Here is a 72089-nt window from a genome sequence, read left to right on the forward strand (position 1 = left end):
TCTTTCCCATTGAAATATGAAACTAAACTAGTATTTGCAATTGTTCTTTCTGAAGAAAATAAAACTGCTCTGAAGTCCATCACACTATAACCTAAACTTCTCACTACTTCCATAAACAAAAACTTAAGAGGCAAAAAGATTGCATTTTACATTTGGATGGTAAAAAAATAAACATCACTCAATGGGTGAAGGCTTAAGGAAGTCAGAAGCAAGCTTAAGAATCAATATTTTTTATTTACTCCTTAGTAGTATAAAAGTTGTATATAAACTATTTTGTTAAAAATACATTTGATAAGCAAATTTAAGAAAAGCAGACTAATATGGCAATATCCATACCCTACAAAATAGCAATGTAGTGTTACAGGCAATGGAACAGAACAGTTTCTAAATCCTCTCTTACGTAGGTAACAATGCAAAATTCAATTCTTGCACGTATCAGGTCTTATAATACCTTACATAATTACTTTATACAGTAAACAATATTTTACAAATCCAACATCTTTCCATCCCTTTTATTCTATGTATTATCAATGGAATCAAAATAGGAACAACTTTTAAAATAAGTAAAAAATACATATTACTGTTTAAACTTTCTTCCATCCTTCTGCCATTTATTTGAAGTACTAATCCATCACATATCAAAATACAGTATCAAGAAAAACTGCCCTATTTCTAGAAAAAATTCTGGGGATAGTCTTTAAATGTATTTTCTTTCTGAAAATTATTTTAAAACTGCTGTTTTCTCCAATGTGCCCTTTTTCCAATAACATTTTATACTCATAGCTATTAATCTCTTGGAAACTGAAAGTTTATTACTACCACCAATACTAATTAAATCTTCTAGAAATATTCTTCACACAAATAATCATGTGACGCTTAATGTATGCCTGTAAGATGAGGTTGGTGTTTATGTTGTACTTAAATATTGAAGAGATTTCACAAGCTGATTTTAAATTTATGGGAGCAGGGAGCAGTGCTTAACACTGAAGTTAGAGTCCTGGCCAAACAGCTATTTTGGGTACCCAAGGAAAGACAATTATCTCTAAAAATATCCATTTTTAAAAGAACAATGAAACAGTTCTTATTTTCAAAGTTTTGGGTGGGTAGTGGTGGGGTTTTTTCAGCAGATACAGTATCGCTGAGAAGTATATGTTGATAGGCGCCGTCAGTATCTTGTGAATACACATAGTAGGAAGACCATCAGCAGCACATACTTGCAACAAGGGCAAATAAACTTGATGTTTCCTGACAAGACATGGGAGAAACTAATACACAGGCAGGAAGAGTAATTTTGTACACACTGATTGTTAACACTGCCTGCATAAATCGATGAAGAAACACAATTCTCAGATATGAAGGAGAAACACAATTTAGAGCACTTGTATTAAAAAGATTGAAGGTTATCAATTTAAAATAAATCTATTTCAAAAACATACACTGATTTTCATTGAGTTCATAAAGCACATTAAGTTACAGTTCTCAGAATATAATGCAATCTCTACTAAAATGCCTTACAATAGAGCTTATATTCTTAGGCACTCTGAAATTATATGATTTTCTATTACACAGAAAAGTTTGCTGAAGTGTAACAGAGATTTTCTTCCCCAAAACAAGTAACAGGACAAAGCTGAAATCAGAAGGAGATACAGAGAGTTAACATCATAATATGAAAGGAGTAACACTGGCTTAAGATTTGGGTGTCAATGAATACAACTACCCTTAGTCCAATAAAGCCACTCTGAAGCACTTTAAAAAAATTTATGGAATATATACTAATGCCCAATATTCCATATCCTTATCTAAGGGTTGAAATATGTTGCCTTAGCTTAATAAGGAACCTGTGGGTAAGAAAAAAAAAAAGCAAAACTATTAGGCACTCTTCAAATATGAGTGAGCAGTTACAAGAAAACAAGGGAACATAAGGCCTTGAGGAAAGTAACCTCACCAAGAGCTCATCCAAAAGATGCTCTTCAGCCTGTGTTAAGTAGTAAGGGAGAGGTACAGGTCCTGGGAAAAATAATTTAATTTAACATCTGTGAAAAACTGAACCAGTCTCTACTGTGAGGTACCCTGCACAGAGTTCGAGGGCTTATGTAATAAAGGCACACACGCAGATTTGGCTGATTATTTCCTCCTATGTTTTACTTGGCTACAAGCAGTAAGATTGAAAGAATATTTTCATCTTCCAAAGGCTGGCTTTTATCTTCAGCAAACACTTGTCAATTCTGCAGCGGGCAGAACAGGAGAGGAAAAATCCAGATGGACCACGGGGCTGAATGCAGTTTATCCACGAGATAATTGTATTATTCTTAATATTGAGCTTGTAAGTGCTTGTCTAAGTACAAAAAGAGTTTAAGACTTGATAAAGCTTTTACCTTTCCTGTCCAAAAATGTGTACATATGCTTTCTTTCCAAGATGAAGCCATTTGTTATGATGTCCACACAGCTCAACAGTATTTAAGTGTCTAAATCTTACGATTTCACTGGTCAAAAACGATTAAGGGTTTAACCTTGCAGGAATGACATCACAGAACTTGTAAAATGCTACACTGCCATAAATACATTTCCTTAAATAGTATGCATCTCTTGGGAATTTTCAGGTTTCTCCAAAGTGCTTGCAGACAATCATCGTCTAAAGGTTCCACCTGTAAGAGAAGAAAACAATTCTAAAAATAAAACTAATTTTGCTATGTAGGTTTAAGATGGACACACCAAATAAAAAGTTATCGGGTGCTCTGAAATGGAAAAAAGAAAAGCCACAATTACGTGAAGTACTTGCCGTGCACTCCAAGTTTAGCATGTGTAATCAAAAAGAGGAACTAAAAAGTGAGGTAGTACTCTTGAAATGCATGGACAAACACATGGACAAACTGACAAATCACATCACAGTGCGAAGCACCACAAATGGAAAATGTTACACAGCTTCAGTGTACCAGCACCAGTTTCTGTTTACCCAGTAGCTTAAAATGGATGTGCGAGAGCTCAACTCAAAGTTTTGATTTCAGTTATCAGCTGCATTATCTACTACTCCTTATGTGCCATCAAGCATATTTGAAATAAAATTAACTGATGAAATGGAGTCTGCTGGGAACATGGACCTTGAACACATAGAGAAGACATGCTACAACTTCTAATGATGCAGCCAGCAAGACACTAGATAAGCTGAAACACTGCAGAGGTCGCTTCAGAACGTATCAGTTTAGGGGAAAAAAAGCCCTGGACTTGAGAGTAGCAGCGAATATAGGCAATCAGCAATGCTACTTCATTCAGGTAATGTCCAACTCAGGAATTCCACCTCATACAGCAACTCCCAGTAACAGTGATTAAAGTCAGCCACAAAGCAGGAATCTACTGCCCCTGAATGACAGAATAATCTTTTCTGGAAGCAGTTAAAAATCCATTTATTTCTGCCTTCTTCCTCTGCATCTGAAGATCTGAGTCAAATTCCCAAAACTATAAGCTTTAATCAGGAAGGTATTGACTAGAGGCACAGAAGCCTTAAATAGTGCTTATCTATTCAGCTTCAGTAAATTGGGCTACAGTAATTTATTAGAAGTCTGAAATAAGTAGCTGACGCAAAGGTCTAACCTGTTTACATGTGAACAGCTTCTCATGACAGTACACAAAAACTGATCCAGAACCATGCTAGGGAACAGTATCATACCCTTTTTCAAGCAAGACCTGTTTATTTTTTGTAGCGCAAATCAGACAGACCTGGCTAATTTCCCAGATGATTTACAAAATAGCTCTGTTGGATTAGAGAGACCATTAAAATATTCTGCTGAGCAATTTCTCTGCTATTAAGAACATTTGTTTTCAGAGAGGCAAAACTTTTAAGCCCAAGGGAGGTTCTACAATAAAAAGCTGCCATAGATGGACAAATTTTTTATAGCTTTACTATCATATCTCTCTAGAGAACAGCCTATTTTTAAATGAAAGTAGTAATGGTTTAAATTTATAGAACTTTTAGGTAATTACAGGGAACAGCTTTTCTGTATAAGAGCAGAAATAACAGAGAGAAAACTGGACTACAAAATATTTTGAGTGACTTCAAAATTATGGGGTTTTTTTTAAGTAAATTGCACTGTAATTTATTTTCATGTATGCTCTATTCTTTCTATTTCTCACGCTTAAAGAGAAGATAACTAGCTTGCCTTTAAGTAGAAAAAAAATCCTATTATGAACATTCTGATGAGATTTCTGTATCTCCCACTAGAGATACAGAAAAGATATAAAAATAGTCACAGAACTAACAAAACAATTAGCTTGGCATGGAAATACCAATCTAGTGAAGGAAGATGTTATCTCCTATTGCATTTAGCTAATATTGATTTTTTTTAAGAGAAGAAATAGAAACCACACCAACATAAAAAAACCTTGAGCACAAGGACATTATTCTGAATCAGAAAATAAGAGTACTGTTTGCCTTTCACTGACATCTGTAGATCCTTCACAGATTTCAGTGCAACACTGAAGCAGCCACTAGGCACCTATAATTTGCCAAAATGGGCTACACATCAAAAAGCGAAACACGGGCATAGACAAGTATGTGTGCAGTCTGGTCTTAAAAATGTCCAGCAGTAAAGATGCTTCTTCCAATTTATTAGTTTTTGAAACCTGAGCTCAACCTCCTTGCAATTTAGCCTATCACTGTCTTCTTATTTACTGAGGGGGGGAAAAAAAAAAAACCAAAGTCAATTTACTTCATTATCCTCCACAACTTTTTTATTATTTGGAAGCGTACCACATCTCCAAGTTTCTCTTCCTCTACAGCAAGGGTTCAAAAAACCTGAGTATGATTTAGTGATGAGGCATAGAGGCCAGACAAATACACTCTGCTTAGTTCAACAGTCAAACCAGTGCTGCCAGTAAGGGTTGCAAGGAATATCCCACTGCATACCAGCTCTCTAACCTCAAGATACTCAAGGGCATTTGAGTCTTGTTGCTTTTCTAAACAGACCCGATTTCCTCTTGTGCTTTTCTCTCTTCCATTTGAGGTTACCAATAGTTTGATACAACATAATTTTATTCTCTCTCTCAGCATACAGGGAGTTTGGCACTGTGCAATTTGCTCACTTTCATCAAGTCCAGTACATTTACTGTGTTACCACAGAACCCTTCTTCCTCAAGGGCCAGGTCTGAATTTTGAATCACATTCGTGTAAAATCACTTTTTCCCTTCACATTATCCATCAGTATGTCATCAAACAGAGGCAAATCATATTAACCTCCAGGGTTGTTTTTCCCCCAACATTCTAAACTGTTAAAAAAAAAAAACAAAAAACCACAGCGAGGATTGCGTTTCAAAACCATGCCGAGTATGATTTTCACATGCTTAACAGAGTAATTCAAGCAATTCACTGACGTTTAATGACTCACAAGGAAACCTCAACCTCCTGGCCTAGTTAGATCCCTGTGAGATCAGCAGGTTCATGTGACTCCATTGCTATTAGTCAAATCTCCACAGATCTATCAGAAAAGTATCTAGTAAGCAATCATCTTATACAAGCATGCAGTACAAAGCAGCAAGCATAAGGAAGGAGCTGGAGTTACTGAATAACTGTAGTTATTCCAGTGATACAACTGTCAGCAGCACTTGTTTGTTTTGGACAATAAACACATTGCCACTAGATCTGAGCCACTGTTTATTGCCAAAAAATTAATATGCAGACATTTTATCTGCTGGACTAGTGATGCCACACCCACAAAAGTTATTTCAACACCTACTCTAATTACAAAGTCTGAATAAACAATTAGATAAGAATTTGGTTGATAAAAAAGCCTTTCCTAATTTATCATTACCTGAATGACCACATGTAATTTTTGCAGACTTGTGTAGAGAATTTTGAAATTTTGAAATTGAAAAATGAGTTTTCACACAGAACTGATGCATTTTCAACTGTACTGATTACTCTTCACATATTTCACAACTTAACACTCTCAGTATGAATTCCAAACAGTCAAATGACTGATACCTGCATTTATTCTGAGCTTCTCCTCTCCTGCATTTCCTGTTTCACAGGTGTGGCAGGGGCTTCGCTCACATCCTGTTTCGCAGGCGTGGCGGGCATCTCACCATTGGCGCTCTCCACGCCAGTAACGGACATCAAGCTTTTCCGCTCTTTGGCATTTGATTTGTGGTCCACTTTTGTGACTCGAAACCTGAGGGGAGCAAAAGAAAGTTCACTATTTCCTCACAGATGAGTTAGATCATTCTCAGGAGCAACAGCATAGGCAGAAACAAATTTCCACGTCCCAAGAACAAGATGTCAGAGCATCTTGTGGACCCTGCTTCACTTCAGAGCATCTTCCTTCCTATCACCTACAGGTATTTCTAATACTCACTACTGCTGAATCACACTTTCTTAGGGAATTGTGTTTTGAAGCAGAATCCACAGATTGCACACCACTTCTTAGGATGGTAATTTTCAAAGACAACTACAATATAAGGTAAGAATTAAAAATAACAAGGAGAATGAAGTGGTTTCCATAGCCTTAGACTCACTTGAGAAATACCAAATTCAGAAACAGAGACATTTATTAGCGTGCAATTCTTGTTACTTTTTAGCCTGTATCAAACGAGCAAGAGGCTTAAATTTACACCCATGGTAAATCTCCAAACTTTACATAGTTCTTAAAAAAAAAGAAAAAAAAAAAAATCACATTTACTTCTTCCAGAAATAAGTACAGTGCAATAGTAACAGGGTTATTAAAAAAAAAAAAAAATTACTGACCTTATAAACAGAGCAGAATCAGTGAGTATCTGATCCAACACTGGCCACTGTAGCATTCTAAGAGAAGCGTACAACAAAATGACCCGAAGCCTTACCTTCCCACAGAAAGGACTGTAACTTCTCCAATACGACTCCTTCTGTTCTCTTTAGCTTTTTGAGCAGGCTTTATAAGGTGCCATCGTTTGTGACTACAGCGAGTACAAACATCCTTTTCTACCACTCCTCCAACAGTATGGAAGTGATGGGCTTTGCAGCTGTGTCTGAACGGAACAACACCTGGTGACAAGGGAGTCCCTGGACTCACTGGACTCTCAGGAGAGGTAGGAGATAATGGGCTGGAGGAAAAAGAAACAAAGAAAATTTAATGCTTACCATAAAATACTATTTCTTAAAAAGGAAAAAGTATGAAATCCAACCTTCAGTTATGTCTAGTGAATAACCAGTTTTTACAGGAAACGTGTATTTGTGAGGATGCCCAGGTTACGGTTCCCTCCAATAGTACATTTTTGCAGTTACAATCACTTTCACAAATTAATTCAACTGCAGTCACGTGGTTAAGGTAACTAACACGAAAGACAAGGAAATTAAGAGGGGGGGAAAAAAAACAGACTAAAGTAGAAGAGAACTGGTTACATGAACTTATATGGATGAAGACCTTTAATAAGCTGATTACACTCACAAAAGAACTACCTTGGAAAACTGTGGTATTTCAGAATTGTTACATGATCTCAAGGAACTCCCAGAAGAAGAGCACAGTCCCACAATATTGAAAAGAAGCAAAACTAAAATGTGTACCACAACAAAAAAAGGAAACCACATCATGCAGTTTCAGGGGAAAAAAAATAAAATTTTAAGTACCTAGAAAGAAAGAAAAAGCAGTACAACCTCCAAAAGGCATTCGAGATTTTCTAATCAAATCAATCTGATTTTCCTCTAAAACAGAAAAGCAGATAGCATAGATAGAAACAAGATTTTTTTTAACTTTAGCATCAATTTAAATATCATCTTATAACACAGAAGGCCAGAGCTCATGAAAGGTGAAATAAATGTAGAGTAACGCAGCTCACATTGTAAAAAAAAATTAAAAACACATACAGAAAGTACTGTATCTGCAATTGCTGTGAAACTGCAAAGACATATTAAATGTGGATTATTTGGTCCTGATGATATCAAGTGCTTTAAATAATTCACTGGGTAACAGAATAGAATAATAGCTAAAGCACCCAAGACTGGGTCACCCATAGCAACTGTAGAGGTCAAGATAAGAAATTAGAATGATGAGAGGAGAACAAGCATATGGAAGACACTCACACATACACAATCTTACTAAAAATACTGGATGTACTGCAGTAAGGACAAGACAAATTCTCAGTGTTTTAGCAGAAAGCCTTTACACAAACCCAGATTAAAAAGCAACAAGAAAGATAAGCATTCTTAAGAAAAAGAGGATCACGAGCTGAACATGAATCATTAACAGTTTTCTTGCTTAACAAGGACAAAACAGTGAAATAACAGAAGTATAATCTGTGAACCTAAATCTACATTACTCAGCATTAATCATGCCACATCTGATCCTACCATGCAGGTTCAGAAATGTTATTTCAAGAAAGATACAAACAAACTGCAGAGACTCCAAAGGGGAAAAGAAAGAACAAATTAAAGAAGTAAAACATGCCAGAGAAGACAGGGTGTGGTAGTGTGAGAATTGTTTTATTAAGTTATGAAGTTATTTTTGTAAGATTTTTAAGTTATTTTATAATGGTTTAGTTCACTGTATACCCCTGTGTTCTGCATTGGTTTTCCCTTCTGCATCTGTTGTTTTGTCTATTGTAAAACCCGACGTTTTCTGTCATTCATCCCTTCCCTGCACCTGTCGCTGTCAATCCCCGCCCCCCCCTCCTCGTGGTCGCCTGCCTGCCACTCAGAGACCCTTCCCTGGCTTCTAGAATCCTCCGGGAAGGGTGCCAAGTGATAGGCTGGGGCCCGGGAGACCCCCTCCCCTCATTTTGTGATTGGTCCCCAGTCCCATGGTTCACACCCCCGGTTAACCCCCCCGATCCCTGTGACTGGCTGACCGGTTGTCACCACCCCTGTTTCCACCCCACTTTAAAAGCTCGTGCACGCCTGCCCCCAGGGTCTCTTCTGGGCTGTGGGTCAGAGAGTGCTGAGCCCCGTGCTGCCTCTCCCCCTGAATAAAATCCTGTTTAACTGAGCCCAGAGGAGTCCGCCTTTTGATTAGCTGCCGTGGGTTGCATACGCCATCTGCTGGCCGTCGCTGAGAGGGGAACCAAGACCCACAGGGAGGAGGTGGCTCACCCGACTTGCCACCCCGACCTCACCCGTTGCCGCGGTGCAAGAGACTGAGCTAGCCCGTGGCCGCGCTCATCAGCGCAAGGAACAGCACCGCGACAGCGGTTGGCGCCCAACGTGGGGCCCCCACCCTCAGGACACGAGGCGGACCCCGCGGCACGGACTGAGGCTGCAAGAGCCTGAAGAAAAGTCCTTGGACGCCCCGCTACCCTTGGTCGAGCGGCTTCGTAAGATCACGCTCCCAAGGGACGAAGAGGACAGCCTGAAGCGCCCAGCAGGTCCTCTTCAGGCAGCTAATCTCGAGACCCCAGGCTTTATCGCATCCCAGGAGGGGGTAAGCCTTCTTCGTGAGGGGGCTTACTTTCGGAGGGTGCTCCCGGTGTGGAGACCCTAATTTCGGGAGGGATCCTCCAGGAGTGGGGGGGATCCCAGGCTGCGCAGCTCGGGGGGGTGGTGGTTAGCCTCATCCCCCTGCGGATTACTCTCCTCGGGGTGCTCTTTTGTTCTTTTTCGTTTTGTAAACTTTAAGTTTCGGGCAGTTGTCTTTTGGGTGGAAGTGTCCACAGGGGTTTTAGACACTGCGATTTTATTTTTCGGTGCGGACCCCCCGGGTTTGGGTTTCAGGTTTTGCCCGGTTTTAGGGGAGTGACCTCCGCGTTCGTTTTCTGTTAAGTTTGCTTTTGTCTGGGTGTCATCGAGTGGGCAGCAGGCAAGGGGGATTTGTTAGGTGTCCCCGAGCCCCTGATTTTGGTTTCGGTTTCGGAGAGATGGGCGCAAAACTCTCCGCTGCCCAAAAAGGTGTGTATTATAGTTTTAAGTTGGTTGTGGAGCTCGCCCAGTTAAAGGTTTCGAGGGGCGAGCTCAAGGGGTTTGTGAGGTGGCTTTTCCTGCACTTTCCTCATGTGTCCCCAGAGCAGGTGTACAGCCCCAAGTTTTGGACGGTTGTAAAAAACAAAATCCATGATCTGGTGCTCCAAGGGGACAAGCAAGCCACAAAATTCTTTAATCTGGCTGTGCAGCTCTCAGCAGCTGCTTCAACTACCACCAAGGGAGTGCAGAAAAAGCCCAGTTTTAGGCAAACCTCCCCCTGTTCTCCCTGTCCCCGTTCCCCTTCCCCTTGTCCCCAGAAGGGAATTCTGAAGGGAGCAGCAGGACCCCAACCTGCTGGCTCAGGCTCCCCCAGGAATTCTCGACCCCCCCCGCCCGGGCAGTCCTAGCCAGACTGCTCGGGGTTTCTTGGGCAGCCCTGGCCGGGATGCTCAAGAATTCCACCCTTCCCCATCTTACCCAGTTAATAAACCTCGTGTCAGATTTAGTCTAGCTGAGACTCCCCAACCACAAAATGGCTCCCCTACCCCTTATCCCCAAGATGGAGGAGACCGCATGGCACGGTCTTCCCCATCCCCCTACCCTCCTTCCTTCAATCCTTTTCTTCCCGCCCCAAACTCTTCCAACCCCTTCCTTTCCTATACTCCTCCCCTTCATAAAAGGGCTCCGCCCATGCCTCCTCCCTCACCGAAAACTCCACCCTCGGCTCCTCCCAGCTACTCCTCCCACGGGAACGCCCACATGACATCATCGGGTTCCCAAACCACGCCCCCTGCCGGAAGACCTGCCTCCTGGGCTGCTAGTTCCCACGCTCCCCCTGCTGGTTCCCACGCTCCCCCTGCTGGTTCCCACGCTCCCCCTTCCGGTTCCCACGGTCTGGGCCTGGAGGGGGCGGGGCCAGGGCCTGAGCCTGCAGGGATGCATGAGCCTTCCCCTGTTCCTTCGGTATCCCCAGTCGTTTATAAGGGCTCCCGAGGAGGGCAGCGGGTCCGAGCGATCCATCACCCGTTCCCCCAGGCCACCATCCGGGATCTGTGCAAGGCCCATCGAGATTATGGGCGGGACAGCCCCTATTTCAGGGGTTTGCTCCGTTCAGATCTCGATGCTGCTGTCGTTATTCCTGCGGACCTGAAGCAGCTGTTCTCCTGCCTGCTTGACTCAACAGAGTTCAAACTGTGGGTAGCGGCATGGAGGCAGCAACTCAGGGAGGCCTTGCCCAGTCTCCTCCGAGACCCGGAGACTGCGGTGGATGACAACGGGAACCCCCTCACTTTAGAACACCTTATGGGTGAGGGGAGATGGGCCGACCCATCGGACCAAACCTCAGATATCCCCATCAAAGCCCTCCAGATTGCCAGGGAGCATGCGGTCTCCGCATTTTTTGGAATGGTGCCAGACGGCCCGGTCGTACCCTATTACAAGATCATGCAGGGGGCCAAGGAAAGTTTCACTAAGTTTGTCGAGCGGCTCACCCGAGCAATCGAGGTGCAAGTAACGGAAGTGGCGGTAAGGGATGGGATCTTGAGGGAGATGGTGTTTGCAAATGCAAATAATATGTGTCGGAGTGCAATTTTGAGTCTCCCTCTGGACCCCCCTCCGACCCTTCCAGATATGCTCAGGGTGTGTCAGCTAAAGGTCCCCTACATGCAGGGAAACGACCGGGAAGGGAAATCAATAACACCAAGAGTTTCAGCAGTGTCTGGCACCCAAGGACCGACACGCGGACCGTATGTGCCCCAGAAGAACCGGTGTCTAATCTGCCGGGAGCCCGGGCACTGGGCGAACACCTGCCCACTGCGGGATGCCGTGGAAGCTTTGAAAAAGAAAAGGGGGGAAGGCGGGGGGAGTGGGAACAGGGGAGGGTCGGGAGATAGCTCCCGACAGTTAAACTAAGGGGGGAGCGCAGGTCCGCCCGGCGCGAAGATAGAAATAGGGCGGACCAAGCAGCGGGGGAGGGGGAAGAAACATCTAGCGCCAATGATACGCTGCCTTTCACTGAGACAGGCAATAATACCGGACGTGACACACCGAATTTGACATACAGTACTGACCATGACCTTTCAAAGCCAATTTTAGTAACATCATCAAGGCATGAACCTTATCGGCTGCGGCTCACCGAAGGGCTCTATCTGAGGACGGCGGATTGGACCTTCCTTTCCATAAACACCAAAGAACAAGGAGCCTGGCCAGTCCAAGGAAAGGAGCTTGTCATCATCGGGGACTGTAAGTACACCCCGCAAGAGGTCGAGATTCTTCCAGGGGTTCTCGTCAACAACCCCGGAGATCTCGTCCTCTGGCTGCGCTGCACCCATCCACCCACATTTATTCCTAAGGGACAGGTGATCGCACAAATCATCCCTACCCGGAAACTGAACAACACCCCAGTGGCTTGCCCTGTGCAAGCCATCACTGAAGAAAGGCCCCGGGTAGACTGTGAGTTCAGGGTGGGCGGGGAAACAATTAACATCACTGGTCTTTTAGACACCGGGGCAGATGTGACTGTTGTGCCAGCCCAGGATTGGCCGTCACATTGGGCTCTGCAGGACGTAGCTGGACACGTTCAAGGTGTCGGAGGGTTGCAATTGGCGAGACAATCCAGGAGCATAGTGCAAATTAAGGGGCCAAAAGGACAATTAGCTAACATCCGTCCTTTTGTTTTAGATTATAAGGAGCCTCTGCTTGGCAGAGATCTCATGTCACAATGGGGGGTCAAAATTGACATACCCGACCCCTCAGTGGAAATTTCCGCAGCGTCCATTGACGAGCGTCCCACCAAGAAACTTAATTGGCTGACGAACAAACCAGTTTGGGTGGAGCAATGGCCGCTTTCAAAACCTAAATTAAAAGTGCTCGAGGAGCTCGTGAAGGAGCAATTGGCCAAGGGCCACATTGTAGAAACCGACAGCCCTTGGAATTCCCCAGTTTTTGTGATTCAAAAGCCGGGGAAGGACAAGTGGCGGCTCCTTCAAGACCTCCGCCAAATTAATAATGTTATCGAAGACATGGGGTCTCTCCAACCTGGGATGCCTTCCCCGACTATGCTCCCCCAAAATTGGCAATTGGCTGTAATAGATATAAAAGATTGCTTCTTTCAAATTCCTCTGCACCCTGATGATGCCCCACGTTTTGCTTTCTCGGTTCCCACCATCAACCGGGAAGCCCCGAGGAGACGCTATCACTGGCGAGTTCTCCCGCAAGGGATGAAGAACTCACCTGTTATCTGCCAGTGGTATGTGGCCTCCTTGCTGTCCCCTGTCCGCGCAGCCGCGGGACAGGCCATCATCTACCACTACATGGATGATGTTCTGGTGTGCGCCCCGAATGATGACATGCTTTCCCATGTGCTTGGTCTGACAGTCGATGCACTGGTTGCTGCAGGGTTTGAGCTACAGGAAGAAAAGGTTCAGCGGATGCCGCCCTGGAAGTACCTCGGGCTTGAAATCGGAAAGCGGACCATTGTTCCCCAAAAATTGGCAATTCGAACAAAAGTAAGTTCCCTTGCAGATGTCCACCAGCTGTGTGGGAGTTTGAATTGGGTAAGGCCCTGGCTAGGTCTCACCACCAACGACCTAGCCCCCCTCTTTAATTTATTGAAAGGGGGAGAGGAGCTGAGTTCTCCTAGGGTCCTTACCCCTGAGGCAGAAAAGGCTTTGGAAAAGGTGCAGGACGCTATGTCCAAAAGGCAAGCTCACAGAATTGACCCAGAGCTTCCTTTCAAATTCATAATAATGGGAAAGTTGCCACACCTCCATGGGATGATCTTCCAATGGAAGAGCATCCCAAAGAAGGACCGTGAAGGGAATGATCCACTCTTGATCATAGAGTGGGTCTTCCTGAGTCATCATCGGTCCAAGAGGATGACCCGGCCACAGGAGTTGGTTGCTGAGCTGATCCGGAAGGCAAGGTTCCGGATCAGAGAGTTGGCCGGTTCTGACTTCGAATGTATTCACATCCCAATTGGCTTGAGATCGGGCCAAATTTCAAAAGCTATGTTGGAGCACTTGCTTCAGGAGAATGAAGCACTCCAATTCGCTCTGGACTCCTTCACTGGGCAAATTTCTATTCATCGGCCTGCCCACAAAATTTTTAATTCAGAAACTAAATTTATACTATCACTCAAAGAGGTTCGCAGTAGGAGGCCCCTCAAGGCTCTAACCGTTTTTACAGACGCGTCTGGAAGGTCCCACAAGTCAGTTCTGACTTGGAAGGACCCTCAAACTCAGCAGTGGGAGGCTGATATTGCCGAGGTGGAAGGATCACCTCAAGTCGCTGAGTTGGCCGCTGTTGTTAGGGCATTTGAGCGGTTTCCCGAACCCTTTAATCTGGTCACAGACTCCGCCTATGTGGCGGGGGTGGTATCCAGAGCAGAACAGGCGATTTTACAGGAGGTGTCCAACATAGCACTTTATGACTTGCTCTCGAAATTAGTTAGATTGGTTTCCCACCGAGAGCAACCCTATTTTGTGATGCATACGAGATCACACACCGATTTGCCAGGGTTCATCGCAGAGGGGAACAGGAAGGCTGATGCCCTTGCTGCCCCCGCTGAGATGGCCACCCTGCCAAACATCTTTATGCAGGCGAAACTCAGCCACCAGCTCTTCCACCAAAACGCGCCTGGCCTTGTTCGCCGTTTCCACCTTACGCGGGAACAGGCCAGAGCGATCGTGGCCGCGTGTCCATCATGCTCCCAGCAGGCTGTTCCAACTTTACATGCAGGGGTTAATCCCCGAGGGCTGAGGAGCTGTGAGGTGTGGCAAACGGATGTCACACACTTCCCACAATTTGGACGACAAAAGTATGTTCATGTATCCGTGGATACCTTTTCTGGAGCCGTGTTCGCCTCTGCCCACACAGGGGAGAAGGCCGGGGATGCCATAAAACACCTCATCCACGCCTTCTCTTTCATGGGCATTCCGAGGGAACTGAAAACCGATAACGGCCCAGCGTATAAATCCAGGGAGCTTCGTAGCTTCCTGCAGCAATGGGGGGTGGAGCACAAGACCGGCATCCCCCGGCATCCCCCGGCATCCCCCCACAGGCCAAGCCATGGTTGAGAGGACCCATGGGACCATCAAGCGTGTACTACATCAGCAGCAGAGGGTCCTCAAGACAGAGTCACCATCAGTCAGGCTGGCCAGAGCTTTGTTTACCATTAATTTCCTGAATTGTTCTTACGAAGGTCTCAATCCGCCCATCGTCCGGCACTTCGGTGCCAGCTCGCTGTTTGGGGTCAAAGAACGACCGCAGGTCATGGTCAGAGATCCTGGGTCTGGAGGGACAGAAGGGCCACACGATCTGGTCACGTGGGGACGTGGGTACGCCTGCGTGTCCACCCCCACGGGACCAAAATGGATTCCAGCTAAGTGGGTGAGGCCCTATGTTCCCAAAAGCCCAGGGTCTGGCAAAATCAACAGTCCGCAAGTCACCGTGGCAGCGTGGAGGCGAAAAAGGAAAACATCGAACGAGGAGAGCTGAACATCAGCTCCGGGCGGAGTCATCCCTTTCCCTGCAGTTGTCAAATTTAAGTAACGTATTTGTTTAGTGTCTTTCAGTTTTTCATAACAGCAACCCGAGCCGGATTCCCCGCTCCGAGGAGGTTCCACCTAGCCCTCGGAGCCTTGGCAACGCTCAGCCTGAGTCTCCCAGTCGTTGGATGGCTGGTCCACCAACCGAACAACTACACCACCATCCGACAAGTGACCAACATCAAAAGGGAGACCAAGGACTGGCTGGGCGGACTGTCTTCTAATTGGGGAATCTCCGGTTGGGCTTCATCTATGATAAAACTGGGTTGCTGTGTTTGTTTGTTTCCTTACTTGTTATCCTTGCGTTCGGTGTACAAAAAAGATGTTGTATAATTTGGTTTCTGCCACCTCACACTCCCCCACAGTTAACTATGTCACCATGCCATCAGAAGAGGACCATGAGGAGGAAGGACTGGAGTTGGAAGAGGTGCTGGAGGGGACCCCAGAAGACGAAGAAAGAAATCCGGATGAAGAAGAGCATGAACTGGAGTACCCAACACAGCATCACTGACCTCCCTCCTCCGTTCCAGTCCCACTCCTCTTGAAAAAACAAAAAAGGGGGAGATGTGGTAGTGTGAGAATTGTTTTATTAAGTTATGAAGTTATTTTTGTAAGATTTTTAAGTTATTTTATAATGGTTTAGTTCACTGTATACCCCTGTGTTCTGCATTGGTTTTCCCTTCTGCATCTGTTGTTTTGTCTATTGTAAAACCCGACGTTTTCTGTCATTCATCCCTTCCCTGCACCTGTCGCTGTCAATCCCCGCCCCCCCCCTCCTCGTGGTCGCCTGCCTGCCACTCAGAGACCCTTCCCTGGCTTCTAGAATCCTCCGGGAAGGGTGCCAAGTGATAGGCTGGGGCCCGGGAGACCCCCTCCCCTCATTTTGTGATTGGTCCCCAGTCCCATGGTTCACACCCCCGGTTAACCCCCCCGATCCCTGTGACTGGCTGACCGGTTGTCACCACCCCTGTTTCCACCCCACTTTAAAAGCTCGTGCACGCCTGCCCCCAGGGTCTCTTCTGGGCTGTGGGTCAGAGAGTGCTGAGCCCCGTGCTGCCTCTCCCCCTGAATAAAATCCTGTTTAACTGAGCCCAGAGGAGTCCGCCTTTTGATTAGCTGCCGTGGGTTGCATACGCCATCTGCTGGCCGTCGCTGAGAGGGGAACCAAGACCCACAGGGAGGAGGTGGCTCACCCGACTTGCCACCCCGACCTCACCCGTTGCCGCGGTGCAAGAGACTGAGCTAGCCCGTGGCCGCGCTCATCAGCGCAAGGAACAGCACCGCGACAACAGGGAGTTACTTGGATGTTTATTTTAAAAATAGAAATATTGACAAGAAATACTTAATGGTCTTCAAATAAATAAGAAAATGCAATTAAGGAAAATAAAGTTGCTCAATACCTGAAGCAAAGATAGAAGTAATGGCTTCAAGTGAGAGAAGTGTAGATTTTATTCAGCCATAACTATGTCCATAATTAGGAAGTTTCATAGTGCACTGAACTTGCAAAGAAATACAGAGGATTTCTACTTGATTACAAAAGCTTCAGGAGTATCTGTCAGATTCTGTAAGAGCAATCATATTCCCTCCTCCTTACTCTTCACATTTTAATTCATCACTGAAACTATTGTCTAAAACACCCAAGATAACACTGCCCATGCCTATGTACAAAATTCAAATAAGTATTTCTACAGAACCATAGAAATTTAAAAATACCTACACTTGAGAAGAAATCCCTTTGGAAATTAAGGGGGTTTTGTCTATAACCAAGCCTCTCACCATTATACCAGGTGTTTAATGGCTGTAAACTTAACTCCTTGTTTTGCTGAAACTATATATGACTACTTCTTTTATAGGTAGCACAATAGCACTTGAACTTTCCTCTCCTCTGTCTTGAATATGAACACAGAATTATATATGAAGAGTACTGAGAATAGTCTAGATATAGCTAAAAATACTCATGTACAGATACAAGCACTTTTACACATATGATGCATCTACAAGTTCTTTCACACAGACAATGCATCTAAGGCAGAGCTTTTTCTACATGATTATCCAAACAGGTGTGCAGTGAAAAATCCTAAGAGGTAGGTCAACCAATGTCTATTGCCACAATTATGAAGAAAAAAGTAAAGCAAAAGGAAACACGGAGAAGGATCCCTCCTTCTCGGTAAGTTAGCACCTATACAAATGAAATGAGTGCTGTTCTGTTCTTTGAAGCTCTGGACTAAGCCATCTTGTACGTAACTTCACCCCAAAGTAAACCAGTATTTGTAGCATCTGTAAATCTTTAGCACAAAATGCAGTAAAACTGTGTCACACGCCTAGAACACATAACCACAAGAGCCAGTCACCAACCCAAGGTATATGTTAAAATTTAAGGATTCAGACAAAACAGAAAATCAAAGTATTATCCTCTTTAGCTGGTAACTCAAGCAAGCAATGTAGTCCTAGAAGTGGTCAGGAAACAAAGTCCTTTGAAAGCACATGCTTTTAGTTGCCTCAGGAAACATGCATTAAAATGAGGAATAATTACCTTTCAGGTTCAAAGACACTGCTATCTGCTACCATTGCCTTTAACACATCAGCATTTGCTGCAATGAGAATAAACAGAACTCTTCAAAAGTGAACAGTCCTAACTTTAGAAAAAAAACAACAAAATTCAAGTCCCTCAAAGAAATTTCATCTAAAAGAAAGATGACTGCATTATGTATCTCCAAAACAGCACAAGAGGAAACTGCAGAAAAAAATGTTAATTCTATGGGTAGTCTTAACATGAGCCACTAAAATTGCAGTTCATATTGCACTCAAAGCTCCACCCCAGTGCAAGCCATGAAACATAGCCATCTACACAAAACTATCCAACAAAGATCTCTCAACCACCTCACATGTTTAACCCAGCTTCAGATTAAAAACATCAGTTTAAGAGAGCTCTACAAAATGCAAATTCATTATCAGCCAAGAACTATCAATTGCCCACTTCTTATCAAAACACATGAATTACCTAATCCCAATCTCAAGGAAATATATACAAACTCAAAGCACTAATAGTCTTCAAAAAAAAAAAAACAACAAATAAACCCCAAACAATAGGAAAAAATCCCCTAACAGCAAAACCCAAAAATCCCCATATGCAAATCCAAAAACACTTTTCCAAAGGACTAGTCTCCATTCAGAGGTAACGCAAAGCCAGTTCAATGGTTAGAACTGATTTATACAAATGTAAAATTAAAATGCTGAAGGCTCTTGTTATATAAAAAACATCCAGTCTCCTAAACATTTTTTCTATTGGGCAAATACATTCTGACTAACCAAGCCTTCCATGGGGTGCTTAACTATGATTTTGTTTTCTCAGTCAATTTTTCCTTATTATCCTTTACTTCGGACACACATACAGATAACCTGTACAGAATTCAACATTAGTGCTATATACCAAATTGTCTCAGTTATGCACAAGCCTCTCATCAGACAAGAGCTGCAAGAATCACTTCAGGACAAGGAGTTTAATCTAGTCAAAACATAAAAGTTTCCACAGGCTTTAAACACTGCTACTAAGAAAGCAACACTGAGTTTTTACTTCACAAACAAAGCAAAAGCCTGAAGCAAAAAACCCCAAATACCTAAACAGTTAAAATATCTGAAAATGCAAGACCTGAATTTACCACACAAAACAATTTTCAAACAAGCAAGAAACTTCCCTATTGCCCTTGAAGTTACTCTTTATAAAGACAACTTCAAAGAGCTAAGAACGAACAAATTGGTTATTAAATGAAAGCACATGAACATACCATACATCAGACTTTCCGAAAAAACTTATTTTTTATAGAACACCACCACAAGGGGCTGCTAACTTCAATGTCACAATACTATACCTTCATTTTTCATGATGTAGTTAACAATTTGTCCCACAGTGTCACTATTCTCATGTATAGTTTCATTCATTTCTGTGCAAAGAAATAAATACGTTGTCAGTATCTTGGCCTTATGAATCAAGAACTGAACTATTTTAATTACAGATAATGATAAAAAAGTCACAACCAAAACCAAGCACACACCAAAAGAAACTACATTTTAAGAAAGAGGGAAGATCTTTGGTCACTATGGAGGGAAAGCTTAGATAAGACTTTACCATTCTTATTCAGTAAAAACTATGAACACAGGTTTATCATCTGTGCATCAGTCAAAACAAATTCAGCTAAGAATTAATTAAGCTCAGTATTTTCACAAACATACTTCAGAATTCCTTCTCTAGTTAGTAAGGAGGAGACAAACAAGACAGCAGGGAGGAATTCTAACAACAGGGAGGAAAAAAAACCAAACCAAACCATTAAGCTGTCTCAAATCACTACTCCAAAAAAAGGTACTATCGGCTTTTAGTATGAAGGGGATTCAATTTAAGAATTTCCCCACATCTACAAGGACATAATGATTAATTAATTAAAAACAAACAAACAAACTTTTGGAATAGAATGCACCTATTAACAATATTAAAAGCTTCCCTAAAATAACCTGCAAAAACTGAAGATGCAAAACAGTGAAGATGCAAAACTGTGCCCTTCCCTAATAATTACCATAATGCTTTATTTAAAAAAAAATGGGGTTGAGGCAAGTTTGATAGGCTAGACTCTAAATTCTTCTCTTAGGAAGTAAATTAGGGGCTTCCCCACTTCTGTACCCAGGCTTCATCTTAATACCTGCAACTCAGCAATGTAACTTAGAGGCAGCTAGTTCCTGCCACTGACACATAGGGGATGTCCCCGCTGCATTACCGCTCCCTGTTCGCTCAGGGGAACTAAGAGATCAGATATTGCACTCACTGCACAGCTGCCCCAGGCAGTTAATGCTCAAGAACACACTGACACATCATTACTGCACCACACGGGTCTACCCTTACCACAGAGCCACTGTAATGTGCACTCATTATAAACCTACTGAAAGAAATTAATTGAGAGAAAGGAAGAGGAGTATTTACAAGTGACTTTTGTTTTCACTTACATTTTACAAATGTTATACCATGTTACTATAGCCCTTCCCACATGGTAACTCCCATTTTTTCCCTCAAGTGAGAATAGACGGGAATAAGGAACAATAAAAACAAGGGCACAAATGAACTAACATTAGGGTAAAAACAATGGCATCTTTAAGACATTACATAAAACAGAATTAAGATATTCAGACCAAAGGCTTGGTTTTATACAGGGTAGATGAGAATGACAGCACAACAGGAACAAATTGATTCCAAAACACAGAAAATAAGATCTTAGGCTTTAAATGGCAGCTTTTTGCCACTTCTCAACTAGCACTGCATACACTAATACTTTGTTGTTAACAGCAAGCAGAATACAGAAAAATGATCTGGTGACTCCATCTGTGGAGCTGCAAACAAACATACTGATACTCTGATCCCTCTGTAAGCTCTTACTTGATGTTAGCAGGCTTGCATGGGAAAGCAGAACACTCCAGTTGACTGGCAAAGATCAAACCCCAAGTGACACAATAACAAAAATATTATTCTTAATACTGCTTTGATGTCAAATATAGACACAGAAATGACAGAAGTCTCACAATAAATTGTTTCATAGTAGTTGCAATGCACAGAAATTTGTTTATTAGACTTGATTACCTATTTTTTCATCAATTTTTTCTTCTTCTACTTCTTCAGCTTCTGTTGTACAACGATATCCTTTTTTCTTAAGGATATGGCAGATAAGAATTCCCAAGAGACCCATGATGAAGAAAACAGGAACCAAAGCAAAGGCAATATACTCTAGGTGTTCAGCCTTGCCATCATTGCCATCCACTTTAGTTGTCAAAGTAGTTGTCTGTAAGCCATGGCTTGACAAAACCCGCAGAACCTCTCGATCTATGTAAATCAATAAACACACGTATCACTATACACTGTAAATCACTTGAAAGAATTAAAAAAATTACAAGCAAGACCAAATCCCCACAGTACCTTCTGCAATGATGAGGACAACACATACTCTCCTGGCGAAGAACTTACACCAGAAACAGCAGATATTACCCCTTCACCAAACAATTACAAACATCTAACATCCAAAAAGCCTGAGCAATATTTCTTCAATATAACAGTGAAGAACCAACCATACTGTAGCCTGACAAGCTTGTAATCTCAAATAGAGGGCTCTCATATTTCACAGCCAAATAACACCACCATCGCTCCTTGTTCATATCTCAGAGGAAAATGCTATACCATTCCTCCAGTCCTAAGTTCATGCAAAATTACAAATAAAATGTGGAACCTTCCCTAATATGAGAGTTAATACAGGATTTAATATTGACCCTTGCACAGAAAAACTATCAGGTCTGAAAGAAATAGCCTTGATTTTTCTTTTTCTTTTGACAGTGGGAATTCTCAACAGAAAGAGTATCTATTCCTTGTTCATCAGATTAAGGTGGGCTTATTCTTTGTTTGCCTGAGATTTGGAAATCATTTTGTAGTTAAACTTGAAACAGGACATGAAAGAATTCCTTTTGCTTGCAAAGAATTAAAGTTGAAGCATTGTGACACACTATATCCACAATTAAGCACTTCTGTTTTATTTAAGTTATTAATTTCACAGATGTAAACTTCATGTTATAAACTGGGATTCTGACCTATCAAAAGTACAGAATATTTACATTAGAAGGGACAGTTGAAGCTCATCAGTTCAAATGCTGCTAAAAGCAGCACTGATTACATCAGGTTTTGTAGGTAAGCTAGAGCCAGATTATGAACATTCCACATTTCTGGACAATCTCTTCCAATATTAACACACTTGTATGTCCAGCATACACAAAGAAACTAAAAACTCAGTACTTTCTTGCGTATCAAATACAAAAGTATAAAAAGTTCAACAGCTCAGATAAATCCAAAATTACATGTTGCACACTCAAAACCTTGGCAAACCTTTAGAGCTTATACACATTCCCCACCCCATATAATAAAGACTTAAACATTACTATCCCAAACATGCATTTCTACCTTCTGTTCTTCTCTTCCACTCCAGCTGAAATCAATTTTTTTGAGTAGGAAATAATGACAACCAGATGGCGTTCGTTTTTTATCCATCTATCTCAAGGTATTTCCCATCCACTTGTATTGACATGGACAAGGAAATTCACCATTGTTCCATTCATTGAACTTTTTGAAGAATAGAAGAGTCAGCAGAAAACCATTTACATGAGAGGAACACTTTCACAACACGAATGTCTAGAATAATAATCCCTTCCTTTCAAAAATACAATTTAAAAAAAAAAAAAAAATTGAAGCCTCCACAAATTTGCAGAAAGAGCATTATTCCACAAACATCTCCTGCACTGGCTGCATAATTAAGTTGCATTTGAGAACCACCAGTAAGGTGACAGATAGCAAAGAGAAATTTGGTATTTACCCTAGTTTTCTTTATTCCTCTAGAAAGAGTAAACCTTTTATTTTAAAGTATTTCTTAATATTTCAGAACTGTCTTGAATTGTCAGTTTAGTAGTATGCAATACACAAGACTTGCTCGAAGTGGAAACAATGGAAATTATTTGAAATAACAATTGGTAAATCCCAATTAGCAACAAGAAAAAAAAAATGCATTAAGCATTTCGCTAAAATAATTTTCTAGGAAATAGCAGAAATACAGAAAAATTGAAAGAAGGGCAAACAAATTAATGAACAGATCTCAAAACTAAATGTTAAAGCAGAATCTCAGGATATTTGCTTTGGACAAAATCAGACAGTCAAGTTTGTTCCCAAAATCAAAAGAGAAAGCTATTCACTTTTAAGAGGCTAGCAATCCTACAGATGACTGTATGCAGAATTTACCAACATGTTACCTTCAGAAGCTCTAACATGCCTGAGTAGGACAACTGAAAAATATCTAAAATTTAACACTTGCAATTCTTTTATACTGCAAGGAAGACAGGAAAGAGTAAGGGATACAATCATATAACTGAGAAGGCTGACCTGATGCAGTTTATTTGCATTCTAAGATTTTATAATTCGTGCTTTAATATACCAAAATATAATTTCTTTTTTTTTCTAACTCATCAGGTAGCAACAGCCACAAAGCACACTAGATGATCAACAAAGTAGTTTCATTTACTTTCGAGGCAAGAAAAAAGCCGTAACACCACAAGTATTACTTGGATGACTAAAACCTCTCAGAATCTAAGAAATCCAACTGAAACAGCGTACATCACAAGCTCTTAAGGGTATTAATAAATAAGCACCTTTCATGTTGAAATATAAGACAATAAGCAGATACTCTGGATTTTGTTGCACTGTATCCATTTTAAGAAAGACCAGGAAACACCTCTCTACTATCAACAGCTACTTGCTAGTCAAGCTATTTTGTGGAAGGGTCACAAAATTTGTCCAACTCAACTTTTTGGGTTTTCTGCCTCTCTGTGGCAAGAGTGGCATGCATTGCCCAAACAAGTATGTATTTTCTCCATAACCATGGCAGGTAACTCCCACCAAACCTAGAGAGCAAGGGGGCCTTATCACATGGCTAGAGGTCCATGCCTCAGGCTTTCCAAGTAGTGGTCCACTGCAATTCTTCTAGATGCAAATCTGTTTTTTGAGGTCCCTTCCAATTCAGTTCTCTGCTACCCCACCCATCGTGCTCCTGATAGACTGTAGCTCTGAAAACAGCTTTAAACTGGATTACTGAAATAACCATGTTTTAAGAAAAAATGCAATAAAAGGTCTTTAGTTTTCAAGCAGTCGTTTTACTGAATTAGTAGCCTGAGGTCTGGCAAACTCCTCTATTAAGACAATCCACTGATTGAGTATGCTGAAGTGTGGAAATAACAATGAGCAGTAACAGCCAAGTGCATCCAGAACAAAGTTTCCCAGGGCCATTTTTGTAACATGGAGCCAGTCTTCAGATTATGCTCAAAAAATAAGGGCAGTAGCATTAATTATGCACAAAAAAAATTTTAACTCTGAGGGCAGTGTTCAAGGTTAGGTTGGATAAGGCCTTGAGCAACCTGGTCTCGTGGGAGGTGGTGCAAGGAGGGTTGGGACTGAACAATCTTTAAGGTCCCCTCCAACCCTCAGCATTCTCTGGCTCTATTTAAAAAAACATATAATGTCAAACATAATTATTCTTAAATCATCAACTTCAACCCCATCAGCTTGACATAGCTGCTGTGAACAGATACAATTTAACACCTTCACCACTCTCCAAAAGAGCAAACTGTCAGGAACCACTCGGGTTGAGATTTCCAGCCTACCTAATACGTAACACCTGTAAAAGCCTGCATGTCAAGAACCATGGGTTGAATTCTTTGTTTTCTTTCTTTTTCTTCCTACATAATCAGTTTTATGATTTAGTACTTCTGCTTGTAGACTGCCACGTGAAACACCAATGAAAAAACTCTCATTAGCTAAAACCTCACCTGCAATCAATAGGTGACAATAATCTTGACAAACACTCAAATAGATACAGCCTATACAAGTCGAAAGAAGAATTGTGCCTATACTGGCACTTTTTTAACTGACAGAAGAATATTGAAAATACCATAATTTATCAACTGAATACTCTGTAGCATAGATTAATAACTCTGTCTATTAATAGGGTTAAGGCATACCTAGTTCAAAACTAGGAAGGAAAACATAGAAGTATTTTTTCATTTAAAAATTTATTAAATTAACATGGATACTTCAGCATACAAGCTTATTTACATAGGCTTATGAGACTTTTCATTGGCTGTAATTAGGTACCTAAAAATTCAACTCTCCCCTTAAAATTCAACAAGAAACAAACATCAATAGTAAAACATTATATCAATAACATTTCTATAAAAGCAGATCATTTACACAAAGTCCCGAAGCTGCTTGATGCCATTCATCTTTTGTTCAGACACAAAAATTCACCAAAAGCAAAGCAAAAATATCCTAGAAGAAATTAACTTAGCTGGAATCAATACTTGGTGCTGTGTGACCTTGCAAGCAGAGCAAAGCACTCAGCTTTCATTATCAAAGACCGTACACAGAATGCCCTCAAAACCCTGAGCAATTGTGACATAATGCAAAGCCAAGCCTTGAGTACCTAAATGGGCAATACATTTTATGTCCCAAGTCACAGCTACATCATCCCCTGTTGTACATTTCCTATTCCCTTTCCCCAGAGGCACATTATGCTTATATCAGACTGTTGACAAGTTTACCTCATTCTTGTGATGTACGATGCTGCTTCTCAATGGTTTTAATCAGGCCATAGCAATCTTCCTTGACTTGAGTCAATTCATGAAAGAACTAATTTATTTCAGTGCTTCGCTGTCCTAATATTTTTATACACCAGTCACCGTATACCAGTCTACATATGAAAAGTACTTGAAGATGTCATCTAAATTAAATTATTTATGAGTGGTATTCAGCACATTTAGTGATGCTTAAGCTGTAAATGATAAATTGCATTCATGCTACTAATTCAGATCCCATGTACTCATTTGCTTAAAAATATATGAAAAGGATTAAAGTTGAATATTACCTGCCCTGACTTAATCCTTAGCTAAGAAGAAAAAAATAGTCAATCTCAGACAAGTCTTTTGATTCTAATCACTGTAACTCAGATACAAAGGTAGTGTTCTTCCACCTCAGCAACTGCTCAGGTCAATTTACAGGATCTTCAGGAATATAAGAGGAAGGAAGTTAGACAGATGGAAAAAAAGTCATGCTTCATTAAATTGCAATTTTTACATGGCATAGACAAAATTTTCATAAAGCACATGAGAAATTTCTAGAAATATTAAATCTTAATCCTATCTTGCTTAAAGTACAACTCAAATTCGTGAAAAACAAATCCTTTTAATAACCAAGATCAAAAGTTTAGTTCCTGTATTAGCAATATACAACTCAGCATTAAAATTATGCACTGTTGGTCTAAATCTCCTATACTAAATCTAAGTATAATCTACACCCATCTGATTACTTCAAGCACATTCCACTTGCTTTTGTATTGTTTAATTTACAGAAAGTGGCTCATAAACAACAATGTAATCTTCTCTCTGCTCTACTGGTAAAGAATCCCATTTACTTACTCTGGATTTTGCCCACTATGCCCGTGCCTTTTACCTTTTATGGCATGCCTTTTAAAAATGTTAACTTACAAGTTATGAATTTGAATATTTGAGAAATCTACCTGCTAAAAATAAGTACATATAGATTCACTATCTTGTCCATGAAGTTTAAGGAGTTACAAGATCATATTCCCTGCTTTTAAGCACGAAAATGAAACATAGATAGCAATCTCAAAGTATACAGAAACAAACTATTGTTGGCCTTCATGCTAATTAATATTTAAACAAATAATATATGATCACATACAACCTATTTAAGTACAAGACAAATGAAATGTTATGGTATGGCACATAATCTGCTCAAACATCTCAGTACAGCTGCAAAACACGCCTCAGTAGCAACATCAGCTTAGGCATTTCTCCCCTTTCTCATCATTAATGTGCCAGTCTATCCATCTGCAGGAAAAAGGGCCATCACTTAAGGTTCAAAATATTTAGAGAATATTTTGTATGTTTGTATGATGGGTTTTGGTTCTTTGGGGGGGCCTTTCTGGTGCTTTGTCTTTTCCCTTCTTTGGTACCTGGATCACTTGCGGTTCAATTCACTACACAGACCAACACACTGCTGCTAAAAGCATTGCTTAAGCTTATTGTGGCAATGCCACAAGGAGAAATGGTCAGGCAGCCTGCGACCCCAGCTTCCCCTGCAAGGAAAACACACCTGATGATGATACACAGTGCCCCATCCTCACCTGGTTCTAGAGGAAAGGTATTTTGAACTACATTAAACAGTAACACTTCCTACCTCCAGGACAGATATCAAAGGCAGATGGATCATAGAATGATTTGGATAGGAAAAGACTTTAAGGACTACGTAATCCCAACCCTGCCATCATTGGCTAGGACTCCTTTACTAGATGAGATTGCTTAATCTGGATGTGTTCTTTCATTCATAGCATTCATTTTAAGTAGCATTTAGCATAAAAGTTCTTTCACGTTAAATTACATGCTTTTAAATTCAGGCATAGAAATAAAAACTCCCTGTTTATTAGCTCAATTTCCTAAATACACACTAAATACCTCAATCTCAAGAATTTAAGAAACTAACTTTACTTTCAAAAACTTCAGTTGTAGTGACATTAATTCTATGCCAGCTTGTATATCCTAGCATTTCAGAAGGGGTGGATATTTCCTTAACAGAAAAGAGGTTCTAAATCAGTTGTATACTTTCATTCAGTACCTTCAATCTACTCAGAGATAAAGCATTCTATTAGAGCTGCAGTAGAGGTTTCTATTATCAAGTTGAATTTAACTTTTTTTAGATTCTTAATTCAGGTGCTTAGCAGGGAAATCATTTACTCTGAATGTATACAATCATGTATACATTTAACACACAACTTTAACTATTTTACCGATAGTAAATTTAACAAGAACAGTTGTATGTAACTCCAAAATAAATACACTTTTTACAAGATATCTGATTCAAATAGTATTTATCTATTGTGGACACTACAGTCAAATCACTTTTGCAAAAATAAGCAAATGAAATTACTAGCAATTTCAATCACAAGACAAAATATACCACTGCCCAAAACACACACTTAAAAAAAAGAATTAGGAAACATTTGGGCTTCTCTGCCTTACTAGTTAGGTGGTAGCTACAGAAGAGAGCAGGCAAACTAGAAAAGTCAGTAAAGAAGAGATTTTAAAAAGTTTGTTTTCTGAAGGGGAAAAAACTCTTAAGTGAAGAAAATCTATTCTCTACCATTTGCTTTGTCCATTGTTCAAAGAAATTGTACTTCAGGGAATATGCTTAAAGGGAATAACAAAGGAAAAACACCTATCATCGAAGAAGAACATTCAACACATTTGTGAATTCCGCTTAACTTCTAGCTTCCTTGTAGTAATCAGAACCTACAACCAGAAGTGAAATAAGCAGGAAGTGAGATGAGAAAAAGGAAGCCACATGATGAAGGAACATACTGACAACTAATGACACACTGCCAACTGCCTTAGAGGTTAAGCAGGGCTGATTAAGAATTTCTGTTAAGAACACACCTCAAAACCTTCATCAGATTTGTCAAAAGCAGTATTTCAAGAAAGTGACCAGAAGGATCAGCCACATTTCCTTAAAGCTCATTCTAAGAGCATCTACATTGTGAACAGCAACAGTAAGACTCAGGCAGCAAGACTCAGGCATGACCCACCTGAACTTAACACTAAACAGCATCCATGGTACCCAGCGTTGTGTTCACATCCAGAAAACACCAAGCTTTTCAGAGTAACTCAGGCTGGAGTCCTTACACCAGAGACAAAACCTCTGGCTCACTGAAGTCACTACAAAAATTTTGACTGGAGGCAAATTTTGCAGGAGGTCTGGAAAGAAAGCTTTTTACTGAGAGGTAAGTCTCCACCCTGACAAGTTCTTTACTAATGCCAGTTTTTTTTTTCTGAATTACACACCCTATCAACACATTCAGTAAACTTTCTGCAGAAAGTTTTAGACTGGCTTCTCTGACAGCCTGAGGGTAGGGTGGGGATTCAGAAAGGAGGTATCTGCTATGTAAGATAGGTCCTACTCACAGAAAAAAAAAAAAAAAAACTGCTCAAAGTATTACTGTATAATGCATATAAGACCCAACAAATTTGAGTGCTGAAATAATTTCAATAAGCACTGCAATTCCCTCATAGCCAGAGAGAGTTTGTTAAGAAGCAAAACGGAAGACCAAACCTAATCAACTGTCAGTCACCACACCATGAAGGCATCTAATATTATTTGGAATTTAAAAAAAAAAAAAAAAAACAGTATATAGAGCAGCTTTGTCCTGTTGAGAAAGGGAAAAATTTAAATATAAAGGGAAGTAAGATTTAGTCTGTTCTTTGTGCAACACAATATGTAGTTGATAATGCTGCATTAACCTATACAGAGACAAAAAAAGCTTATGGCTCACCATTTACCAGTACTAAATTGCAGTGCTTATGGTGTAATTGCTTTAGTCACTACTTGAGCAGCATATAGCTGCTATGGCAAAAATACACAGAACTGATGCTTTACATTTGTATTTCTGTTGGAAAAATTATTCCTTAAATTTTAGTTTTCAAATAAAACACACCCTGCAAACAGCTACAGTACATTTAACAAAGCACATTTCACCCGTACGGCCTTTAAAAAGCAACGAAATAAAATCCTTCCCGGACACATCAGCTATTTAGTGGTATTGCATATCATTGGTTAAATTTACAAGTGCAATCTGTATCTAGTGAGCAGCACTAAATAAGCGTCATCAAGCACATTATATCAATGAATTTATGCGCACTAACAACAATCCTCACTAGTTTACAGGAGTCAAAAAAAAAATTTAACCCAAACCAATGTATCTCTTATGCAAAGAGGTATACTGTGATCTTCAGATACAGAAGATACATTGACAGAAAGCATTAGCAAAACCCTGAGAAGAAAATTCTGTCATAGCTTTTGCATCTCTTGCTAGACTTGCCAACTTTTAGCCTGCCAAAGTACAATCCTATTCACCTAGATTCACAACTAAATTGCTGCTGTAGTTATTAAATCCTAAAAATGTGCATAGCATACCAAGAGTTCTCCACCCGACTTCAAGCTCAACAAAGCAATCCTGAGTATAAGCATTTGAAAAAAGTCTGTATAAACCTACATATACACACCCTTTCATTTACTAAAACACGTTTACAGCCTCTAGAAGACACTGCTAGTAGGTAAACTGTGGAGTAATCAGAGCATGTATAAACAGGCAGTAATATGCTGAAGTAACAGCCAAAGAGCAAATTGCTTTTTATCTGTTTTAAAATAATAATAATATATATATGGTCAGGATCAAGAAGAGAAGAAAAATGCACAATTTCTCTCCTCCTCCTACCTTTGCATAGAAAACCTCAGGTCCACAGCTGCTATCAGTTGATATAAATCTGAAATTCAAGGTGCCTAGTGGTACTTATTTCTTTCCACTCTCTTGAAGCAGTGGATGACAAGCCTTCCAATCCTCTTGCTTTCAGAAAATAAACAGCAGAGCTCAAACTCTTCTGACCAAGCTTCCCTGTACCAAGTAACATACAAATACACAAAAGGAAAGCCAGAAAGACAGGAAACATTTCTGGATTTATTCTTTGCTAGTAAGTATGGCCATCTTTACTGTTTCCATGAAGTTGAAAGTTTACTGTCAAACAAGCTGGTACACTCTTATGTCCTAGCTCCCAAAGCTAATATAGCTGATCAAGCTGAAAGTGGAAATGAGCATCAATTTTTAATACAAGCGTTTGAGCATCATGGGCAATGCACAAAAAGGGAAGGAAAAAAAAAAAAAAAAAAGCACTTCAGACTACACAAGCAACAAATTCGATTTAATCTGAGATTATTAGTCCCTTTAGTACCTTAACAGTTGTGGTTAGACATAAACAAAGAAACTGTCATTTTAAACTAACTTCCTCTGGTGATTGTATGTGTGCAAGGGCTCTTCAGAGCTCTCAAAGGTTACAGTCAACTTTTAATTTCCAAAACCTAAACGCTAAGCCAAGCTTAACCTCACAAGTGAGGGTAAAATAGAAACAATTCTTTAATGCACTTCCACCTTAAGAGCCATCCGATTCCAGTTAATCAACTACGGCAGAGTTGCAAGACTCGAGCTCGCACGGCTCATTATAGCTTTTGTAATTTTTTTTTTTTTTTCCCCTCGCCACTCCTGGCCATAAGCTACTCCATCCCCAGGCCGGGCTGTCGCGACAGCAAGCACCGTGCGATCGCGGGGGCACTCGCAGCCCGCCCGAGCGGGACCCGGCAGCGCCCGCCCCGAGCGCCGCCGCCGCGCTCCGCTGACAGGCGGGACAAGCTGGAGCCGCTGCGGAGCCTCGACCTCCTCCCAGCCCGCTCCCCCGGAGGGGAACGCTCCCCTGCCTCGCCGCTCTCCTCCCTCGTCCCCCGCAGGGAACTCGAATGCCGGGGACCCCGAGGAAACCGCGTCGGCCCCCGGCAGAAACAGCGGCAGCGGGGTCAGCCTAGACATCAGAGCGGCGAGTGAGGCCGTACGAGGTCACAGCCCGCGGAGCGGTGCAAGGACCGCCGGCGGAGAGCGAGGGGGTCGCGCATTGAAGCGTCCCACCGCGGCGAAGGACCGAGGCCGCAGCGACCCACCGAGAGCGGAGCTGTTGGCCAGCCACTCAGCCGTCGGGCCCAGCGATGGCGCAGTCGGCGGGATCCCGCCGGTCGCTGCTGGAGCCATTCCCGATGCTTGCCCGCGCTGCTCCGCGTTGGCAGCGGGACCGCTGCCTGCCTGCCCGGCCCAGCGGCGGCGGGGCGCGCCCTGCCCGCACGGCGCCTGCGCGGGGCCGCCGGCCCGGGGTGGTGCTGCCCCGCGGCGCCCGCCCTGCCGGAGCTGCGGTGGGGAAGCGCCGGGCCGCGGGGGCCGTGCCTGACCTTAGCGGAGGGCGAAGGCGCTTGTAGTGCACTCCTGCGGGGCTTGCCCCGAAGGCACCCACACGTTAGTTTAGTATTACAAGTCCCAGACGTGGTTTTCTGAGCCCGGCAACCGTAACGCTGGGGTGCAGCCAGGGGGCAAGATGGGCAAGATCGTGTTCTGAAGGGCCCGAGGTGACTCCCTGACACGTTTGCTTGGCGTTGGTCGTGTGCCGCGGTGGCTCCCGAGCCACCCTCATGGCGCTGCCCACGGGGGAGCCTCTCACCCAGGCAGGTTTGGGTGTGTCTCCCGATGGGTTTCAGCTGTGGCCAGGAAAGGTTTCTCTGCCACTGCTGCCCAGGGGCCGTGCTCGCTCTGCCGGCAGCTTCTTTGCTGCCAGGGCATATAGCATGGCTCAAGGGCTGAGGAGGTATGTCAGGAACAATTGCTCTGCACCAGTTTGGGGCCTGTTACTAGAGCTGCATGGAACGTGCTTGCTGTGGGGGCAAGGCAGTGCACCTGCCCCGAGGAGCCGCAGGGCCACGTGGAAGTTGTTGACACCACTGCAGCGTTATCACCAGCACACGCACGCGTTCAGGAACTAAATGTGGCCCTGTATCCGCTGTCCCTTAGCATGTGGGGGCATTGCGTCCACTCACTGTTACCTCTTCCCATGCACTGGGCCTCAAATTCATGCTTTATTCCTTAAATCTTCACTGCTAAACTCCAGCTTAGTTTTATACTCTGGTAAACTATGCTTAGAGCTTGGCCCACTTTATATTTCAACCACAGCTGGACTTTCCTACTGACATAGCATGAAACTAAAGACTTATTCTTATACCAAGGCAGAGACAACTGTAACTTCCCCGTACCTCAAATACAATACTCTAAATTATTCTAATCTAAGTAATTTATTTACTTGCTGTTACTGATTCTGAATACCTAAGGTAAACACCACTCATTTAAGATAACAATATGCAATCATTATAAAGACAGATTTTTGAATGAGTTTTTTCATCTGGTAACAACACTGTGTGCAGAAATACCCTTACCAGCCCCTAACTAGACCCATCCACAGCTAGATTCAGAATACCATACTGCCAGCTTCCTGTTCGGGACAATCACCCCAACTGATTATTTCCTCCCCTCACTACCTTCCAGTTTCCATTTCTAGTTTTTGGTTTGTTTTTTTTTTTTTTTTTTAAAAAAAAAGGTCATAAAATTATGTTCTCGGAAGTAGTATATCAGTACCATTTTTGCAATAGACAAAAGAAGTGCTCTGGAAATAATGAAAGTTTTAACCCTTTTCCTCTGTGCTTGACTGTCAGCTTTCTTCACGGTACTAACTGTAGCCACTATTTTTTATGCTTTTTTTTTTTTTTTTTTTTTTTTAACACAGCTACAAGTATTAAAAGATTAGGGCGATACAGTATCTGTGATGTTTATAGTTGTAAATACCTCTTCTCAATCAAGCAGATAACCAAGAACATGAAAACTCAGATGTTTTCTTAGTACTTGGCGCGAGACTTTTCTGTTTATCAACCAAACTAATGAGGAACTAGCAGAACCATCCTTTTCAACAGAATAGGAAGTCAAGCAGCAGGACACAGGGTTCTTTGCACTTTTAAAAACAATTATTTCTTCCTCTTGGGTTTTCACAGAAAGTACTGCTGCTTACCTGAGTTGCCTCTGCTCTGTCTCTTAAATTTTTATTTACTCTTTTTTTGAGTGTGTGATTCTCTGTCAGCTGTTCTCACTGTCACAAAGATGACAGAGTTGTAGAGTGATACAATCTTCCTTTTCTTTTGGATAAAGTTCAGCACTGCAGATTCCAGCTCAAAGGAAATGGCAAAATGCAGCAGGATTACTGAGCCATGTCTGACTCTATGAAACAACCCTCCAGAGGCAGGCTTTAACTCAATCTCCCTCTGACTTCAGAAGGAAAGACTGTGGTGGGGTTTTTTTATGTTTTTTTCCTTTTAAGATTAGAGAAGTAATCTGGGTTTACAAGCAGGGAATTGGCACAATTTCTGAGGAAGTAGCTTCCTGCCCTTTTTCATCCACTGGAACAAGCACCCCTGGGCATGAGGTAAACTATCAAATATTAGCAAACTATAGCAAACTATCAAAATACTAGCTTTGCCACTAGAAGATCTGTGAAACTACCTGTCAGCTTTTATGAAAAATAATAAATCTCACTCAAAACTAAGTTTCAATGAGGTTTAATTGGCCTAATCTATGTCAGTTATTTCCTCATGATTTCTAGAATGTATCTTTGGTTTGTTCCTATTACTAGAAAATGCAATCAGTTGGGGAAAATGTAAGCAGTTTTTTGTTGTTGTTGTTGTTGTTGTTTTGTTTTGTGGGGTTTTTTTTTTTAATTGCAAAGTAGTCAAGAAATTTTCTTTAAATAGTATTTGGCTCTACCTAATTCTTGAAACTTAATCTCCAAACTAAATTCCAGTGTTGACTTTCTTTATTGGAAGACATTTTCGGGATTTCATATTTATTGGTAATAATGCCTGAACAAACCAGACAACTAACTGTCCTCATTTGTAAAAGTTACAGAAAGAATAAACATTGGCAGAGGTAAGTAGAAGACAGGAACCATTGTTTGCACATCTTAAGTAGTGTGGCCTTGAACATCAAAACAAAGAAAGTGACACTGGAAATCTCATGTCATCAAGCCCTTTTATGTGACATAATGAGATACTTTATACTGAACTAGCAGGATGCTAATTTTATAATTAATTACATATATATGTAATTACATATTAAAATCCATCTGCTTCAAGTATGCACAAATACCTCAGTATAAAACTAATCAATGCTAGTGCTAGTAAAACGTGAATAATAGAAATTCCTTTTGACAATCAAATTATACATATTCCCACATAACATAATTGCCCAGTTTTATTACTAGAATCACAGTTAAGACTCTCTCTGTTTTCTAAGCATCCTTTTTCAAGCATTCTTTGTATGTATTATCTATATATTCAAAACAAACATACTTCCAAAATGTTTTAATGCTGCATCCAAGTGCCAACAATTATTTGCATCAAAGAAGCACTCCTTGGGAGTGGTAACTTATCTGACAGTGGTTACTTTACACCTTGTGTATTTGTTATGGAAAATTATGTATTAAGAGTAAAAATTCCTAGACCCAGACAGTATAACCCAACTTAATGCTCCAGGTTTGGCTGTGTGGTGCTTAGCTGCCTAGTGGAATTAAACCACAACTTGGAAACACTTAGTATCTCTGACTCAAAGCTATATTATCAAACCATTAGTGATGGAAAAGTTGTAAGAAACACTCCAAGCAAACTATATAAAAGCTAGATTCCTAATTTGTTCTTTCCACTTTTCCCAGCAAGCAGCTGGTTTTTGATGATGAAAATAAAAGCATTGCTGAAAGGTATTGCTAATGGGCAGTGGTGTGTGTTCCCTGCCCACGGCAGGGGGATTGGAACTATAAGATCTTTAAGGTCCCTTCCAGCCCAAGCCATTCTACGATTCTATGATTTTTACAAAGAAAAATAAATTCCTAAATCTAACAAAGCTGTAAAGAAGATACAGTTCTTCATTAAAATTCTGAATTTTATACTCGAGAAATTGCCCAGTTTTACAATATTTCAGCCTTCAGGCTGAGAAAATATCAATAGAGAAACTAAGCTATAAGGGTAGCATATTTCTAGGAGAATTTCTCTCCTCCCATATTTCTAGAAGAAATTTCTCTCCTGCTTTCTCTATCTCCCTGTATCTTTCATGACACTTCTAAATGCAGTAATCAGTTCTGCACATTCACAACTCTGCATGCCTAAAGCAGTAACTGCACATACAAAAGGAAATCTGGAAGTTAAGTTATCTTTAATGCTCAAAACTTCAGATAAAATTTGAAGTAATTCTCCTTAGCTTCTGAAATTTGATCAGTTACGAACTGTCTATCCTGCAAGAAGATAGGAAATTTATTTGAAAAGGAGAGTAGCAAAGTATTTTGTAAAATATAAATATTAAGTTTCCATGTAATAATTCTGGGGTGACTCTATCCAAATGCAACAGAGATTTGCTCTTTCCTGAAAATGGACTGCTTGGCAGCCTTTTCTTGCTTTTTTATAGATCAAACCTTACAAAGAAGTCCTCTGTCTCCAGCTGTCTCTAGCACCATATGAGAGATAGCAATTAAATCATTATAAGAAGTGATTAGTCATGGCAAATATGCTTACTATGGACTCTTTAAAAATTAGTTTTGTACTGCTTTTGCTCCCTTATGATTTCATGAAACTGTGGGAGGTGGTTTTTTTAATGTATGAAATGCTAATGTTAAACCAATTGCATTTTGATTATTTCTCCATACTGGGTCTGCCATAGGAGTGAAAAAGGTAGCCAAATGGCAATAACTTGTGCAGATTGTGCCACATCCAGCTTTATTAAATAACCTGCTGAAGATTGTATTCCTAACAAAAGCCTGGCTAGGAGAATGCAATGACAGTAAACTAGCAAGGAAATATGGCATAAATATATCTGTTAGGCCTTCCCATCTCAAGATTTATGGTCCTAGTCTGTCAGCAGCATTTACATTTAGCTCTACACTGCCTAGCCACTTTCTCGATTCTTATTTCAGAAGCTACTTTCTAGTTCTTCATCACTCATAAGTAATATTCTCCAGAAAATTTAGAATATACTTCTAGGAATTATGCACTGGGGAGAAAAAAAAAAGGATGTAGACCTCCAAGAGACCTCTAGCAGAGGACTTAAGTGCTTCAGTTATTAGGTCGGAGTCTCACTTACTCATAACAAGCTTTGCTTTGATTTGAGCATGCTGGCTGTGCAGGTGGAATAGCGCATTCCTTGAAAATAAGTCTGAGGCTGAAACTATTACAGTAAAATAAAGGACACACTACTGCAGCAACAGTTCCTTGTACATTTGCAGAGAATGAAGGTCAGGAAAGTGATCTGTTAGCCTGATATGATTAAACTTCTCATGTTGGTTGCTCAAACTATTGCCTGCAAGGTTTAATTTCTTTAGGAGTACATAATGTAGGTAAAAGCCCAGAGCCAAGTGTGTAATCCCTAAATTACAATTTAAAGTCTTAGTAAGGACAGCCTTTATTTCCTCCGAGATTTCAGAAGCACATTCTGCTTTATGCAAATATGACTCATCAATTTTGCATGCAAGGAGTTTGGTTTAAAACTCAATGAAGAACAGATCTATCAAGATAAACCTCGAATCTTGTTAGACCTGTTTATTTCCACTGCTTTTGATATGAAACTCTCTAGGTAAGAAGCCATAAACTGACTGAAAAGCTGTAGGGAGAGGGAAAAGATTTGATTTGAATTCCAGTTTACTGTTTTCACAACAGTGTTTCTATTTATATGTATAATCCCTGGTAGGTCAGGTCACAAGAGACAGAGAATACTTAAAAGCAGTTGTACACAAATAAATGTTGAAAAATATAAAAGCTTGAATTCAATAAGGTATAAAGTGGACATGGCTGTATGGATGCTTGCTAAATGTAACATGTTAAGTAATATTTGGAGATTTCCTAAAATAATGTGAAAATTGGCTATTTCTGCTGCTTCTTATCTTGCCTTCTCTGAGCCTAATGGTACAGTAATGTTCATACCAAGGTAGCATCTTGCAGTAGCTCTTTTTCTCTGAAAGACAGAAAATAGTTTATTGACAAAAATTGAACGGAGAAGAGGGAGTGAAACCATTGCTGATGTCTCATGCACTGTGTTTTCGTTGTACTGACCAGACTTTGTTGGATAAACTACCTGAGAATGTGGATCTGAAGTACAGTTGATTCAGGAGTTGATTCAGTTTTGAAACCTGAGAGGAAATCAAGAGAGAGATGGAAGCAGGAGAGGCAGGTAGATGAGAGTCTAGGGAAAAGTCAATGGAAGGAGAAGCTTCTTAAGGCTTCCTGATGGTAAGAATTTACAAGATTTGGACAGATTTTTCTTTTTCATTTAAGGACAAAGCTAAGATCTGAAGTATGACCAAATCATACTTCAGATACTTTTTGCTTTAACAGCTCATTAACAGTGAGCGACAGCTTTAAAAAGGTAACATATATAATTCTGAGAAGTCCCAGTTTTCCAATGAATGTATTTTCTATAGATTAATCTTCTATTTTGTTTACTTTTAATTGATTAGCATTTTCACCGAGGATAAAAAAATTATAATCAGGAAACAAAGTCGTGCTAAAGGCCAGCGGGAATGCTGAGAGTCACTCTGGGGAGAAGAATAAGGCTCCACAAGCAAAATGGACTCCAGCACTGTTTTTTAAAAGAGGATCTCCTGGCAATAAGAAAAAATCCTGGCGTTTCTCACTGAACGTCTCTCACAAATCTGTCCTGCCCTGGTCAAATTAATACTATTTTAGAGCTCACCTGTCTTTAGTGCCATACTTTCAAAAGCTGCAATAGTTAGCTTCGATACAAACTGCACTTAAACAATAATTTTGTTACCAGAAGGCAGTGTGCTTTTTTAAAAAAGAAACGAGCAGTTTGTGTCCTCAAACCATAGCAGATAAAGGATCTGCTAATCTTCCATGTATTGTGTGGAGCATATGGTCTGGTTAATTCTCCTGGTTACCCTGCTGTATCACCTACTCTTGCTGTAGGATTTGAGACAAATATCTTTCACAGGATTTTAATAGGTGTGTGTGATAATTTAATTAATATTAGTAGGATGTGCCCATACGTATCAAGTCTTAGCAAGTTACGTTTTCTTGCCTAGGGTGATGAGAGGGTAAGAGTAAAAAGTAAATAGATTAAAATATATGATTTCAGATATTCCCAAACTGTATATTAAATGCAGTCAAACTTGTTGCAGTATAATAACAGAGAAAACATTCTGCAGGAGGTGGGAACAGGCTCCCATGTTTGCAGAGGGAGGAGACAGGTTAGCCTTCTTTTCAGATGTTCACAAGTTGTTTAATTTCCTTTTGGAACTACAAGGACATAAGTCCATAGGTCCCACTTTACTAAACAGTCTTAATCAAAGTGTTGTGAAAGCTGAGATTTTCTCAGCTGTGGATGCTGTCCTGCTTTGTACAACCAGACAAATCATTAGAGCAGCAGAAACTATAGTCAGCAGTACCTTGTGTCCTAATCAGTAGGATGTAGAAATAATCATCTTTTTTTTTGCTGCTACCACAATGACTAATTGAAAATTTTTAATACTTCAAGCAGTGTCTAAGTCTCAAAACATTACATAGTTTGATGATTTAACACATTGCCAGAATACATAGTTTCAGTATTCTGGGAGAATTAGCAAATGCTACACTACTGGGAAAGAAGGTAAGAAACTCCTTTGTAGTTTGTCATTCATTATTCCTTACTTGTTGGGGAGGATCAATAAAATATTTAACTTTATGCTAAGTTAAATGTTTCCTATAAAGTGTTTTGCTTAATTTTTTCAGGAAAAGCACCCAATATATATATATAGGATATAAACAAATCAGTTTCTTCCTGCCAGAGTACTTTCTAATGGAAATGGGTGGCAGGAATGAAAATGGGCAAACAAAACTGCTTTATAACCAGCCTAGGTTTGCAAAGGGTTATCCCTTATCTCAGAATTAGGCAAATAATATTAATACATTAATAATGAGGACAGCCTTATGAAGGATAGTTTTTGTATGAATCACTATGTACACCAAACACTAACCTGCAATAATCATGACCTTAATTAATAGTCATTATTCCAGGAGTGGTGTGTAACCCAGACTTCCTCATGAGAGTCATTGCCTAAAGTTATATTAGAGCCTAGACTGAGATAATACATCTCTCTATATAATCTGTATGATATATCTCTCTATCATATGAATAATTTATAATACAGAGAGCTATTTTCAACTAGAATTATGTTAGGTAGAAAGATTATTCAATCTCTTCACAGGGAATATATAGGCAGTATACTGTACAAGAGATTTTTTTTCTTTTTGAAGGATTCATTTGACCTTTATTGAGCCTCCTAAAGTAAACACCTAAATTATTCCATAGCATCGCTCAAGAGTGTTAAGTCAAGAAAAGGCTTTGTATCTCCAAATATTTGCTTTTGGTGTGATAGCACAGTACAAATAGTAGCCATAATTAGGAATTCCACCTGATGTTTATAAAATGTAACCTTGTCTCAGCTACTGAGGTCCTCTGATAGAGATATTCTTGCTGAATATTTTCACATTCTTTGAGTTCAAAATATTTTGACTGAAAAAAATGCAAAGGTGTTTTTGGGTTTTTTCCCCAATGTTTTTTTTTCGCTACACCACTCCAACAACAGAGTGCAACCCAGATCAAAACTATGCTGCTGTCTAAAGTCAGATCCTTCACTTAATCCTCTACTGCAAGGAACTCTGGCAAGAGGATCTTCCTCCCTTTTAAAATACTCTTTTTCAAAACACAAAACCAATTCAAATAATGTTGAAAGTTCCACTGAGAGAAAAAAACCATCACATACTAACAGTCTTAGTGCAGGTACTTCATGCTGCTTCCCTCTCAGCTGTTCCTTCTGCCTTTCTGCCAGAATGGTTGTCAGAAGGCTGCAGGAGGAAGGGCAGCCCCTTGGACAGCTCAGAGTAACTGCTGTATCAGATGAGGAGATGTTAGTGGTCTGGCATTTGCCACAGAGCCACATTTGCGGTTAAACACAGTGCAGCTTTTTACTCTGCCTTTCATGCAATTTATAATTGAAAAGCAGCAGAAGTCTAGCATAAGAATAAGCAGTAGTCTGAATAACAGTTTGCTCTTAGGAGACAAATTATACTGATAAATTTTACTGATCATGTGGGACCTGTGATAGGGCTGAAAAAAAACAGAGATGTGATGAGAACAATAGGAATGGGAGCAAGAGCTGGTTAACCAGCACACTGTCAGTGTCATCATTGCTAAAGCTGGTATGAAAGCAACATTGAGGGCACCCATGGAAATAGATGAGAACAAAACCTGGGAGTGACTGAGCGAAATCAGGGCTTTCTGAAGCACAATATTCTGCTTCAGTAAAGGAGGGGACATGCTGATTGTGTGCTTGTCTCTTCATTAAAACCTTAACTGCTTTAGCTTTGTGATTTTTGAAAGGGTCAGCCAAAGCTTTGACTATTTTAGAGGACATCTAACTGACCTACTTTCTAGTCACAAAGTCCACAGCTGCTTCTGGAGTTAAACAGTGCATAAATAAGGCTTGGTATCTAGATCACTTCAGTTGAACATTGCAGGGCAAGGAGCTCTGTATCTTAAAATAGGAGCATCGATCTATTTTAACAGCTGCAAAGGTTACCAGCTCCAATATAGTCACACCAAGAGCTTGTGGTTTAATCATCTGAAGGAAACATTGGCATGTGATCCTTGCCTGTCACACAGATAGTTGCTTACAAGTCTTTTCGAGTAAGAGATAGTTGTATTTTGAGGTTAATTTAGGAGGGTGGATATGGTGGGAAGAGAGATTACTTCTGTGTCGCAGTGTCCCAAAAGCGCTTACCAGCGCAGCCGCAGGCTAGCTCAGTGGGTTCCCACTGCGGCAACGTGGAATGGTTGGGGTGGCAGGCTGGGCAAGCCACCTCCTCCCAGTGGGGACTTGGATCCCCCACACCAGCGACGGGCACAGTGATGGTACAGCAACCACGGCAACCGAAGGAAAGACCGACTCTCCTGAGCAGGGTACAACTCGGTTTTATTGAGGGGAGAGGGAGCACGGAGCTCTGCACTCTCAGACCTGCTGCCCAGAAGAGCCCTGAGAGCAGGCGTGCAGCAGCTTATAAGGAGGGGTGGAAACAGGGGTGGCTACAACTGGTCAGCCAATTACAGAACTTGGGAGTGTAACCGGGGGTGTAAACCATAGAACAAGGGACCAACCACAAAACGCTGGGAGGGGATTTCCAGGGCCCCAGCCTATCACTCGACGCCCTCCCTGGAGCTTTCCAGAAGCCAGGGAAGGGTCCTGGAGTGATAGACAGGGCGCCCAAGGGGAGAGAGAGGGGATTGACAACTGGGATACAGGGGGAAGGGATGATTGACATAAAACAAACAAGCTCAACTCTGCAGTAAACAAGTCCAAACCAATATAGAAAGAGGGGGGTACATAGAATAAACCATTGCAGAAATTTATATAAAAAGAACAAAACAAATTGCACACCGCCACACTTCTGCTTCTTTGTGCATTGCTGAGTTATCCCTCCCCTGGTTTACAGATAAGTAAAGCCTATATTGCTAGTTGTTTCTGAGGGATGTAATATTTCCAGTGGATGAATAACAGAAAACCCATGTATAGTAAATAATTCTATGGAGAACTGCCCTACTGACATCTGGAATTTTGTATCATTCAGCCCTCCCTTTCTCCCAACCTCTTTTTCTGTTTTCTGTCTTTTGTAGGTTTATGTCAGTCTGTCTGGTCAAAGGTCTATAACTGGAAATATTCCAAATAATGATGCAAAAGGGTTTATTTGTTTGCTAGTTTGTTTTATGGTCAATATATTTTCTTTTCTTTGACAGTTAACAGTTCTTCATGTGCTTAACAGTGCTTAACAATGATGTTGATATTGTATTTGGTGCTTCAGTTCTGGCTGATCTACTGAGAGCCTCTAAGCCATCACAGCAACACAGGAGGATCCTAAATAGCTCCGAAGTCTTACAGTAAATGCAAAATGCAAAACATGGCTTATTGTTTCCCTGGGGAGCCTCTGTAAGATAAATAAGTTACTTCACTAGAATTTAGCTAGTAAACTTTCATTTCCTGGAAGCATAAGCAACATCAGGCAAGATTTAATTTCAGATAACTTGTGAGTCACAGAGGAAAGAAGGCCTTTTTGTTTAGAGGCCTCTCTCTTATCCATTACCCTGCAAGCTTAGTCAATTTTCATTGCAATTCTCACAGGACTTGATATACATGTACTTTGCTATCTTCTGTGTTTGTATCACCTTCACATCAGAACAGGCTTCTAAGCTAAGAGCTGCTACTTTAAATTAGCTTGTCTAGTGCACCAATTCTGCTTTTACTGTCATTAATAGGCAACAAAATGAGGATATTTCAAGTATCTTCAGAAGTGTGATGGCTCTCAGCTAATGTAAGACTCGACTTTGTTTTCAATGTATATCTTAACCAATCAAGAAAAATCTCTATCTTTATTCCAAAAATACATGATAAAAAATGTTACATGATTCTTTTGTTCAGTACATAAGAACAGAGAGAATGAGAAATATGATAACTTGCAATATCATACTAAAATTTAAATTGCTCAGAAGTCCTGGATGTCAAAACTCTGGACCTGGAGCACTGGATGAAATTTGTACATTTTGATGGATCTTTATAGCCTATCTATCTAGATTATTACAAAATGTTAGCTGTGCTGCAAACTTACTATGCTCCTTCATGTTTACTGTTAAGGTCCTGTAGTACAGCACCTGAAAAAAATTGCTACACCTTTGTTCTCACCAGTGCATAGCATGATTGTATTTTACCTCTTCAGTCCTGTGTAAGGCTGATGGTGTCTTTGTCCGTAGTAAGATAGCATCTTCCTATTGCCACTGTACCAAAATATCTTTCTTGGGAAAGGGGAGAGGCAGAGCAGTTTGCTGTTTAAAATAAAATAACATAAAAAATTGAAAGAAGCGAGGAAGTTATAAGAATTGTAACTACAATATGTTTTTGCTAAAACTGTGCCCTAAAGAATGCTTAGGTGTAAATTTCTGCTTTTGGCAGAGTAGCACAGAGGAAAGTCTCAGCAAGAAGTTCCCTCAGACATAATAAAGAGAGATATGTACATCAGATCTGCTAATATTTAGGCTCTGAAAGTGAGCAATATGAGGGAGAGCTTTACCTCAGAATCAGGATCCCTTCTGAAGTGCTATTTTTAAATATATTGACTTTAAGAGATACCAGGCAGCACAATAAATCAGAAAATGCTGCTCTCTATGGAGGGAAGAAATACTTGGGAAGAAAATTGAGGCATTGGTCTTGCTGTAGTTCAAACAGCTGCTGCTATCCAGTGTCTAATTATGTTACTTAATTTGCGGGGGGACGACGACGATTTTCCTTCTGTACAAATAAGCAAGGTTTGCCCTTAAATACACTTCTGTCTATGAGATGATTGACAGCTGAGGCCCATAGGTGTTCATCCAGACCTAACAGACTATGGGACAAGGCAACTGACTATTTGAACAGCTTCCAACAATCTGTATCCTTGCACACATGGCTAGAAGTCATGTTCACATATTCAACAACAGTTCCTGAATTTCTGTTCCTTAGGCTTCTTGTTTAGAAGATTGCAAACCTAATTTTAAAAGATAGCAAAACACAATCTTTTTGCAGTTAGATTGCTATGTATTACACTTCTAGTGCTGTATAAATTTGCTGTTATTTGCTATATAAAATGCTATTAACAGTAGTAAAAGTTCCTCATATTATACAAGGGGCAGGGAGGTAAATAAGAGCATATGTGCTCCCAAAATTTATATCCCACACATTTGGAGATATGCTATGAAAACTTCAGCTACTGCACGATTCAAAATTTGTAGCATGGGAAGCTGAGTGGCTTGTGTCTGCGTGTGTATTTACATGCTTTGGTTATGAAACTTGAGCTGAATGCTGTTTAATCTTTTCAACTAATAAGTTAGTGCATTCAATAAGTCATCTTGCTGACATTTTATCTGGCATGTGGCTGAGCTTACACATTACTGTGTCAGTAGTATGGAGAAGATGTACAGAAAGATCTTACAGAAAGATATAAATGATTGTGCCTGCACAGCATGCTTGCCCAAAGTGGCAATGGGCCAATATGTATTAGCTACATATGGGAATTATTCTTCCAGTTAACTTCATACTTATTAATCTTTTAATTTATAAGATAGATTATTGCTTTAAAGAAACTATTTATAGAAAAGTTTTATCTTATCTTATTGACACTAAATTGTTTGAGAATTCTTTCATGGTGTTTGTCTCGGGAAGACTTTGTTCCGGCAAATATTTACATCTACAGAGGAAATTGTACAGTTTCCTCTACAATGGCATTGTATTACAAGACAGATGCAGTGTATACTAATAAAGTAATGCAAGAGTGACAGCTACAGCTGGTCTGTAAGCTGCACAGATAAATTGGCCACAGCAGACCCCAACTCGAGCAGCCTGGTTCATTAGAGAAGCACACAAGTCTGCGGGTAAGACAATGATAGGTTGGATTCAAACTCACACGGGGGGCCCTAGCCAATCCCATTCTGTCATGAATGCAGACATGTCATTGGCCAGTGAGCTGGGTGGAGTTAAGAGCCCAACCAATCAAATGTGTAAGCATGGGAAATTTGAAGCCCCTATAAAAGGGGCGCCTAACAATAAACTTCGGTTCTTGTCCCATGACCTTCAGTGTGTTCTGTTATGTGCCTCTCTCCAACATCAGCAACCCTAGAGTACTGAAATACCAGAATTCAGAATGGACGTTACACCTTTATCATTCAGTACAGTCCTTTCATTACCTGGCATTTACAGAAACTTTGTTCTCTCTCTTGTCATTGGTGCACAATACCTAGAGGTCATTCACCAAAGAGGGGAATAGCGCTTGTAGTCTGTCTACCCCAGATCTGGGCTCTGCCATGGTACTGAATGAACAGGCTGTAGGGCCACCAAGCCATCCTGGCCTCTTAGCTGACTACCAAAGTGGCAATAAATGCCTTCTCAAGTAGAGACAGCTTGGGTCACCTGGGATTAATGAAAGCTTTAAATTTTAATTATAAATAAATATCAATTATGTGTGATATCCATCTCCATCTGCAAGAACCTTGCTGTATTTTAAGTGTTTTCCTTTCTCAAGAGTAAAGCTTTTGTACACTTTTTTTTTTTTTTCTTTTCTTTTTTTTTTTTAAGGTTTGGTTACCATATAATCCAAAGCACTACACTATGAACTATCAATTCCTAATATAACTCTACTTATATGGTGCTCATACATCCTTGGACAAAGTCTGGTACTGGTATCAAGCGATTTTGCTGGAGGAGGCAAATATTATTAATTGCTTGTTTGCAAAGAGATAATTACTTCTGGTGGTGTTATGAAGCTGTTATTATTGTAAGAAAGAAACTACTTGAAATCAAACATTCAAACATTTCAGTGCATTTTGATTCTAGAAGATGGGGTAGAATTGCAGGGCGTTACATTACTATTTCTTTTAATCACATATCATTGCCATGAACAACCAGCATCCTAAGACTAACCTATCACCTACAAAATATGAACAAGCACGAAGTAACTTTGAGTGTTTGGCAAGTAAACTAAGAATAAAAATGAGCATAATTATGCTAATCAGAAAGCCAATCTCAAAACAATTTCTAAAGCGGAGAAGGCATCAAGCCAAATGCCTAGAGTAATATTTGCATTTACCAAGCAAGCACATGACACCAGAAAAATTTGTTAATACAAGAATGGTTACAGAAACAAATTGTTCTCAGAGGTAACAACATTAATTCATTTCAACAGTTTGGTCAGGGAACATAGAAAGAAAATAAACCCCTTAGGCCTGTACTGAAGTTTCAGTGTTTACTAACATGTATTACTATGATAATTTACTTAAGTTTTCCATATATTAACAGTAAGTTAATATTCAGAAAATAAAATATAGTTGAATGCAACTTAAAGTTTTATGCAAAATTATATACGGGAAAGATGTTCGTTTTCTCTATGCATGGCAGTCCTGTTATATTCTCAGTACTTCTTTTCATTTCTTGATACTGGAACGCTCTGGAAACAGGAATATTGAAGCAGTGTAAGAAAGAGTGCAGATAATTTTATTCCCTGACATTCGTTTTCGATTGTCTAAATCTAAAGACAAGGAGAGGAAGCTCCTGCCCGAAATTACAGGAAGACTAACACTACATTATCAAACAGTTATTGTCTGGCAGAAACGTGGGGAATTTTTTGTAAGGCGGGACCCGTGGGCGCAGCTCCAGCACAACTCCGAGCAGCCGGGGTCCTCGGTGGTTATTCCCGCTATGACCGCGAGAGGGCAGCGTGCGCCCATTAAATCATTGCCCGAGGCCTGAACTCCGCTTCGGAAGCATTCGGCGTTGGGGGGGTTAATTATTCCGTTTCGTTTTCATTAAAATTCGTGGAGATTAAAAATGAAGCTGTTTCAAAGGTCCAAGTCATTTGAGGCCATTTTCAGACCTACTGTGTACAAATTTCTCAGCGCGGCCTTTTATTTTATTCTTGTATGGTTTCAGTAGGATATGCTTATCTCCTCTACCAAGAGTAAATAATCTGCATTTATAAGATGCTACCGCTTTCAAGTCAGTTCCTTAATTGCAGATTTTTTTATTTATTCAGGAAAAACAAGGTGGGGCATTTAGTGTTACCTTCTTAGAGTAGCTTTCTAATGGAAATATGCCGCTACTAACTTTCCAGATTTTAGATGCTATTTCCTTCATCAATAGAACATCAGATAAATCTTATCCATGGACTCAGTTTTGCTGTCTGTAGAACAAATATTTCAACTTTAGTAGTGTAAACTGTGGAGTGTAGCTGCATATTATAAAAGCATACTGTCCCAGTTTTTTTAAAGCAACCGCCTTTCCCCTTTGATATTGCCATCATGCCTCTCAGCCATGCATTTACAAGCCTGAGCATTCAATGGGAACTGCTGCAGGTTCAGCACTTTTGAGAAACAGCTTACTTAGAAGTCTAAAGTTGGATTTAGAAGCTTAAAATTTTGGGGAAACTTGTTATGTTTTCATAACAAGGTATGAAAATCCTCATAACTTATTGTTGTTAAGGCAAATATCTATCCATTATATTTATGCTGCAACCAGTTTAGATTTTTTTACTTCTACTCTGGATAACTAATCCTGGTTAAGGAAAGCTTTTCTTAACTTAGGGTGAGAGAACTGTGAGAATCCCTCTCAATCCCTTTTCTGTAACAGACAGCACGGTGTTATTCAAATCAAGTTGTAGGCCTGGTAATTCTACCTGGCTATCCAGAAAATTACCTAGGGAGGGAATAAAGTTTAATCACAATCAAACTGAAAGACATCTATAAAAATAATGCACCCTACTCACTTCTTTCATAAAGGAATTGGGTCAAAATAAACTGTGCATATTACTTTTGAATTCCATGAAACCCTAACATCAAATGTTTCTTTTCTGTCACAGCATAATTTGAAACATTTGCACAAGGGGTGAGTTCGAAATAATGTATGTATTAGTCAGACTAATTTTATTTCTCACTTTGGCTTGTATTTTTGGTCTTTACATGTAAGAGAAGGGCAGCAGTCCAAAATATACTTGCAAAGAACTGGCATTAGCTCTGATTTTATCCTCTCTGTTGAGCAAGCATAAGTTAATTTATCCTTGAACCTAGAAACTGAATGCAGTCTAGAACAAAACAGAAGCAGCATGTTTTAGTAGTTCTGCTGCCACAGGATCCAAGATATGCCTGACTACCAGAGATCAGGAGTCTATGCCAAACAGTGGAAATTATAAAACACTTTCAGTTGTGAACAAGAAGCTTACAATAGACAATGGAGAAAAAAATTCCAAGAGGAAGTGTAAAATAATCCAACACATCCTTGGCTTAGCTGGTAGACAACAGAAGTGGAGAACAAATACTAAAATTCAAGCCAGGAATACAATACCCACCACATCCTTCCTTTTCTTCCCCTGCTTCCCCCTCCCCTCTCATCAGATTACAAGAACAGTAATTTAAGTTTATTTAAGACAACATCCTCTTCTGAGGGCTATATGTGCTTTTTGAAATGTGCAGTGTGCACCACAGTTTCCCAATCTGTGCTGTGGAATCAAAGCTTGTTTCTCTCCTGCCCCCTACTAGTATTTCAAGCTATCAATGAAAGTGAAAACTAATAAAATATCTTTAAGTTTTTAGACTGCTTAAAGTAGTGAAGCTAAGACAAGTATGCACTCTAAGCCCTGAGAACCTAAAGCTAACTTTAACTTGTCATCAGTAATATCCTATAATCCTTAGCCCTTTTATTTCTGTAGGTAACACAAATAGTGATTGTTATGTCGCAGCTGGCTGCAAATGGAGAATGATCATGCACGAAAAGCATAGTGAAAATGGGGCAACTGCGTAGAAGAGTTTAAATGTAATATCTGTACATACAATGAGAAAATATCACTGGTTGTGGCATTCACTTTCTGTTAGCATTTCACAAATTTTCTCTACAGCTGTATCGCAACACTGCAGAAGTCAGCAAAAAAAAATTTAGGTTCCTTGCCAGAACATACAATCTCATGTATTACAGAATGTATCAACATCTCAGGTTCACAGAATGGTTGAGGTTGGAGAAGACCTCTGGAGGTCATTTGGTCAAACTTCCCTGCTCAAGACCCTCTTGCCCAAAACCATGTCCAGATGGCTTTTACATATTTCCAAGGATGAAGACTCCAACACCTCCTCAAACAATCTGTGTCAGTGCTCAGTCTGTCACAGTGAAAAAGTATTTCCTAATGTTCACCGGAACCTTCCTCTCTTTCAGTTTGTGCCTCTTGTCCTGTCAGTGAGCACCATTGAAAAGAGCCTGGCTCCATCCCCTTTGCATCCTCCCTTCAGGTATTTATATACTTTGGTAAAATCCCTCTGTACAACGTATAGTTGTAGATAACATAAAATTCAAAACTTGACTGAAGATATTGATGAGCACCATTGATGCATTCGTTGCTCTTCCTATCTGCAAGTTAACTAAAGCAACTTGGTGCTGTGGTGTTATGGCTAAAGCCTAACTCAGCTAACAGACAAATGCCATTTGGTTCATACTTGGTGTGAAAAGCCTGTGCAGCTGCAGCCACATTGAGCCCAAGTTATGACATTCAATATTCATCTGAATCTTTTCACTTCAGTAAGTGTAGGTCAAGAGAGATATGCTTTAGGCACCCCACAAAGTACCCCACTCTGAAATTCTAGCATTAATTTGAATTTAGTAATGATTTCACCAGTTTTGAAGATTAGATTAAAATTAGGCACATTAGTATTTTAAGTTCCCAAAAAAAGAGTATAAAGTCAGCAAACTACTTGGTTTATTGAATGGATTTTTAAAGTTTTATTTGTCAATTTCAGCTGGGTTTGGTAACAGCTGGAGAAAACAAACAAACAAACAAACAAACAAACAAAAATCCAATCCTTCATCCTTTATGTCTTGGTTTTATCTGATTTTTAACATGTAGTCAACCACTTTTCTCCGACTCAGTAACTACGTCTTCTTATGAAATACTGTTTGGTTTTGAATTCTTTCTTGGAAATTCAATTTTGAAAGAACCACTAGGAAGGATCTAATTGTTAAGTTATGTGGTATTTTGAAATAATTTACACTGCGTTGTTTTCATTAAAAACAACGTTCACTGCAGCAGTTGGTTATTCTTTTGTTTTCGGCCTCTTCTAGTGTCATTAAATCATAAGTTTCCAGGACTGTGGCACTTTGCAAGTTACATGGTTCTGGCCACTCTGTTCAGAGCAGTCCCAGAAGGTATTAGACAAGAACTTAGAAAGGGTTTTTCTGTGACACAGCTGAGCCTACACTGTAATGGATCCTGATAACCATTTTGGTCCCTCCTGAAGAAAACCTGCTGATTTATAGCCAGCCTCTGGAACTCAAGAGAAATAGAACATGTTCTATGAATCTGTCACTTCCTTCACTTGACTCAGTGGTATAATACTTTGTTATGCTGCTTTACAAAGTTGTCACCCTGGTTTTTCTGAGTTTTTAAGTCTTTTGATTGTTCATAAAATGGAGTCAGACTTTTTAGCTACTGTACAATATTAGGAGCAGTTTCTGCCTTTTCTCACACATGTAACACAAACAAATCCTTTGTTTTTCATTCTCTGTCCTTTGTTTGCATCTTTCTAACCTGAAAACAATTGTAACTGACAGTTGGTCTGGCCATTTGGCTGGGAGGTGAAAACTCCAAAAGCCAATCTTCAGCCAGACCCACAAATGTATAAAAAGTAAGAAATAAACAGGCAGAGGGGCTCTCGGCCTTGGCTCAGCCTTGGGCTCTCTCGGAGGAACAACTCTCTGCCCTGCGAAATCTCTCGTCTCCGTGTGATTGCTTTGGGTGTCCCGATCACACAAAGTCAGTATTGTAGTGGCTGTTCTTCACATAAGCAAATCTTGCTTTTTTTTCCTGTGGTTACTTCTCTCCTGCCTTTGAGCAGCATGAAGTTCAGTAAAAGGCCAGCCCCTTCCTCATTTGCCCCATCCTCTAAACTTCGGGAAAAAGGAATGCTCTGATTGGTCTCACTGAAGCACTGTCGGAAAGTGCCTGGATAGGATATCCCTTAAAACAGTTCAGATTCAGGACTTGGCACCACTGGTAAATTACTCTGCCCCTCCTGTATGGCACCTTAACAGCGACCTCACATTTGTCAGCAGCCCCAGAACACCTGCAGCACGCACTCTGCATCTGTACCACTCTCAGGGATCTTCCCCTACCTTGGCCTGTATTGCAGAGTTCAACTGGGAATTCTCAGTCACTCCTTATGGCTCTCCCTGCAGATGTGCATCACCGGGTCTAGCCCAGCTTCAGACAGATGCTGATAAAATGTAGGGAAAACTTCCAGAACACCTTGCCCGGAAGCTCCAGAGCACTCAGGCTGCTCTTTCCCTTAGTACTTGGGGAGGTTGATGCCAGAAATCCTGTTAGGCAGGAAAGAGGGTTCAGTGTTCTCTGGACTATATGTTTGCCCCAAAAAATTGTAAGAAATCAACCTGGCTGGAGGGGCTTATCCTGGCGTCTTCAGGGGGTTCCAGTCAAAATGCAAGCTAGGTTATAGGAACTGTTTAGACAGAGCAGCAGCCTGGCAGCTCAGGCTTCTCTCAAAGATACTATGCTACAAGCAATAACAACTATTCAATCAAAGCCACATTAACTTGGTCTTTAATTCTGGCAAAAGGAACACTGTCCATTTTCCTGAGTGAAATTCAATTACTTTTTTTTTTTTTTTTTTTTTTAAATATTGCAGCTGAGGTCAGATTTGTCTTCAACCAGAGGTGCAGAAGCCAGAGGAGCTGGGTTAAATGACCATTATGAAAACGGCAGAGAAAACAGATAATTAGAAAAGTGGCCAATTTGAAAAATATGGCCAAACAACTTTTTTTTTTTTTTTTTTTTCCGGTTTTCTTATTTTTCGGTTCCTCTGATGGTTCTTCATAACAGTTTTTCCATAAAGCCATCGTAATAATAATAATTTTACTGATCGGTAGGAAGGATGTCCATCAACATTCTTGAAAGTGATGTGTAGCATTTCTGTTGTTCACATGCATTCTGGTAATGTACTAATGAACTCCGAAAGGTTTTCAAATATCTGTACAAATCACTATTGCTATGAAAATTATCATAGAGTCACAGAATGCTTTGAGTCAGAAAGGACCTTAAAGATCCAATCTAACTTGTCCCCAACTAGAGTGTTCCCGAGCTCATCCCTCATTTAACTCGACTACAAAAAGTAATCACAGTCTTAGTCCACTGCCCGTGGAAAGTGACGCTTCTAACAACAGCGCTCCTTTCCTCCGTCAGCCATGCTGCGGAGGAGGCGGCCGCGTTCAGCGCAGTTTTCCCGCGGTTATTTGGGGTCGCTCCTGCTCCGCTGGGCGCAGTGCGGGGGCCAGGGGCTGGCCGGGGCTCCCCCGGGCGGGCAGCCGCAGCCGCACTGGGGCTGTGCCCTGGGGACTCTGACAACATTCAGCACCCCGGGGAAACATCAAACCTCCCTTCTACGCGAGGACCCCGACCGGCCCCGCAGGCAGGACGGAAGCGGGACCGCCCCGTCCGGCCCGGCCCCGGCCCCGCCCCCGGCCCTGGCCCTGACCCCGGCCCCGACCCCGGCTCTGACCCCGGCCCGGGCCGGCGGGCGGGGCGGGGGCGGGTCGGCCCGGGAGCGGGTCGGCCCGGGGGCGGGTCGGCCCGGGAGCGGGTCGGCCCGGGGGCGGGTCGGCCCGGGGGCGGGGCGGGGCGGGGGCGGGTCGGCCCGGGGGTGGGTCGGCCCGGGGGCGGGTCGGCCCGGCGGGCGGAGCGGAGCGGAGCGGAGCGGGGGCGCTCCGGAAGAGGGAAGGAGCGGGGCGGCCGTGGTTCGGGCGGCGGCTCGGGCGGCAGCGGGATGGCGGCGCGGGGCTCCGCGGGGGATGCCGCGCTCCGCCGTGCGGCCGAACAGTGGCTGCTCTGGGATAAGGTGAGGGGCGGCGGCTCCGGCCAGGCACGGGCTGGGTGGGCGGCGATGGGGACGCAGGCTGGAGGAGGGTCAGGAGGTGACGCCCGGCTGTTGCATTGTGCCGGTTTCGGGTGCGGCAGAAGCACCCGTTTGCTCCTTTGGCTCTGCTTTCAGAGCTCTCTGACAAAGGGGTGCTCTCCCTCCACCTCGGCAGCCATCCATCCCCTCCCGCCCCGCGGCGGGGCCGGCGCAGGTGGGGCTGCGGACCCCCGCCGCTGCTGCGGCTCCGGCACCTGCCGCAAAAGCCGCGCTTTGGTCTGGAACCCCCGGCTGGTCCTCAGTGTGGCTTTTGGATGTAATGAACCTCTTCGGGAAAAGGGCCTGTATTCTTCCGAACTGTTTCGGTCGCAGGGCTCTTAATAGACTTAAATTATTATAAAACCTCCTGGTACCTTCGAATTTTTATCTAGTAAAATAGTGATCCCAAAAGACATGTGGGCTCGCTTCAAAAACTCTTGGAAATGTGAACTGTAGAAGCTGTCAGTCCTGGTTTTTTTCAGGTGTTATTTCCCTTCTTGAGACTTACCTTTGTCTTCGGTTTTGACAGCACTATATGAAGAAGTAAAATCGTTTATGTGTTTCTGTTTTCCACCTGCCTAAAGAAACAACTTTCCATAGTGGAAATAGTCATGTAGTTGCTTGCTGCTGCAGGTCCCACTGAGATGCAGGCCTCTCTTGGCACATTTGGTTTGCATTTTTAATGTCCCTCTTCATGTAATTTGTTCATTTGGCTGTATTGGAACACACTGGCCATTACCCCCCTTCAAGCCACCAAAGTGACTTCCCTGAGCTGAGCACTCAACAATGCCTCTGACTTTTGTGCAGCACACATGCCAGTTTGGTAAGGCATCTTCTGCTTATTTCAAAAATATCAGTGGAAACATATAATAATTCTTTTTTTAGTATTCTTTCCAGGTTCTAAAGGACATAATTAGAAGTACCTCAAGCTTGTTGCGATTCTTCATTAAAGATCAATCAGTTGTTTAACAGACCAGTTACCCAGTTCTGGTTTTATTGATGATAGAGCAGTGCCAAACTAGTCCTCTTTTCAGAAATGCTAATGCATCATATCAAATTACAATAAGCTTTTCTGCCATTTTTTCACAGTTTAATTGATTTTGAGAAAATAGTTTGGTTTTAGGGCCTCTTATTTACATAACTTTCCTGACCAGCATTAGTTATGTTCATGTCTTCTGTGTAATAACTTGCTTTTCAACTGTTTATTCTGATTATTTTGTTAAACCCTCTGGAAATATAATTCAGTATCCCTTATAGCATCTGCACTTTTGAGAGTTTAGCCCTCTGTTAACACTTGCATCTTTGACTCAGTAATAATTGACTAGTGTGCAATGCCCATTGCTGATTGCTCAAAAATGATGAGGCATTCTGATTTCTCAGGGAGCTGTTGCATGTTTCTATTGATTAACAGAAGAATCAGGTATAACCCTTGTCCATTTACTCTGATACAAAAAAAAACCCTTCCTTTTTGACATGCAAAGATTGGTTAATATTTAATGATGATAAGCCCTATGTTTCTTACAAAATAATTGTCTGCAAGAGCAAGCCCGTATGGCTGATGGCGGCTCTACTGACGTAACTGGAAGTTTCTGCCTACATGACAATTACTGAGCTTGTTGCCAGGCTGTTTTCATCACTCGGTTCATTACAGTAATAGCATATTTTTCATTCTTTCTATTATCAGTCATAGAATTATGAATGGAAGGTAACTTCTGGTTCTAGTAAAAATAAAATCTGTTTAGTCAGAAGTTTTTCCTCTCCTCTCAAACCTTGTGGAGACTCCTCTACTGATGATCGCTCTTTGGACCTTCCTGTAGTGCAGATTAAAGTAAATAACTTGAGTGTTACCAGGTGATGTTCAAGCTAATTGCACTAGTGGATATTAACTTGGTATTAAATCACCTGCCACTATATTAACAGAAAAAGGTACTCCCATACTCACATCTGCTTTCATTTGAGAGCAGAAAAAGCGTAACCTGAGAGAATAAGAAAGGGAAAAGCCTGCACTTCATCCTTCTGATACAATTTGATCCTTCTTTGGTAGAGATGCTGTGAAGATTTTGTTTAAGCAGAAGAAAAAAGCCAAAACCAAGATTAGTTTTTTTACTTAGCAGTGTACAATGGCATCATAACATTCTCCACCAAAAAAAAAAAAAAAAAAAAAAAAAAGACAGATTCTTAGGAGAATATAGCCATAAGCGATTATAACAATAGTTCTGGAAAAATCCTTCTGCAAAACAGACTTGGCCTGGCTTTTATCATTATTTGGTGTGGGGTGGAGGCAGGCAGTGGGGAGCAACTAAATTAATGCAACCACGTTTTCTTTAGAAAATTATGTGGACTGAAACTCTTAAGACATGGGCAGCCACCTGGGCATGTAATTTTAACCAGACTTAAAAAAACTGGAGGATCCCTCTAGTTTCACAGTAGATAACGAACCTGGGAAATTCCTCTAACAACAAACGAGAAACTCCTTGGCTGTGAGAGCTGCAGGATGCTCCTGATGTCCTTCTGCATTGGCATTACAGCTTCTAGTCTGTCAAACACCTGTAAAAATGTGTGTAGTATCCACCTAAAAACAGGCTCATTTCAGTATTAAGAGATGACTCGTGTGCACAAAACTCACACAGAGGAATTAAAAGGTGACTAGGCAGTGTACAAAACTGGATGCAAATGGTGCCATTCAAAGGCTTTGCCTTTGAGACATGGGCCTGATGTTAAAGCAAAAACGTGACGTCAACTTGTAAACAGCCTAAACTCAGTTATGCTGCCCTATATATTCTATAACAACGTAGAATTATATTCATTCTTACAGAATGTAATTAGTCAATAATAATGGATAATTTTGTCAAACTACCTACAAGGAAGTATTAGTTACAACATTCTTGGACTGGTAAATTGGTAAATTTTTGCACTGGAAATCTCTAATTCTGAGGTGTCTAACAGCTTATTGCACTCAAGGAGCTTAAATTTTTTTTTTTTAATTCTTTAGTTTATTCTGCATTATGCAGTTTGCTCATTAGTACCAAAGGCTCTTAAGCTTTTTAAGTATTTATTTAAACTGTGTTGTTTGTCCTGTGGCAGTGGGTGCACAGGTCAGTGATTAGGACATCCTGACTCTGGTCTCGGTTTGATGTGCAGAATGTTTATACCTTTGTGTGCAGACTTACTCATATGCCTACTACTCTGTGTGTTCTGCAGCATTTTCTGACGCTGCAGAAGATATATGGTTTTACATTTAGATATTGATTTCCTTTTTGCCTAAAATGATATGCTTTCCTTGTTGCATACCTAGGTCTTCCAGGAAATAGTAAAGTCTGTGACTTTTATGAGGTCATTTGATTGCCTAGAAATCAAAGTTTGTGTCCTTTTGAAAATCATAATCTTTGTACTCCAGAGTAAAGTGTGTGTACTGGTGCAGTGAGTAACCTGCTGCCCCTCCAGGTAATCCTGTAGTCAGGAGTTAGCCACCTGCCATCTGTCATCTTGGTTCACCAGTTCTCAAGAAATCAAATACTGAACTTTATAAGTCTCATGTTATTACATTGAGAAGCTGAGGATTTGCTCAACATACAGAACTTTGCTAATTCCTTAAGTCTGGAAACAAAAAGAGTAATTAACAATAGAGAATCTGTGGAAACTATATACCAAGAAAAGCAGTGAAAGAAACTCCTCACTGTTCTCAAGTGGTCTGACATGGCCTTTTTGTTGCCACTCTCGAGTAATTTTATTTAAGAATTTGGCTGTAGTTTCTAGGCTTTCATCCTGGGTTTGTGCTTATTTTTACAAGTATTACCTGCAAATATGTTGGGAATGATCTTTTGTCCAGTCTGCTTAGTTTTGCTGCTACCTCTGGTGCTAGTCAGTCTTGGGACGAGGTTATGATTTAGTTTGTTTTAAACTCTACATATAGTGCTATAGAAATAACAAATATTTCTTAATATTTAGCTTAACTTACTTTCTTAAATGTTTAGTGTAGCTCTTGTGTTGTGATGAGGAAAACACCTCTGAACTGTTGAAGTGCTGCTTTTTGTTTGTTTTATTTTTAAAAATAGAAAATATTAAAATAGACATCTTGGAAATCTTTTAACATCCCAAATTTTGAGATACGCATACACACGCATTGCTGTCCAGGCAGCATGTTCACTTAAGGAGATAAATCTAAAATAAGTAATACTTGAGGTTGTACTGATTTAAAATTAGGACATCAGGAATTCTGATGTTCGTGAAATCGTGTGCTGTTTTGATACTGAAACCCAGAGATTGGGACAGAAAGTCAGTTCTGCTAAAACAAAAAGAAACCTCATTGAGAATATCTGAATTTTGTATCAACAGAATCCAAAAACGTACACAATCGTGAAACAATTGCTTGCGGAAGGAAATGCTGGAGAACTGCAGAAATACTTTGGCTCGCGGATGGAGTTTGGCACAGCGGGGCTCAGAGCTGCCATGGGAGCAGGGATTTCCCACATGAATGACTTGACTATTATCCAGACAACCCAGGTATTGTGTTCAGTACTTTATCTCACTTAACTGGTTGTGTATGTGAATGGAAGGGCCTCATTTATGGCAAGCAAATGAGTATTCTGTGGAAGTACAAGTTGTTTCCTATTCTTCCAGTTTTCAGAAGTAATTTAAATTATTATTAGCTGAGTGCTGATCTCTGAAAACAAGCGGAGAGAAGCTATTAAACCATTAAAAGAAGTTACTTTCCACGTTGGATTTGCAATTTAATTTATACACAGCTGCAGTTAAGCTCAAGTGTTACAGTTAGTGCTGTTGTAACAGCAACAGGAAAAACCCCAAAGGTAGCCAACATTTGGGTAAGCTTTGTGTGTGCTGGACATGAATTTACATAACATAAAGGCAGTGAAGATATGTACTCATACATGGATCCTGACGTAGATCTACTTGAGGAAAAAACCCACAACCTTGAATAACTGAAGCCTGGAGTGGTGATGTATCGTGTGCTAAAGAGATGTCATTATTAAGGGTGAGATTTGGGTACAAACCTGAAATGCTGGCCAGCTGTTCTCTTCCTCATGTGAGACCTAAGGCATCTGAATAATTTCTCAAAGCCTGCAATTCAGACTAATTGTGTTACTTGTTCCTTTTTGGAGTTGGTTTTGATATTTTAAAAAGTACTTAAATGCTATCTAGTTTTGCAATATTGATTTGAAGGTTTCTGGTATTGGTGTTTATTGGTCCTGGACAAGCTGAATCCCAGAGGAGTTCAGTGAGATGCTGTGTGTGCTCAGCTTCCTAAGACATCACCATCTTAGCAATTATCTTAATTGATAATTGCTGTGATAAATCAATTGCTGTGATAAATCAAACATCAAGATTGGGTTAATAAGGTGGATTTGTTGTTGTCTTTAGGGATTTTGCAGATACCTTGAGAAGAATTTCAGTGACCTGAAAAAGAGAGGAGTTGTGATTGGTTTTGATGCTCGTGCTCATCTTTCCAGTGGAGGTAGTAGCAAAAGGTACTCCTTAGATTTTGTATTTAGTATTTTGTAGATGCCTTGTGTGATCCATGATGGATTTATATTTACTTAAATGGTATTTTCTTTCTGTAAAGTGAATTAATATGTGGGATTTACAGTATTCTTACATGCTGGTAATGCCAGTTATGTTGGTAGAGTTGTGCCTTGTCTGTTTGGAAGAGTGAGGAAACACATTTAAATTGGGTCTGTATAATAATTGAGATATATCGGTAAGTGGTGGTGTTTGCTGTCAGGATTTTGTAATTGCATTACGGTAGGAGGGAAAGCTGTGAATTCTAGAAAACTAATTGGTAAGGAAATGAATATATTCCCTAGGTATCTTTTCTTCCTCTTTAGGTTTGCAAGACTTGCTGCCAATACCTTCATCAGTCAGGGAGTTCCGGTTTATCTGTTCTCTGATATAATACCAACTCCCTTTGTGGTAGGTTTTTCTATTATATCTTTCTATGTACTCTATCTTTATATGCACACAAATTCTGTCAGATACCATGCATTACTTATATTAAGGAAAACTACACAAACCAGTTATTACTTATTAAGTTCCTCCTGAAGTTAGTCTTGTATTTATTTAGCTATGTATAGTTTACAACATCCATAGCAAAAGAAGGGAGAATGTGGAATGTCAGCAGACTGCTTTGAAGTCTGAAACATACACTCACATTTGGCTGCATTTTTGCCTTTTTTTAGAGGAGGAGGGACAAGGGCAGATATTGAATTGAAAATAGCAAGTTGGTGGAGTGCAGTGATGTTTTGCCAGAAGGGTTGTTGGATTGTGTCCACGATGCTCTTGTCAGAACACCAGGTGTCTCCAGAGCAACACAGAAAAGCCCTGCTCTTGGCCCTTGTACTAAAAGCAATAATTTCTCCCTGTACCCGTTGCTCCTGTGAGCATTGCAATCAGAACACAGTGGTAGAAAGACTTTCTACATAGCATTCTTATACTGATACAATTTTTGTAGGTTTAGGGTCAAATTCTTCATTGTGCAGCTTAAAGTGGTGTTGCAAGAACTGCAGTTCATTGCATTTCACCATTAAATAAAGAGCCAGGAGTAAACACTAATTGGGCCTGTGTTCATGAATAATGCTTTATCATTCACTCCATCTGTTTTGAGCTAATTTATAAGAGCTCTCTCCAAAATAATTCTCTTCTGAACCTCAATGGAGCAGGTGCTCCCGGGCTGCTCCCAAAAGCCAGTATGGATGAGACTGCTTGAGCTGCGCTTCTCCGCCCCATGCTGACTTCTGTCATTACCCCAACAGACTGGGCACCCTCTAAGGCCTTGTGTACCTCAAGTCATCCTACAGCAGGCAACACATGCATCTGGCTTCCTTCTAGAAATACCCTACCTTAGAGACTCACAAAACATCCGGAACAACATTAATAACACATAAATGGAAAAATGCACGAGAGAAAACGAAGGCTAAAGTTGTGCCACATGAAGACTAGTGGAGCAAGTACTATTTAGCTTTTGCTTTAGGGAGTCAGTGTGTAGGAATCACGCCATGACTTTTCATTCAACGCTATGGAAGTATTATATATGCACAAGAAGAAATAATATAATACATTGCACATTCTACTTCAAGTAACTTTCTCTTGTTGCAGCCATACACAGTAACTCATCTGAAGCTTTGTGCTGGAATTATGGTTACTGCTTCCCATAATCCAAAACAAGACAATGGTTACAAGGTATTCCAATGTGATCTATTTTCTGGTTCCTTTTTTTTTCCATCTAGAGAAACTAATGCAATTGTATATAATTCCTATCACGGTATAGACTAAATTATTTACTAGTCTCTCTATCTCTCTTATCTCTTCTATGTATTTAAAAATGGTATCATGTTAAACTGATAATATAATTAAAATCTTTGCTCTAGAAAGCAGGATGCCATTGTAATCTGCTGTCCACTGAAAAAAACACAGCTGAATTGCCTGTGCACCAGTCATTCAGTAGCTGGGCAGTCATACACAGGCTGTTTCCAAAATAAAAGAATGGAAGTTTTGTCAGTAAACGACTGGGCCTTTTTTTGTGTTTCATTATGGATCTTGATATCTTTTGATAAAATTGAACTGCCTTTTTTTTTAGTAGAATAAAAATGAGATGTGAAAAGAAACATTGAGAATACGAGCAGAATACTTTGGGTATACCTAAGACTAACTTACTGTAATACTGTAGTGAATGTACTGCACCTTAACCAACATAAAACATAACGGAACTATCTTACAAGATAAATGATCAAATACTCACTTACCTATTTTTATTTAGGTTTACTGGGAAAACGGTGCTCAGATCATTTCCCCTCATGACAAAGGAATTTCTCAGGCTATTGAGGAGAACCAGGAACCATGGCCTCAGGCTTGGGATGACAAACTGATTGACAGCAGCCCGCTACTTCATGATCCATATGCCATGGTCAATAAGGAGTATTTCAAAGACATACAGAAACAGTGCTTTTACAGGTGACTGGTGTTAATTCTTTTAAGAATACAGAGTATTCCATCTAGTATCTTAGCAGGCAGTTTAAATTGATGGTAGTGAGAGGCCACAATCCTGCCGTGACCCAGTTCTGCCTGTGCCTTTTTGTCATCTTTTGTGGTAGCACTGGCAGCTGTGTGGTGGTGTCGTAAGCCAGTTCATAAAGCTGTCCTGGCAGAAGTCTAACCCAGTAAAGTGAGCAAATTTCTGATGGTGTCATATCCTGTATTTTCATGGCCATGCATCAGCCAAGTGTCATAGCAAGACTGGGGCTGCTGGAGGTGAACTGGCATGGACAGCCCACCAGCCTTAAAACAAGATTCTGAAAGAGAGAGTGAACCAGGTTGTTAAGCTAGTTCTGGACAGAGAAGTTCTGGCTCTGTCATTCCAGCCTTGCCTTTGCTCCTGGTAGCCTTGAGTGCCTTACAACAGCTTATTCCTATCATTTGCTCAGTAAAATTTTTATTCAGCAAAATGAAGTGGATGTTTCTCTTGGTGGTTAACAGTTAGAATTGATTTATGTAGTAGATGAGTATCAGCCTTTTAGATCTGCTTATTTTATGTCAAAATTTCAACCACCAGTAACCATGTTCTCACTCTTGCTGAAAACAATCAGCAGTTACTTGAAAGCTAGGGCTATTAAATGGCCTTTTCAGAATTGGAATTAAATTACTCCTAAGGAGTTTGCATGATTTTTAGGTACGCCCAACGCTTTTTACTTCCTAAAAAGGAGTGTGCTGAAATTGGGCAGGCTGCTGTTGACTCAGTGTGTTCAAAGTCTTTGGGGGTGGTTTAAGTGCTAGACCTGGGGATGAAGAGTCTCTTTTTGTTTTTCACTCGCCTTCTTTGGGAGTGTACTGTCTTTCTTACTCCAGTGATTTGCACACACCAGGATATTGGATGCCAAGAGTGACTCATATTGTTGAAAAATTAGGCTAAGCTGATTTTCAAGCCATTGCTTTTAAAATCTGACCTCCTTTAATTCATCATTTTAACAGTGATATAGAATACTGAGTTGTATCTGTTTCCAAACATGGTCAATTTTGTGCAGAACATCTTCCATGTCTAAGTTTACTGTTAACCTGTTTTATTTCAGGAACATAAACAAGGAAACAAACCTGAAATTTGTTCATACTTCTGTGCATGGTGTAGGACATAAATTTGTGCAGTTGGCATTCAAGGCATTTGACCTTAGCCCTCCTTTTGCTGTTCCGGAGCAGAAAGATCCTGATCCAGACTTTCCCACAGTGAAGTATCCAAATCCTGAAGAAGGCAAAGGTGTTCTGGTAAATAGATTTGGGTTGGTTTTTTTTAATTGTGATGTCTTTCAGTGTTTTTCTTTTTGCCAGAAGTCACAGCTGTAAATATTGGTGGAAGGTCTATTTTTCATCTGTTTCATAGCCTTAGATTTAGCAAAGAGTTAGCTGGTGTCCTTTCATTGACATAATCCTCTTTGAACCAGTCAGGTAGTAAATAGCTGTAACTTTCAACTACTTTGTGCTCTAACAGAATGGGCGGGATCTGCACATGGGACAAAGTGATAGTTAACTTAAGAAAAATAATAAAAATCCTCTCAGTTGTTTTTGGAGGGCTTCTACTCTTTTGTTCTGACACAGCACCAGGAGGGGGCAGAAGTCCTGACAAGTGGTTAGTTTCTGCTGCTACTGCTGTTAAACTTTGTTATTGAAGGATCCCCTTAAATCTAGGTAGATTTTAAATTGGGCTACAGTAGTGGAATGATGTAGTTAAAGTTAAAGGAGATTAAATTAATTGGGAAAATTACTTAAAACCTATAAAGAAAGTGAAAATATTATTTGGTAATATTAATAATATTAATGCTCATCTGGTCCTGCTTGCCACTTTTCCAGACATTGTCTTTTGCTTTGGCTGAAAAAGATGGAGCAAGAATCATTTTAGCAAATGATCCTGATGCTGATCGACTGGCAGTGGCAGAGAAACAAGAGAGGTATGGTAATAAAGTAATGAAAACCACTGACATTTTTTACTTCTAAGGTTAGGCTCATTTGGGGAATTCTTGCTATTTGTGTTGCAGAGGAAGAATAGTCACAGTAGTAATTTTTTGGATTGAAAACACACAGAAATGTGAGAAGACTGTATGAAGCAGACCACGGTAGGGGCAGGATATGAAATAATCATCAATATTAGACAGTGTACAGAAGCCTGAATAAACAGTTGACCCTTGCTGTAGTTTAGGCATGCACAGAAGCATGTGAATTGTTGTTACTGTGTGCTATACCTTTTCAAAGGTAGGTTTTCAGTTAGATTTTTTCTTGTAAGACTGAAACTTTTTTTCATTCTAGGTTTATTAAACAATTAATTGGATTCAGGACAATCTGTATAGTTCCCTGATAATCTCTTGTTCTTTAATATGAGTGTCTTTCTCAAATTCTGTAAAACCAAACATTTTACTAATCGTTGGATGATTTGTGCTTCTCTTGCTCAGTTTCCCACTACTTTACATAATGTTACGTTTTTGCATTTCACCGTAAGGTTTTTTCACAGTTTGGTACTTCTCGGTGTAGTCGTTTGTACTCTCTCCTTCAAGAACCACCTATATGTGCAATATTTATCTTTGCATACCCAGTCAAAGAAGGGGATCACAAAGGGGAAGCTTGCTCAGTCAGGGAGGGGCTTACCATAAATTGTTCATATTTGTAAAATGTAACCTATAGTTCTGACTCAATATGACCGTCCCGTTATTTCATGCCCCCTGATATTCTGTACTTCTACAATTGTTTACGTTTCTGTATTGTGGTTTTATCTAAGGAATAAAAAAAAAAAAGCTGAAGTTCAAGTGCTATCATATCTACAAATAGTAATGTTTCTCCTTTATCTATCTTATAAAGCAGAAGCTAATCTGAGCAGTTAGAAACTATAAATCCTTAGTAAAAATAAGATTCAAGGTTTTCAGCTTACGGAAGAGCAGAAAAAAAATCTGCTGCTGGACCAGCCTGTATGAATTTCCTGTGCATGAGAGCCAGAGGTACGGATGTAAAATTATGGCAACAATCTTTGGTACCTAAGGGATGATATGGGCATCTGCTAGATGTCCTCAGTGGTTTTGGATGAATTAAATAGTTGAATCTGTATCAGTTAAGACAAATTTCAGAAGCCCAGTAAAAGAAAACAGTGCAAATACCCATTTTGCTCAACAGATAACCGAAAGAGCTAAAGTGGTGGCTTTAAATGTGGCAGTATTTTGGGGAGTATTTTGGGTGCTTTTAAACTCATTAGCCTCACAGCATGAACTAAGGAGGTTTCTCTGTCTTTGGAAGAAGAATGGTCTTATGTGGACACTGCTGTATCTTGGCCAGTGTTAGTTGGAATATTTCAATGGTTCAGCCTCAGCTGGCAATTCAGCATTGAGAAAAAGGTGTAAAAAGTTTCAGATTATGCTAGTTATGATGGGTTAAAACGAGAATGCAAAATCACTCATGCTTTTTGCCTGAAAACTTTTGAGCTACCAGAAACTCGAAGAGGGGTGTTAGTTTATTGTATCCCTTGCCAGTGAGAGCGTGGTGCTCTCATTTTGCTGCCTTTGCACTCGTTGTTTAGCCAGTCTTAGTTGTCTCCTAACTCCAGTCCTGCGTCTTCTCAGACTTGTGCCGTAGCTTTCCGTACACTAATCAAATATTAATATGGGCTTCTACAGTATCTGTACTTCTTCTTTGACAGAATCTCCTGCTAGAGCACACTCTCTCAGCACTCTTACACTAAGTTGCTGCTGTGCATTGCTTTGTGCCTGTTGGCATCAATAAATGCAGGAGACTGAGTCTGCTTCTCTTTCACAACAGGTACTGTTTCTGTAGGTCTTGGTTTTGTCAGTTTGGAAGTGTCTCTGTCCCCTTTTGTGTCTGGGAATTTTTTTGACAATTTTGACATTTGTCTTTCTTTTTTTCTTCATTTTTTTTCCTGTTCTAGCAACACGTCAATATTAATCTTTTTTACCCATTTAAGATTTTTTTTGCCAATCTTCCCAATAACTAAATGATATATTTGTGATTAAATTAAAAATATTTGTCACTACATCAACTAAAAATACTGATCACTTGAGAACTGTATTTTTGTTTCTTTATGCTTGTCTTAAACACTGAATTTATAATTTGTATGCTGAACATTTTTGTTTTACTTAAAATATGTTGGAAATACTGCTGTTTCATCTTTGGATAACTGCAAAAGCTTATGTGTATGATGGAGAAGAAAGGTAACAGTTTCAGAATGCTTTGGGAGAGGAATGTTTTTGTTTGTTCATTATGAACACATGATACCTTGTTACTGTTATTTGGCAGTGGTTTATTTGTTAAATCATTTATAGAAGAACCAATAAGGGTTTTTTTGCCCCCTGTATTATCGTTTGAATTCATGTACTTTCTAATATTTTTTGCTTCCAGTGGTGAATGGAAAGTGTTTTCTGGAAATGAACTAGGAGCTCTTTTAGGCTGGTGGATCTTCACTTGCTGGAAAAATAACAGTAAGGATACTCATGCCATTAAAGATGTCTATATGTTATCCAGTACTGTTTCTTCCAAAATCCTGAGAGCAATTGCACTAAAGGAAGGTTTTCACTTTGAGGTAAGCAACACATTACACATTATTCCATGTTCTTTTATTAGCTTTCCTACAAAGTGTCATATGTTTGTGAAACGTTGCTTTTCTATTTAATGCCTTTAATTTCTCCTCAATGCTATAGGAAACACTAACAGGTTTCAAGTGGATGGGCAACCGTGCCAAACAGCTCATGGACCAGGGGAAAGCTGTTCTTTTTGCATTTGAAGAGGCTATAGGTAAGAGAGAGAATGTTGTGTTTTCATATCTTGCAACATAGTGAAAATAGAACTACTGCAAAAATTGACAGAGAATCACAGGATGGGTAAGGTTGGAAGGGACTCCTGGAGGATATTTGGTTCAACCTTCCTGCTCAAGCAGGGCATCCTAGGGCACATCACACAGGATTGGGCCCAGATGGTTCTTGAATATCTTCAGGGGAGAATATTCTACAATTTCACTAGGCAGCCTTTGCCAGCGCTCTCTTAGCGTCTCAGTAATGAAATAAAGTGTAAAAAAAATAGTAAAAATGGCAACATAAGGGTGTCCTCAATATAATGGGTGTATTTCCAGTGACTAACAGCTCATTATCTATTTGGCTAATTGATACTAGTGGTTAAAACCTTTGTATCTCTGCTTAGCACAAAGTTTGAGAGCTAGGAGTATATATCTACAGTAGCATGGCTGTGCAGGTTTGGACTGCAAATTCTGTATAAACTTTTTTTAAAAAGAAACAAATGCATTTTTCAGACGTGAAGTTGAGGGTTTTTTACCTGACAGATTTAAGGTCAGTGTAAATGTGAATAAAATAAAACCTATCACAAATTACACTTGTGAAATGTAAAGCTGTGCTTGAAAGCCACAAATGAAAGTTAAGAATGAGGAGGAAATTGTAGAGCTATAATACTATTTATCTCAGTACCTGAAAACCAGAGAAAATGTAACTAATTTCACAGATGATTTTCAGTGTTACCTTACACAACCGTAAGGTTCATGTTTGAGACAATACTATAATAGCATTGTTCCTGCACTGTGGCATTTCTCTTTCTAGAAAGCTCATAAGGACCTGGGAGCATGTGGCACTGATAGGATGCAAATCTCTGTCTTGAAATTCCATTAAATACCTTGCTTATTAAAATTAACACTGATTAGAAGATACAAATTTGCTACTTTTGGTTTGACTCTAAAGTGCCTGTACTATAGTAATGTGCCTTTCTCCTTTCAAAGGTGTTGGCTAGTCTTCCCTCCCCACCCTATTTCCTCTTAAAAATGTGTCAAATTATATCTAATGTTCCTTGTTCAGGGTATATGTGCTGTCCTGCTGTTCTGGACAAAGATGGTGTCAGTGCTGCTGTTATAACTGCGGAGATGGCCAGCTTTTTGGCAACAAGGAATTTGTCTTTGTCTCAGCAGCTGAAAGCTGTCTATGATGAGTGAGTTCAATTTTAATTTTTTATTTTTCAGATTTTCTCAATTTCACATCCTGGGATTAATAGGGACTCAATAGCAACCTATAGTTTATAAAGAAATAAAATGTGGATTATTGTACTATTAAGACAATTCTGTGCTAATAGTAATCTTTCAGTAATGCCTTGTGGACGTGAATATGTTTATGACTTTGTTTTGTGTTGTTTTAAAGTATTTTAAATACTATAATAACTGCCTTACTAAATCTCTATTAGTTAACGAGATTTTTGTGGTGTTTTTCTTTGCTTGTCTGAAAGGGTTTTTTTTCTTTTGAGAAGTTCTGCACTTGGGTCCTTTTACAGAAGATTGGGCAGGGTTTTGGCCAGCTGTATTGCTGAGCTGTAGAGATTATCATGCTTCTTGCTGCTTAAATGAGCCAGACACAAAAATGTTGACGGCAGAATGGGTGTAAGTGTAAGTATCTAGCCCTGCCTTATTTGTGCTATACATAGAAGCCAGCTTGCTTCTGCCCTTGCAGGGCTACTTATGATTAAATTAATTCTAGTTGGCTCTAAAGTTAGGTTTTTATTGTATTATTCTTTTTTTTCATAGATTATTGTTGTTGAGTTTTGGTTGTCCTTTTCTTTCTGCTCCTGATTAATGAGATTTGAGCTGATTATGCAGAAGTGCTGTGACTGCCCATTACTCTTGGCTATGTACAGCCGGGTATCCTCTGAGAGCTTTTAATATGAGGCACTGCTTTTTCGTTTGTTCTTTTTTAATGGGTTCAAAGAAATCAATAGCAAAGATGAATATTGAATTTCATGGGGCAGGGAGTGGTTTTTGTGGAGGTTTTGGGTTGTTTGTTTTAAAGGAGGAAGCAGCACAGGCCGTTTGATACTCCAGCTCTTCATGTCCCATAGACACTAAAAAGGGAGTGCGGAACCTACAAAGAAACTCGTGGAAGACTCCAGCCTTTGTGCTGCTTGTTTTGCCAATCTTGAGTTCTCATTTGTGTGCAGCACTAGCCATGCTTGTTTCATCGTCTCTTTAGGAAGGAATCAAGTGGCAAAGACTTGCTTACACTGCATAGATAAATTATGTGACATAAAAGCATGAAAGGGCATTCATACCTAGAGTGGCAAAACCAGCATCTGATGGGAGAATTCCCTTAAATGCTACTAACTGGAAGTGCATATTTAAGAATTGAATATTCAACCTCCGGCTTGAGGTTTTGGGGGTTTTTTTAACAAATACTGATACAGTAAACACCTGCTTTAGGCTGACCTCAGAATATTTGACTGACTGGAATTGAGCCGTGCTGCTGTGTATATAGCCACTGAAGAGGACTCAGAACTGCTTTAGCATAAAAGCAGTCTGTGGGATGTCATTGTACATAGTCACTCTTTGTGGCAAAGCTGCAGATAAAGGGAAGGATACAAATCTCTCCTCTTAAACTCCCCTATTGTTTGGTATCTGCCCTATTGTTTGATAATGAGCTGGAAGGAAGTTTCTTGTTTTGTTTTGGGGGTTGTTTTATATGTGTTTGATTTTTTTGTTTGTGGCTAACATAGAGTTGCAGTTTTCTACTTCTTACTACTTTACTTTTTTGTCAGATTTGCCTTGTGAGTTACACTTGAAGCAGAAGAAACTCTATTTTGTACTTTGAAAATGTAGAAGGGGACTCTGTCTCAAAGTAAATGCAGATCAGGAAAAGGACGTGGTCCTAGTAGGCTTATCACTTCTTTCAGACCACAGGAGCGGTTTTGTTAATTCCCTTACTGAATTCTTAAGACTACTATTAACCTTCAAGATGTCCATTTAGGTATAAGCATGACCCTGTTTAAGAAGGCATGCAGATTTCTAGTGTGAACATCCTAGTACTAATGAAGATTCAGCCCTCACATTTTCACTGCCATCAAGGATATTTATCAAGTCTTGATGTGTAGCAAGAGCTCACCTGAACAACCAGTCCAGGCTTGTATGTTTTTCAACAACATGCGATTTTGAAAAGTCAGTGTTACCGGGTCATTTGTCTTTGATGCATCACATTACCTGGCAAACAGGTGAGGTAGAGAGACAATGTTCAGAAAACTAAATCAGTTTGATTTAGTGTAAAAACACTTTAATGGGAGAGTAGAAACAACTTAATGAAGTGTGATTGGAAAAAGCAGTCTAGAATTTGTTTTACTTAGAAAAGGTCAGCTGGAATCCACTCAAAGAAGCTATTAGATGTAATCTCTTCCCTTCCTATTGTGGTTAGAGCTCTTCAAGACAATAATGGTATCTTTTTTTTCATCTGGTTTTGCTGTAAACTTTCTCAGTTTTCATCATTAAAAATAAAAGGCATCTGCACAGAAGTTTCTGTAAAGTATGTAAAATGGGATAATTAAGCTGTTTAGACCTTTTTAAAATTGTAAGGGTGTGAACTCATGCTTCAGTTTGGGTGAGCATGAGTACAGAGTGTTGCTTTTTGGAAGGTTGTATAATGTGTCTGGTGTACAACTCTTAAAACATTGCTTCTTGGATTCACAAATATTGTGTCTTCACAGATATGGCTTCCATATTACCAAAGCTTCATATTTCATCTGCCACGATCCTAAAGTTATTCAACAGCTTTTTGACAACCTTAGAAATTTTGATGGAAAAAACACATACCCAAAATCTTGTGGTAGATTTAAAGTTTCTGGAATAAGGGATCTAACTACTGGGTATGACAGCAGCCAGCCAGATCAAAAGGCTGTAAGTATCTTTCTAAATTAAATGTAAATCATGTGTGATGTATATACACATACATAAAACGTTCTGTGGAGAAACAGTAAACATACTGAGATACTGAGTCATAAAATAAGTTAGATTGGTGATGATTGTTTTGCCTTGCTGAGAGGAAGTGAAGCCAAGGAGGTGTTGGGGTTTTTTGTTAGGTTTTGTGGTATATTTTTCTCTTCAAGATGAGTTTGTAACGGGTGATAGAAGGATTTTGCTGCCTTGCTACAGCAATCTGCATTGTTTTCTTGTGAGTGCAAGTTCAACTGTCTATTAAGATGTGGCTTTGGATTCTATATTTTTCCACAGTCTCCATTTCCTTTCCTCCTGGAAAATGCCATGACAGCTCAACTTCTATTAGCAGTAAAAAATAGTCTAGATTTTAAATGAGCTACCTAGCAGTGAATGCAGTTCTGCCAGATTCCGGGCTGAGGGCAAGGCTGTACTTGTGGTCTCAAGACCACAATGTTGAAGAAAACAGAACTAAACTATAATTTTAGCTGATGATTTTGTCATATTATCTAACATCAAGTCATGGATTTTATATAGAGTCTATTTTCAAGTTAAAAAAAACCCCATTCTTAATATTTCTAGATACTTCCTACTAGTAAAAGCAGCCAAATGATAACATTCACTTTTGCTAATGGAGGAGTGGCCACAATGAGAACCAGTGGAACAGAACCAAAGATCAAATACTATTCTGAACTTTGTGCACCCCCTGGAAACAGGTATTGTTTACAGCAGTATTGTCACTTGCAGCAGTACATTTGGCGTAATAGAGTCTGTGTGGCTTTTTGGTATTGTTTCAGTGAAATAAGAACTCTCCACATTTAATATTACTAAAGTCATTTTAGTGAATGTATAAAGCCTCAACTCTGCAAAATTTGTTGACACATTTTTGTCACTGAAATTTCTTTGAACTCAGTTTTGCACATTCCACCTTAAATAAATGCAAATATTTTCACCTCTTTTTTACCTACTTAGTTGCTTTAAAATTATTTAATCAAATATAAAGTGTTCTAATATATTTCAAACCTTTTTGTGTTTAGTAATTGTATCCTTAATTGGTAGCCTTGGAAATGATACAATATTAAAGATAAACAAGATATTAATTTATATAATGAAATAAACTTTTTCACAAATGAAAAGTCATCTGAGAATACTGTTACAAGTATAAAATTACATTCACTTACATTTAGTAATAGAAGATCTTCTGAACTCAGATTGGCCATTCTACTTTAGATTATATTGTGGGTTTTGTTTCTTCATAGTCTTCATTGCATGTCAGACATCAGTGCAGTGCCATAAGAAATCAAATATATACACTTCTGGCATTAACAGAAAATGCTTGTCTAAAGCAGTGCAACAGATTTAAAAATTCCTCATACTAAAAATATACATTTTAGCTTTTCCATTGTTTCGTTGTTTTCCATGTTTGTGTGATTTGTTTTCCAGTGATGTTGAACAGCTGAAGAAGGAGCTAGATGAATTGGTCAACGCTCTTGAAAAACACTTCTTTCAACCAGAAAAAAACAAACTTCAACGAAAGACTGAGTAAAATAGCAAAATTACTACCTTAATTGGCTTTTGCAGCATTAGAAGTGCATTATTTAAGAAGTTAAGGTTTATTGGACCAAACATCTCAGAACTCTGACTATTAAGACTTCTGCTTTTAAGAGTTATTTTGGGTACTCTCGGCTCTAGTGTCTTATTTTGGAAGGAAAGTACCTTTACCCTTAATGGACCAAAAAACCACAATCAGTTGAACTAAAAGCTTTATGAACTAAAAGTTGACTGCAAATGTATTTCAATCAAAGCTTGTTTTAATTAAATATAAGTAATATTCTGATATCTGAAACAGTTTGTTTTGTGGTGACTTATTTCTTTTGTGTGGATATAATCTGATAACACTATGCAACTTTGTCTAGGTTTAGATTTGCAAAGCACGTTCTTCTGTTAACAGGAAGTATTTAAAGCCTGTGGTGGGACTGACAAACTTGGGGCAGATGATTCGGAAGCAGTGATCTTTCTTAGGGATTTTTGCCCTAACAAATAATAAACAAGCTAGAAACTCAGCAAATTTGTGGGATATCTGTTTGCTGAGGGACTATATATCATATTCCGTCTGAGAGATACAAAGTGTATTAAACTGTCTTTGAATACCATGAACCCATTAAGACAGTATATCTACATACAGCACCTTTTTGTTGCCTCACTGAACTAAGCACAGTTAATTCAATGCATAGCCCAGTTTTGGAGCCTGTCATGCTGTTTGCTGCCATGACTTGGTGCATAACTCTGCATGTCTGATTTAGAGCAGAAGT

General features: G+C 40.2%; 2 protein-coding genes across 3 annotated transcripts; one reads left to right on the top strand and one right to left on the bottom strand.

Moving 5' to 3' along the window:
* Positions 1-214: 214 nt before the first annotated feature.
* Positions 215-31726, bottom strand: RELL1 (RELT like 1). Of its 2 annotated transcripts, XR_005701079.1 has the most exons (8): positions 31574-31710; positions 21020-21259; positions 19269-19340; positions 17933-17990; positions 6829-7068; positions 5975-6161; positions 5365-5468; positions 215-2645 (listed from the first exon to the last, which is right to left on the bottom strand). XR_005701079.1 is itself a non-coding variant. In XM_040065477.2 (7 exons), the coding sequence occupies exons 1-6, from the start codon at positions 31659-31661 to the stop codon at positions 5981-5983; spliced, it is 879 nt and encodes a 292-aa protein (XP_039921411.1). In that variant the 5' UTR covers positions 31662-31726; the 3' UTR covers positions 215-2645; positions 5975-5980. The 2 variants fall into 2 exon arrangements, 1 of the variants encoding a protein (XP_039921411.1); XM_040065477.2 differs by lacking the exon at positions 5365-5468 and having other exon boundaries at positions 31574-31726.
* A 21163-nt stretch (positions 31727-52889) lies between these two features.
* On the top strand, positions 52890-71623 carry PGM2 (phosphoglucomutase 2). The gene is made up of 14 exons (XM_040065593.1): positions 52890-52988; positions 57381-57548; positions 58425-58531; positions 58889-58973; positions 60156-60239; positions 60817-61010; positions 62123-62312; positions 62895-62992; positions 65439-65619; positions 65738-65831; positions 66896-67025; positions 69552-69741; positions 70360-70493; positions 71221-71623. Exons 1-14 carry the CDS (start codon positions 52917-52919, stop codon positions 71321-71323), a joined length of 1830 nt encoding a protein of 609 aa, XP_039921527.1. The 5' UTR covers positions 52890-52916; the 3' UTR covers positions 71324-71623.
* Positions 71624-72089: the final 466 nt, after the last annotated feature.

The sequence above is a fragment of the Hirundo rustica genome, chromosome 5 (genome assembly GCF_015227805.2).
Source record: "Hirundo rustica isolate bHirRus1 chromosome 5, bHirRus1.pri.v3, whole genome shotgun sequence".
In the NCBI taxonomy this organism is placed as follows: domain Eukaryota; kingdom Metazoa; phylum Chordata; class Aves; order Passeriformes; family Hirundinidae; genus Hirundo; species Hirundo rustica.

Excerpts from the sequence above, each read along its gene's own strand:
- RELL1 (XM_040065477.2), bottom strand. The coding sequence starts at position 31,661 with ATGGCTCCAGCAGCGACCGGCGGGATCCCGCCGACTGCGCCATCGCTG. Across the intron at positions 19,341-21,019 it reads AAAAATTGATGAAAAAATAG|AAATGAATGAAACTATACAT; the intron begins GTAATCAAGTCT and ends TTCTTTGCACAG. Across the intron at positions 17,991-19,268 it reads CTACATCATGAAAAATGAAG|CAAATGCTGATGTGTTAAAG; the intron begins GTATAGTATTGT and ends TTCTCATTGCAG.
- PGM2 (XM_040065593.1), top strand. The coding sequence starts at position 52,917 with ATGGCGGCGCGGGGCTCCGCGGGGGATGCCGCGCTCCGCCGTGCGGCC. Across the intron at positions 58,532-58,888 it reads AGTGGAGGTAGTAGCAAAAG|GTTTGCAAGACTTGCTGCCA; the intron begins GTACTCCTTAGA and ends CTTCCTCTTTAG. Across the intron at positions 62,313-62,894 it reads AAGAAGGCAAAGGTGTTCTG|ACATTGTCTTTTGCTTTGGC; the intron begins GTAAATAGATTT and ends CCACTTTTCCAG.